Source organism: Ranitomeya imitator, chromosome 2, assembly GCF_032444005.1.
Source record: "Ranitomeya imitator isolate aRanImi1 chromosome 2, aRanImi1.pri, whole genome shotgun sequence".
NCBI lineage: Eukaryota > Metazoa > Chordata > Amphibia > Anura > Dendrobatidae > Ranitomeya > Ranitomeya imitator.
The window spans coordinates 719,035,845-719,107,933 of NC_091283.1; the positions used below are offsets into that span (position 1 = coordinate 719,035,845).

General features: G+C 45.2%; 1 protein-coding gene across 1 annotated transcript; it reads left to right on the forward strand.

Moving 5' to 3' along the window:
- Window positions 1-19,479: 19,479 nt before the first annotated feature.
- Window positions 19,480-46,113, forward strand: LOC138665565 (glutamate dehydrogenase, mitochondrial). The gene is made up of 13 exons (XM_069753163.1): window positions 19,480-19,948; window positions 24,634-24,714; window positions 29,003-29,058; window positions 29,142-29,205; window positions 32,951-33,045; window positions 34,528-34,707; window positions 34,830-34,967; window positions 36,133-36,270; window positions 36,356-36,436; window positions 39,044-39,167; window positions 39,246-39,337; window positions 44,621-44,683; window positions 45,072-46,113. The coding sequence occupies exons 1-13, from the start codon at window positions 19,561-19,563 to the stop codon at window positions 45,189-45,191; spliced, it is 1,620 nt and encodes a 539-aa protein (XP_069609264.1). The 5' UTR covers window positions 19,480-19,560; the 3' UTR covers window positions 45,192-46,113.
- The last annotated feature ends 25,976 nt before the right edge of the window (window positions 46,114-72,089 follow it).

The following is a 72,089-nucleotide window of genomic DNA, read 5'->3' on the forward strand; positions in this document are numbered from 1 at the left end:
TTATCAGTATAAAAAGACACCTGTGCACACCCTCAAACAGTCTGACTCCAAACTCCACTATGGTGAAGACCAAAGAGCTGTCAAAGGACACCAGAAACAAAATTGTAGCCCTGCACCAGGCTGGGAAGACTGAATCTGCAATAGTCAACCAGCTTGGAGTGAAGAAATCAACAGTGGGAGCAATAATTAGAAAATGGAAGACATTGCAGGGGCTGTTTCTCTGCAATGGGGCCAGGACGACTGATCCGGGTACATGAAAGAATGAATGGGGCCATGTATCGTGAGATTTTGAGTGCAAACCTCCTTCCATCAGCAAGGGCATTGAAGATGAAACGTGGCTGGGTCTTTCAACATGACAATGATCCAAAGCACACCCCCAGGGCAACGAAGGAGTGGCTTCGTAAGAAGCATTTCAAGGTCCTGGAGTGGCCTAGCCAGTCACCAGATCTCAACCCTATAGAAAACCTTTGGAGGGAGTTGAAAGTCCGTGTTGCCAAGCGAAAAGCCAAAAACATCACTGCTCTAGAGGAGATCTGCATGGAGGAATGGGCCAACATACCAACAACAGTGTGTGGCAACCTTGTGAAGACTTACAGAAAACGTTTGACCTCTGTCATTGCCAACAAAGGATATATTACAAAGTATTGAGATGAAATTTTGTTTCTGACCAAATACTTATTTTCCACCATAATATGCAAATAAAATGTTAAAAAAAACAGACAATGTGATTTTCTGGATTTTGTTTTCTCAGTTTGTCTCCCATAGTTGAGGTCTACCTATGATGTAAATTACAGACACCTCTCATCTTTTTAAGTGGTGGAACTTGCACTATTGCTGACTGACTAAATACTTTTTTGCCCCACTGTATCTCTACTGAATATTGTACTGTAACATTGGATTTACCATGTATGTTCCTTTTTTGGAATGTTTTAGATGTTTTTAAATTGTGTGTAGTGTTCTTTTAGTCTGGAAATAAAATATTTTGTATTTTTTCTAAAAGAAATTCTGTGGAGATCCTATTCTTTACGCATGTTCCTTTTTCTTTAATGTCTTTTTGGCCCCCAGGGCCTATTAACGTAAAAGAGCCACCTTCTGCAGCACTAAACATAAAAGAGCCACCTTCTGCATTCTGTGAAGGTGGCTCTTATGTTTTTGATCCCTAATAACGCTGAAATATTCACTTTTATAAATTGCACGCCATACCTGTGTTGAGTCCGGAGGGTACGTTTTCTTCCCCTGACTCAGCCGCCTCACAGCCGTTTTCTCACGTCACCGGTGCTGTGCTCTCTTTTTTCAGGCATGCGCCGTGCGTGCTGCCCTGGAACTCACATCAGCTGATGTACTGATATCGCGCCTGCATGTAGCAGATGCTCGAGATCCTGTCCCGCAGTGTGTTATGATTTATTCACACTGCGGGGCTGGGAATCTGGCGCATGTGCAGTTAGTCTCTGCGGCTGTCCGATCACCCCCATCTTTGCCTTTTGCCCAACATACACACACACAGACCCACACACCATCATTCAGCTTGTGATTACTCTGACGCTGCAGACAAGTCATATAATGCTGGAGGAAAGAGGCTGAGGGAGATGGGGACAGCCGCAGAGACTAAATGCGCATGCGCCAGATTGCCAGCCCTGCAGTGTGAATAAGTCACGACACACTGCGGGGTGGGATCTCGGGCCTCCGCTACACGCAGGCGCGATATCAGTACATCAGCTGATGTGTGTTCCAGGGCAAAGCGCACGGCGCATGGCCGAAAAATGAGAGCACAGTGCAGGACTATTCCTATTCCTATTCCACTGAAGCCCTTGTTCTCCTGTAATAAACCAAAAAAAAAAAATAAACAATATCCCTCACCTGTCTGTCATTCTGTCCCACACCGTAATCCATGTCTGGCCGGGGTCACACTAGACCGTAATACGGACGAGTGCAATGCGCTAAAAAAAATCGCATAGCGCTCGTCCCAATGTTAATCTATGGGGCAGCTCCCATCATCCGATATTTTCTCGGCCGTATTCAGGATCCGAGTGAAATCGCAGCATGCTGCGATTGTCAGCGTATCTCGGCCGAGAATCGCAATGAAAGTCTATGGGGGCGAGAAAAAAACGGATTACACACGGACCAACAATGTGACCTGTGAGAAATACGCAGCAGTGTTCTATAGAAAAGCCGGCAATTCAGTGCCGTGTACAGTAAAATCACACTGACAGGTTAGAATAGAATATATCAAATAAATGTCTACACATAGAATAGGGGTATATATATATATATATATATATATATCTATATATATATATATAGATATATATATATATATATATATATATACAGTGGTGTTCAAAAGTCCTGCATAGGCGTGAAGAAAACTATATGTTTCATACTTCTGCATCTCTACAGTGAAACTGGTGGAAGAGATATGTTATTGTAATCCCTCATTGTATGCCATACTCATTTTTGAATGTCACAAGTGTATAAATTGTTATGGTATGTGTATTTTTGATAATTTTTTTTACAGCATAACCATACCTACACTAGTACAGTGTGTAGAATGGTAAACAGGTTTCTAAGTTCACTAACTTCCAATGCAAGTTCACACAGACTTAAATTTTACTTTTTAAGATTTATTATTTTTCATTTAATTCAGAGTGTTGAGCAGAAGGCAGCATTTTCTTATTAAGGATGTCTATGTATTTTTTTGCATTAACCATACCCTCCACAATATGAAGCCTTCCAACATCATTGGCTGCCATACAGCCCCAGACCATTACTTTCATTGGATGTTCCATAGAGAAGCTCAAACACTCTGGCTTGTACTCTTCTTGTGGGAACCTTCTCACATAAGACTTGCCATCATTTCCTAAAATGCAAAAAGTGCTTTCATCACTAAATAGCACTTTTTCCCACTCCTCCTTCCTCCATTTTAACTATTTCAATGCCCACAGTTTTCGCCTTTGTCTTGCTGTCATCAATCCTGCTTCCAAACATCTCTTCCTAACAGTTGATGTTGCTACCTCAATATTGCACTTTTCTTGCCATTCTCGCAGAAGCTGAGGAGAGGTGAGCTTTCGATTGGCAAGGGATGTTCTTATCAGTACTCTATCCTCCCTTTTAGTTGACTTTCTGGGTCGACCAGATCTGGGCCTGTCCTGGGTGATTCCAAGCTGCTTATGTTTCTGCAAAATTCTTACGACTGTACTCTGATTACAGCCGACCTTCCTTGCGATCTGGGGGCCAGTATAACCCTCTTCATGTAGCACCACAACTCGCACACGATCCTCCGCTGGCAAAAATCTGAAGACTCCCATCATAAAACTCTACAGTATGATTCACTAGAAAGACCAACAGATAAAACAAACAAACAAAGCAGCAGATGTGATGCAATGTAATGCAATGTGATTGGCTGCCATATCCCGGTTATGATGGTCACAAGAACCTCATCTGTGATTGGCTAATTTTGGATCTGAAGCTGTACAATGTTTAGTTCTGCTTTCAATTCCCATATTGTTGCAATAATTTCAGGCAAAACTGCTTCAAAAGCTAAAAATATTACAGGGAAAGAATGCAAAATTGTATTCTGAACAAAACCATATATAATATGTCATATTAGCATCGAAAATATTCGACAGAAAACGTTTAAAACTTGAAAAATCAATCAATTTATCCTATGCAGGGCTTTTGAACACCACTGTATGTATATATATATATATATATATATATATCAGTGAGACACATATATGTATATATATTAATATTTCATACAGCGCTAAATAGGAGAAAAGCCGGTAATTCAATTGCCGGCGTTTCCCATCTCCTTCACAAACCCGACATGATATGAGACATGGTTTACATACAGTAAACCATCTCATATCCCTTTTTTTTTGCATATTCCACACTACTAATGTTATTAGTGTGTATGTGCAAAATTTGGGCGCTCTAGCTATTAAATTTAAGGGTTAAATTGCGGAAAAAATTGGCGTGGGCTCCCGCGCAATTTTGTCCACCAGAGTGGTAAAGCCAGTGACTGAGGGCAGATATTAATAGCCTAGAGAGGGTCCATGGTTATTGCCCCCCCCAGGCTAAAAAACATCTGCCCCCAGCCACCCCAGAAATCTGGAAGATGCGCCTATTCTGGCACTTGGCCACTCTCTTCCCATTCCCGTGTAGCGGTGGGATATGGGGTAATGAAGGGTTAATGTCACCTTGCTATTGGAAGGTGACATTAAGCCAGATTAATAATAGAGAGGCGTCAATTATGACACCTATTCATTATTAATCCAATAGTATGAAATGGTTAAAAAAACACACACACATTATTACAAAGTCTTTTAATTAAATAAATACACAGGTTGTTGTAATATTTTATTATACTGGTAATCCACCTGAAGAACCTCGTTCTGTAAAAAAGGAAAAATAAAAAATCAACAATATCCCATACCTTCCGTCGTTCTGTCACGTCCCACGATGTAAATCCATCTGAAAGAATTAACTAATTTTACAAGCAGAAGCCTGCTAATGCAGCCACCCCTGCCTGTAAAACCCCGGCGAAGGAATGGAATGTAGGTGAATGACCTGTAGTTACCTCGAGTTGCGGTGATGCGCCCTCTGCTGGATGTCCTCATATGAACTCGAGCCTGGGAACTTTTCAGAATATTTTCCCAATCACCCTCAGTAAGCTTGAGTCACAGTTGTGGGCTAATTTAAAGTGACGTGGTATTGGTTTTAAAGATGTTAAGTCACTAGCCTCACGGGCATTGGTTATATCGCGGACATGTTCCCAAGTCCGTATTTTAAGTTGTCTGGATGTCATACCTATATATACGAGATTGCATGGGCACGTGGCATGGTAAATCACATGATCTGTGCCACAAGTGATGTTATGAGTAATCCGAATGGTCTTGCCCTGTGCGTCCTTGAATTCTTGGGTCTTGTCCATGTTCTTACAGGCCAGACATTTTTTACAGGGGAAAAAACCCCAACTAGGTCCTCTAGAGTTAAAGATATTTTGGGTGGTCCCTCCCTTATATTGACTGTGGACTAACATATCCTTCAGATTTTGGGATCTCCTGTAGGTGATAGATGGTGTAGAAGGAACACTTCTGGCCAAAAGGGGGTCATTCATAATAATGTCTCATTGGCTTCCATTGTTCATTGTAAGTGGAGATAAATCTCACTGTCATGGGTGTTGATGATTTATTTTTGGGTTGTAGTAGTTCTGATCTAGACTTGTTGAACGCCTTGGACCAACCCCGACGGATTACCCGATTAGATTACCCCCTCTGCGACAACCGCTGAGCTAGTTCTGAGGACTGTGTTTGAAAAGATGACTCAGTAGAACAAATTCTTTTGGTTCTCAGGAATTGTCCATATGGAATACTGTCTTTCAGGGGTCTGGGGTGTGATGAAGCAGCGTGCAACACTGAATTCAGAGGTTTCTTTCCTAAACACCTCAGTGTGTAGAAAGCCATCCTCACCTTTAAAGATTTTTGTATCCAGGAAGTCAATACTTGTTTGACTGTACTTGCAAGTCAGTTTTATGTTCAATGTATTGTCGTTCAGGAGTTGAATAAAGGAGGTTAAGTCTGTCTCGCAGCCCTGCCAAATAACAAAAATGTCATCAATAAAACGTACCCAGGTACATACCTTTTCAATCAAGGGGATGACATTGGTTAAGAAAATTGCACGTTCCCATGACCCCATGAATAGATTTGCATATGAGGGCGCAAATGCAGCCCCCATAGCAGTCCCCTGTAATTGAAGATAGAGGACTTCCTTAAACATAAAGAAGTTGTGTGTCAGGGCATATTCCAGTAATGTGAGTAAGAATTCGATTAAGTCATTATCATTGGTTGACATGTGGAGGAAATTCCTGACCGCTTCAATCCCATCATTATGACGAATGGACGTGTATAATGACTCTACATCAAAGGTCACTAGTAGTGTTGAGCATTCCGATACCGCAAGTATCGGGTATCGGCCGATACTTGCTGTATCGGAATTCCGATACCGAGATCCGATATTTTTGTGATATCGGGTATCGGTATCGGATCAACAGGGATGTGTAAAATAAAGAATTAAAATAAAAAATATTGATATGCTCACCTCTCCGGCGGCCCCTGGACATCATGCGGCTAACCTGGAGGCTTCTTTGTTTAAAAAGCGCGCCTTTCGGACCTGGGAATGACGTCCCGGGTTCTGATTGGTCGCGTGCCGCCCATGTGACCGGCACGCGACCAATCAGAAGCCGCGACGTCATTCTCATTCACAAAACTCCTAATTCTAGGAATTGAGGACCTGCGAATGACGTCACGGCTTCTGATTGGTCGCGTGCCGGTCACATGGGCGGCACGCGACCAATCAGAACCCGGGACGTCATTCCTAGGTCCTAAAGGCGCGCATTTTAAACAAAGAAGCCTCCCGGTTAGCAGCGTGAAGTCCAGGGGCCGCCGGAGAGGTGAGCATATCAATATTTTTTATTTTAATTCTTTATTTTACACATCCCTATGGATCCCAGGGCCTGAAGGAGAGTTTCCTCTCCTTCAGACCCTGGGAACCATGAGAATACCTTCCGATACTTGATGTCCCATTGACTTGTATTGGTATCGGATATCGGTATCGGCGATACCCGATATTTTTCGGGTATCGGCCGATACTATCCGATACCGATACTTTCAAGTATCGGACGGTATCTGTTGTGAATTCTGTGGCTGAATTCACTCCTGTGGTCACAAGTGGTACTGCAGCTTCTGAGCTTCCTTCCTCAGGTGTTCTGGTGAGCTCGTTAACTGCTTCGTTACTTAACTCCGCCTGATGCTGCTATCCCTGCTCCTTGTCAATGTTCCAGTGTTGGATCTGAGCTTCTCCTGATTGTTCCTGTGACCTGCTGCTCTGTATAGCTAAGTGCTTTTTTGCTATTTTGTTGCTTTTTTTCTGTCCAGCTTGTCTTTTGTTTTGCTGGTAGCTCTGAGAAGCAAAGGGTGTACCGCCGTGCCGTTAGTTCGGCACGGTGGGTCTTTTTTGCCCCCTTTGCGTGGTTTTTGCTTTAGGGTTTTTTGTAGACTGCAAAGTTCGCTTTACTATCCTCGCTCTGTCTAAGATTATCGGGCCCCACTTTGCTGAATCTATTTCATCCCTACGTTTTGTCTTTTCATCTTACTCACAGTCATTATATGTGGGGGGCTGCCTTTTCCTTTGGGGTATTTCTCTGGGGGCAAGTCAGGCCTTTTTTTTCTATCTTCAGGCTAGCTAGTTTCTTAGGCTGTGCCGAGTTGCATAGGTAGTTGCTAGGCGCAATCCACAGCCGCTTTTAGTTGTGTTTAGGATAGGATCAGGTGTGCAGTCTACAGAGTTTCCACGTCTCAGAGCTCGTTCTTTTGTTTTTGGGTATTTGTCAGATCACTGTGTGCGCTCGGATCGCTAGGCACACTGTGTCTCTGGATTGCCTTCATTACACCTTTCATTAGCAGACATAACAGTACAAGGAGCCAAACTAATGATTCTCAATAGAGGGAAAGAAAAAGTTCTGACATCATTTTTTTTTTTCTGCTCTGTGTTCATTTTTTTTTTTCCCCTAGACATTTGGGTGATTCTGGACACAGGTGTGGACATGGATATTCAGGGTCTGTGCTCTTCAATGGATAATCTCGTTATAAATGTACAAAAGATTCAAGATGCTATTGATCGGAAATCTATGTTAGAACCAAGAATTCCTATTCCTGATTTGTTTTTTGGAGATAGAACTAAGTTTCTAAGTTTCAAAAATAATTGTAAGCTGTTTCTGGCCTTGAAACCTCATTCTTCTGGTAATCCTATTCAACAGGTTTTGATTATTATTTCTTTTTTGCGCGGCGACCCTCAAGACTGGGCATTTTCTCTTGCGCCAGGAGACCCTGTATTGAGTAGTGTCGATGCATTTTTCCTGGCGCTCGGATTACTGTACGATGAGCCTAATTCAGTGGATCAGGCTGAGAAAAATTTGCTGGCTTTGTGCCAGGGTCAGGATGATATAGAAGTATATTGTCAGAAATTTAGGAAATGGTCAGTACTCACTCAGTGGAATGAATCTGCGCTGGCAGCTTTGTTCAGAAAGGGTCTCTCTGAGGCTCTTAAGGATGTCATGGTGGGATTTCCTATGCCTGCTGGTTTGAATGAGTCTTTGTCTTTGGCCATTCAAATCGGTCGACGCTTGCGCGAGCGTAAATCTGTGCACCATTTGGCGGTATTGCCTGAGGTTAAACCTGAGCCTATGCAGTGCGATAGGACTATGACCAGAGTTGAACGGCAGGAATACAGACGTCTGAATGGGCTGTGTTTCTACTGTGGTGATTCCACTCATGCTATTTCTGATTGTCCTAAGCGCACTAAGTGGTCCGCTAGGTCTGCCGTCATTGGTACTGTACAGTCCAAATTCCTTCTGTCCATTACCCTGATATGCTCTTTGTCGTCGTTTTCTGTCATGGCGTTTGTGGATTCAGGCGCTGCCCTGAATCTGATGGATTTGGATTATGCTAAACGTTGTGGGTTTTTCTTGGAGCCTTTGCGGTGTCCTATTCCATTGAGAGGAATTGATGCTACACCTTTGGCCAAGAATAAACCTCAGTACTGGGCCCAGCTGACCATGTGCATGGCTCCTGCACATCAGGAGGTTATTCGCTTTCTGGTGCTACATAATCTGCATGATGTGGTCGTGTTGGGGTTGCCATGGCTACAAACCCATAATCCAGTATTGGATTGGAATTCCATGTCGGTATCCAGCTGGGGTTGTCAGGGGGTACATGGTGATATTCCATTTTTGTCGATTTCGTCATCCACCCCTTCTGAGGTCCCAGAGTTCTTGTCTGATTATCAGGATGTATTTGAAGAGCCCAAGTCCGATGCCCTACCTCCGCATAGGGATTGTGATTGTGCTATCAATTTGATTCCTGGTAGTAAATTCCCTAAAGGTCGATTATTTAATTTATCCGTGCCCGAACACGCCGCTATGCGCAGTTATGTGAAGGAATCCCTGGAGAAGGGACATATTCGCCCATCATCATCACCACTGGGAGCAGGGTTCTTCTTTGTAGCCAAGAAGGATGGTTCGCTGAGACCGTGTATTGATTACCGCCTTCTTAATAAGATCACTGTTAAATTTCAGTATCCCTTGCCATTGTTATCTGACTTGTTTGCTCGGATTAAGGGGGCTAGTTGGTTCACTAAGATAGATCTTCGTGGTGCGTATAATCTGGTGAGAATCAGGCAAGGAGATGAATGGAAAACTGCATTCAATACGCCCGAGGGTCATTTTGAGTATCTAGTGATGCCGTTCGGACTTGCCAATGCTCCATCTGTGTTTCAGTCTTTTATGCATGACATCTTTCGTGAGTATCTGGATAAATTCCTGATTGTTTACTTGGATGATATTTTGATCTTCTCAGATGATTGGGAGTCTCATGTGAAGCAGGTCAGAATGGTTTTTCAGGTCCTGCGTGCTCTTTGTTTGTGAAGGGATCAAAGTGTCTCTTCGGTGTGCAGAAAGTTTCATTTTTGGGGTTCATCTTTACCCCTTCTACTATCGAGATGGATCCAGTTAAGGTCCAAGCCATCCAGGATTGGATTCAGCCGACATCTCTGAAAAGTCTGCAAAAGTTCCTGGGCTTTGCTAATTTTTATCGTCGCTTCATCTGTAATTTTTCTAGCATTGCCAAACCATTGACCGATTTGACCAAGAAGGGTGCTGATTTGGTTAATTGGTCTTCTGCTGCTGTGGAAGCTTTTCAGGAGTTGAAGCGTCGTTTTTGTTCTGCCCCTGTGTTGTGTCAGCCAGATGTTTCTCTTCCGTTCCAGGTCGAGGTGGATGCTTCTGAGATTGGAGCAGGGGCGGTTTTGTCACAGAGAGGTTCTGATTGCTCAGTGATGAAACCATGTGCTTTCTTTTCCAGGAAGTTTTCGCCCGCTGAGCGTAATTATGATGTGGGCAACAGAGAGTTGCTGACCATGAAGTGGGCATTCGAGGAATGGCGCCATTGGCTTGAAGGAGCCAAGCATCGCGTGGTGGTATTGACTGATCATAAGAACTTGACTTATCTCGAGTCTGCCAAGCGCTTGAATCCTAGACAGGCCCGTTGGTCGTTATTTTTTGCCCGCTTCGACTTTGTGATTTCGTACCTTCCGGGCTCTAAAAATGTGAAGGCGGATGCTCTGTCTAGGAGTTTTGTGCCCGACTCTCCGGGTTTATCTGAGCCAGCGGGTATCCTCAAGGAAGGAGTCATTGTGTCTGCCATCTCCCCTGATTTGCGGCGGGTGCTGCAAAAATTTCAGACGAATAAACCTGATCGTTGTCCAGCGGAGAAACTGTTCGTCCCTGATAGGTGGACTAATAAACTTATCTCTGAACTTCATTGTTCGGTGTTGGCTGGTCATCCTGGAATCTTTGGTACCAGAGAGTTAGTGGCTAGATCCTTCTGGTGGCCATCTCTGTCACGGGATGTACGTACTTTTGTGCAGTCCTGTGGGATTTGTGCTAGGGCTAAGCCCTGCTGTTCTCGTGCCAGTGGGTTGCTTTTGCCCTTGCCGGTCCCAAAGAGGCCTTGGACACATATTTCGATGGATTTCATTTCTGACCTTCCCGTTTCTCAAAAGATGTCAGTCATTTGGGTGGTCTGTGATCGCTTTTCTAAAATGGTCCATCTGGTGCCCTTGGCTAAATTGCCTTCCTCCTCTGATTTGGTACCTTTGTTCTTTCAGCATGTGGTTCGTTTGCATGGCATTCCTGAGAATATTGTTTCTGACAGAGGTTCCCAGTTTGTTTCAAGGTTTTGGCGAGCCTTTTGTGGTAGGATGGGCATTGACCTATCCTTTTCCTCGGCTTTCCATCCTCAGACTAATGGCCAGACCGAACGAACCAATCAGACCTTGGAAACATATCTGAGATGTTTTGTTTCTGCTGACCAGGATGATTGGGTGTCCTTTTTGCCGTTGGCTGAGTTCGCCCTTAATAATCGGGCCAGCTCGGCTACCTTGGTTTCTCCATTTTTTTGCAATTCTGGGTTCCATCCTCGTTTCTCTTCAGGACAGGTTGAGTCTTCGGACTGTCCTGGTGTGGATTCTGTGGTGGACAGGTTGCAGCAGATCTGGACTCAGGTAGTGGACAATTTGACCTTGTCCCAGGAAAAGGCTCAACTTTTCGCTAATCGCAGACGCCGTGTGGGTCCCCGACTTCGTGTTGGGGATCTGGTTTGGTTATCTTCTCGTCATATTCCTATGAAGGTTTCCTCTCCTAAATTTAAACCTTGTTTTATTGGTCCGTATAGGATTTCTGAGGTTCTCAATCCTGTGTCTTTTCGTTTGACCCTCCCAGACTCCTTTTCCATACATAATGTATTCCATAGGTCGTTGTTGCGGAGATACGTGGCACCTATGGTTCCATCTGTTGAGCCTCCTGCCCCGGTTTTGGTGGAGGGGGAATTGGAGTATATTGTGGAGAAGATTTTGGATTCTCGTGTTTCTAGACGGAAACTCCAGTATCTGGTTAAATGGAAGGGTTATGCTCAGGAAGATAATTCCTGGGTTTTTGCCTCTGATGTTCATGCTCCCGATCTTGTTCGTGCCTTTCATGCGGCTCATCTTGGTCGCCTGGGGGCTCTGGTGAGGGTTCGGTGACCCCTCCTCAAGGGGGGGTACTGTTGTGAATTCTGTGGCTGAATTCACTCCTGTGGTCACAAGTGGTACTGCAGCTTCTGAGCTTCCTTCCTCAGGTGTTCTGGTGAGCTCGTTAACTGCTTCGTTACTTAACTCCGCCTGATGCTGCTATCCCTGCTCCTTGTCAATGTTCCAGTGTTGGATCTGAGCTTCTCCTGATTGTTCCTGTGACCTGCTGCTCTGTATAGCTAAGTGCTTTTTTGCTATTTTGTTGCTTTTTTTTCTGTCCAGCTTGTCTTTTGTTTTGCTGGTAGCTCTGAGAAGCAAAGGGTGTACCGCCGTGCCGTTAGTTCGGCACGGTGGGTCTTTTTTGCCCCCTTTGCGTGGTTTTTGCTTTAGGGTTTTTTGTAGACTGCAAAGTTCGCTTTACTATCCTCGCTCTGTCTAAGATTATCGGGCCCCACTTTGCTGAATCTATTTCATCCCTACGTTTTGTCTTTTCATCTTACTCACAGTCATTATATGTGGGGGGCTGCCTTTTCCTTTGGGGTATTTCTCTGGGGGCAAGTCAGGCCTTTTTTTTCTATCTTCAGGCTAGCTAGTTTCTTAGGCTATGCCGAGTTGCATAGGTAGTTGCTAGGCGCAATCCACAGCCGCTTTTAGTTGTGTTTAGGATAGGATCAGGTGTGCAGTCTACAGAGTTTCCACGTCTCAGAGCTCGTTCTTTTGTTTTTGGGTATTTGTCAGATCACTGTGTGCGCTCGGATCGCTAGGCACACTGTGTCTCTGGATTGCCTTCATTACACCTTTCATTAGCAGACATAACAGGTATCGCTCAACACTAGTCACTAGCCACATGTCAGTCTCTAAGGGGATATCAGCCAACTTACGAAGTACATCACCAGTGTCCTGGATGTATGACGGGAGGCTTTCCACCACAGGTTTTAGGTGGAAATCCAGGAATTTGTTAATCTAGATTGTTCACACAGCCCACCACCCCCTGAGACAATGGGGCGTCCAGGGGGATACAGACATGGTGTACGTGGTGTCTCTGGAACCAACTCGTCCATTATTTCTTTTGATATTGTCCCATTGTAGAATGCTTGTTCCACCAGATCTCTAAGTTGGTTCTGATAGATAGATGTGGGGTTGAAGCTACGTTGCGAAACGCACGTCGGGGTTATCCTCCTCACGGCAATCCCTCTACCAGCAGGTATGCATATGGCGCCCCTATTTCACCTATGACCTCTTTATATGATCCTTATTTGAGTATATTGGAACTCCGGATTTACCCTTAGTATGCACGGACACTTTATTATATACACACTTGGTAACTAAATAGTCGGTATAGCTCTATACTCCTCGGTTACTTTGGCACCCTTGATAGGTATATTTTTATGGCCTTATATTAATAGACTAGAGTATCCCTGAGTAGGCACTCTCTTTATCACCTGATACCCTCTGGTCCTTGTGAGACCTCTTCACATATATACTCTGATAAGATGTACTTCATTAGCAATAGTTGCATTTAGGTTATGGTCATCTATCTATGTAATCCAGAGCCTGCTGTTGCATATACATTTAGTAGTTATCTAAATTATTCTCTTATGTGTGTATACACATTGATGTACAATATGGATTGCCTTGAGTCCATTCTGCCGTGTTCTTACCTCCCTTGTTTTGTATATATTTGAGTATTATCTACATTTTTCTCTTTTAACCGTTATCAATAAAATCTCTTAAATTTTATTCTTGGTTTGTTACTTCCCTTCTTTTTGGGTATATGTTATTTTGGAGGTACTCCATACATATTGATTGGTCTATATTCTTTTGGATAAATATATATATAGACAGTATATATGTTTATATATCCATTGTATGTCCATATTGCAAGCCTGCGAGAAAATCTCGCAGTACGGATGCCATACGGATTACATACGGAGGATGCCATGCGCAAAATACGCTGACACGCCCTGCCTATGGATGACATACGGATCACTATTTTGGGAACATTTTTGCATATTACGGCTGTAAAAAACGGACCTTTTTTTATACGTTGTGTGTGTCCCCGACCTCTGGGGGATAAACAGCTTCCAACCTGGACAGGGCCAAGATGCAACTGTACAGGCTGAGAACTGCCTCCGGTCATTGAGGCTGCAACCTCTGCCGTGCTGAACTGCTGTGACCTGGTGAGATCCCCGCGAACACTGTGAGAAAAACTCTCCATGGCCCCTTACCAGCCTGAGAATACCAGCCCCCAGCTATCTGCATAGCAAGGCAAGTTGTCAAAAATGAGGGGGGACCACACCACGTTTTTTAAATTATTTATTTAATTAAAAAATATGGCGTGAGGACACCTCTAGCAGCGTCGGACTGGAGCACCTTGGGCTTGGGCCCACCAGAGAAAATCATTCTTGGGACCCTAGATGTAGCTAAATAGAAATATATACAAGACCACCAATTGTGAGATATAACACGCTAACATCAGGGCATAACATGAGGTAGTACACATCTTAATGATATAACAGGGGTTGGCGCCCACATTTTGGTTCAAACTCAATGATAAATGTCACCTGGTGTTTATTAACCACTAGGCCAATGTGTTATAGCACCAGTGTAGTGGAGGGGATTTTATGACATCTCATCTATACTCGTGAGAAATCCACGGTGGGAATTGACCGATGCAGATTTAACATATTCACCACCAATTTCATCCTTTGCATTACAAAGGATCAGGTCAGTGATAAAGGTGTGACATTACATAATAGTAAACGCAGCAATATCTGCATGGATATTTCCGCTGTTAATTTGCTGTTTGATTTCTGCAGCAAATACATTATGTGAATGTCCCCTCTTAAAGTGGGGCTACTAAATCACTTATGTATGACGTTGGAGTAATATCAAATGTTTTCCCTCACATCCCTACATACACTTTTCACAGAAATCTCTCTGCCACCTATAAGGCCATAATGTTTTATGAAGGACCTCATTTTGTTAGTAGTAGCAGAAGAAAATTTTTAGTCAGGGGTGATAAAGGGGGAGAGGGGCTCAGTCAGTCAGGTGTGAGAAGGCTCAGTCAATCATGGGTGATAAGGGGGGAGGGGCTCGGTCGGGGATGTTACAGGGGGAGGGTGATACAGGAGGTGGGTGGTGCAGTCAGGGTGATACAGGGGGAGTGGACACAGTCAGTCAGGGGTGATACAAGAGGAGGGGACACAATCAGGGTGATACAGGAGGAGGGGACACAATCAGGGTGATACAGGGGAGGGGACACAGTCAGGGGTGATACAAGGGGAGGTGGTTCAATCGGTGATAAAGGGAGTGGTGGCGCAGTCAGGGTGATACAGGAGGTGGCGCAATCAGGGTGATACAGGGGGACGGGGAGGGGACAGTCAGCCAGGGGTGATACAGGAAGAGGGCAGAGTGTCAGGGTGATAAGGGGGGGACACAGGGGTGATACAGAGGGATGTGGCAGAGTCAGGGGTGATACAGGAGGAGAGGGTGCAGTCACGGTGATTCCGGGGCAAGGGGATTCAGCAGGGGTGACACAGGGGAGGGGGTGAAGTCAGGGGTCATATAGAGGGAGGTGGCACAGTCAGGGGTAATACAGGGGCTCAGTGTGATTCCGGGGTAAGGAGATTAAGCAGGGGTGATACAGGGGAGGGGGTGCAGTCAGGGGTCATATAGTGGGAGAGGGCTCAGTCAGGGGTGATACAGGGAGGGGGTGCAGTCAGGGGTGATATAGAGGGAGGAGGCTGGGCACCCATGTTAAAGGGAAAGTCTTTTTAAATGGGTTTTTGAAGTAAAGAAAGTTTGTGACGCCACCTGTGGTATTCGGTCAGAGGTGACCAACACTGCTTAAAGGGGTCCTCTGGGGTGATGTTATGGCAGCCAGATGGTATAACTTTGCACAGGTGAAGTAGGCCCCCAGGGCTCCCGGTGAATAGATGGAAGATGGCGAGTGGTGCAGTTAAAGAACAAAGGACACAGGTTTGCAGTCTTTTTACCGGGTTTACTGATGGTAGCGGGCAGCCACAGTCCAGATCACAGGTACAGGCAGGGTTCGGCTGGCTTGGAAGTGAGTTCAGCGTTACCAGGTGGAGTTAAAAGCCTTCCTTCTAGCACTGTGTTGTTATAGTCCCTTACTGCCTATGGCTTCTTAGCAAGGTCCTCTCAGTTATCTCTGTCCTTTAGTGAAGTGGGACACAACCAGTATGACAGGTGACTCGAGCCTTTTTATAGGATCTCTATCATGACCCGGGCTCTATGTGTCACTGTGTCTCCTGGGCATTAGGGCGGACAGGTTACGTGTAGTCTGTCCTACCGGTTTCTGTTGTGCCTCCTAGAGTATGACACAGCCTCGGTCTTCCGATAACTGGTAGCTGCGCTCTGTCAGGGAAGTAGCCCAGTCGCAGCTATTCTCCCTTGTCACTCTCCTGTGCTTCGCTCTCTGGCACGTTAGCTAAAGGCTGCTCTTCCTTCTGTATCTCGCTATCTAGGAGCTATAGCACCTCAGGCTATACGGCCCCTCACCCGTCTTTCTGCCTCAGACTGCTCCAGTCTGCTGTCTAGCATCAACTGTCTAAATCTTCCTAACTAGCAACAAACTCCTCCTCCCGACCAAAGAGAACAGCTCCCCTGAAGTTGGGTGTAGAGCTCCCCCCTCTGGCCTAGAGCCAGAACGGTGTTGTATGTGCTAATTACCTGTTAAAAGAAATTTTCCATCACATCCAAGAGTGACATCACTCTCCCCATGAGGAAAGCAATGACATTGTGACAACCAGGACCCTGGGGCGTTACACTCCACCTCGCCCCTCCACCCCCCCATCCCCGTTAAATTCAGTACTCCTGGAGTTACAGGTTAGATAAAAGACATACAAAAAAAATTATAATGCATGTAACAGGTTAAACTTTGGCTTCCCTTTATGGGAGGTAATTAGGCTTGAACGTTACGGGAGCATATTTACATTAATAACATTTTTTCTACTTCTTGTTCTTGGGCAGGTCCTCAGGCATGCACCTTCCTGGACTAGAGGCCAACTGGATCTTCTCCTTTGGGAGCACTTGCATGGACTGCATGGTCCGGGCTACTGCAGCTACACTTTTAGTCAGTTCCTGGACCTGGAGGCGCAGTCCTGCGAAGGGGTCATCATCCAGGATCTGTGCATCGGCCTCAACGGGGACCTGAGGAAATGATGCCACCTCCTGGTGGTACATGAGGGCTGGAATGAGCGGCTGGGCTAAGGTTCATGCACCCGGATGGCCCTGTCTTTAAATTGTGCAAAGTCCAGGTCAGGGTTTTGCAATACCAGGATCCGCAGCTGTGTCCTGTGGATGCTGGACAGGATTCCATCAATGAACTGTTCCTTTAGGAGCTTATCCCCGTGCTGTACGCTGTTAGGGTCAACCTGTTTGATGGCCCACAGTGCTTCTTGCAGATTAAGGGCATAGTCCCGTATGCTATCCTGTGTTCTTTGCTTGCATACGAAAAACTTCATTTTGATTTCTGCAGCAGTGCGGGTGTCAAAGGTGATTTTAAGTCTGGCAAATATCTGCTGCACAGTTCCTTTTTCCACATCTGGACAGGATTTCACCTCTCTTAGGGCTGCGCCAATCAGTTGGCCAGTTGTTAACCTTTTGATGCTCGGTCAGAAGATATACCTCAAATAGGCTACAGAGTCTTTCCTTAAAGTCAATGTATGGGACTCCCCGGAATACTGTGGAAGCCAGGCCGATCCAGGAATATATGGCATGGACAGCGGCATTATGGGCGATGTAGCTGTGGCAGGGTCCGACTGGCTTGTAAAAGCTGCAGGCACTGCGGGGCCTGGTGGTAATATAGGGCCTGCGGCTGCGTTCGCTGTGGGGCCTGTGGCTGCGACCGCCGCCAATTCTCCTCCCGGGTTGGACATAGCTTCTCCCCCGTGCTAACCTGGTAGAGGCCGGTGTCTCTCCTCCGGAGTATGTAGTGGTTCCTCCGATGCGCAGTCTGCAGCGGTTCCTCTCGTGCGGTCAGGCACTTTTCCCGGTCCTCCGTGCAGGGCCCCTGTAAGGCTTCTTCACTTGCTGGGTTCCTCTCGCAGAGCAGCACCAGTTTTTCCTTCATCGCGCTCTTTTTGGCCGTCTCCACCCACGAAGGTATGCCTTTTTCCCCTCGTGCTCCTCGTGGCGCGGCAATGGCGGTTTGCAGTCACAGTCTCTGGCACACAGTACCTGGCAATGCCAGGGCACAAAATCCTGTTTGTGACGCCAAAGAATGAATCGCCCACCAGGGCAGTGGGGTACTCGGTAGCGGTCGCTCTCGAAGGGGATGTCACAGTGGCTGCGACCCAGCCCGTGGCCCTGGGACTCAATTAAAGGGGAACAGTCTTTTAAGGAGTATTGTGAAAGTTTATTTTCGTGACGCCACCTGTGGTTCTCGGTCAGTAGGGACCGACGCCACTTAAAGGGGTCCTCTGGGGTGATGGTATAGTGGCTGGATGGTGACGCTTCCTACAGGTGAAGCTGGGTCCCCAGGAATATGGCAGGGTTGATGTGTTGCCGGTAAAAAACAGAGGACTCTGGGTTGCAGTCTTTACCTGGTTTGCCTCAGTCCAGGGTTTGGGCAACAAGTACAGAGTCCAGGCAGCCCAGAAACAAGAAGTCCCCTTAGCAGGTCAGGTTGGGAGCCTTCCTCTATGCGCTGGGTTTCTGATACCTTGCTACCTGTGGTTTGCTGGCAAAGTACTCCTTCCTCTCTCCTGTCCTGGGACAAAACCTGCATAGCATGCAGCTTGAGCTGTACTCTTGGTGGTCTGTGACAATAGTCCTATGCCCTCCGGCTCTGCTGTGGACCTTACAGCTATCCACAACCTCCGGCTCCTGATGCCCGATCTCTGCGCTCTGGTTCTTAGGGGCCTAATTGTCGCCTCCTTGGGCCCTCAATCTCACCTCTGCTCCTTTCCTGTCTGCTCCACTGAACTGAACTCTCTGGACCAACTGTCTGACTCCTCCTCCAGACCAGGATCCTTAGTCAGGGAAGCTGCCCTAAAACCGGGTTTTGAGTTCCCCCTCCTGGCCTGGATTCAGAAGGTGTGTGTGTGTGGTTACCTGCCAAAGAGATCCCTCTTGTTTCCAGGCATAGCAATACCCTCCCCGAGAGGAAGGCAGCACTACTGGGGTACCCCAACTTCTGGGGTGCCACACATGTGCTTTGACTGTGATACAACCATGCCACATGCAGCTGCAGAACGGTGGCGCAGTGGTCCTGGGTTCAAACCCCACCAAGGACAACATCTGCAAAGAGTTTGTATGTTCTCTCCGTGTTTGCGTGGGTTTCTTCCCACATTCCAAAGACATACTGATAGGGAATTTAGAGTGTGAGCCCCATTGGGGCCAGTGATGATAATGTGTGCAAAACTGTAAAGTGCTGTGGAATATGTTAGCGCTATATAAAGATTATTATTATTATGAGCCAGCGTGATCCATGAAGCCGGGTTCCTTCTACAGCTTATTCTGTAAGCACTGACTAGGAGACCCAAGCAAATTCGTACAACTCTAGTCAGGAGTACCTCAGGTGGATGGGGCCATGGTCTGTGACAGAGCCCAGTGCAGGGCTTGTGGCGGGTGTAACACTAGGCTCGGTATGAGCATGTAGTTAGTGCTGCAGCCCCGGCCATTACTGACACGTCCCTCCCTCTGGTGTCTGCACTCCGACTCCTCACGTCCCTCTTTCCTGAGTTTCCTCATTTCTGTATAGCCACAGCGCAGGCCATGAACCCGCCGCTCGTGGCCGCGCTTTTCCCGCGTCTCCTGCCGTGAACGCGCACCTCAGCAGAGGACGTCCTCTCCCGCCCCCCGGAGCCGCGCTCGGGGCGTTCCTTATATAGGCGGCTGCTCGGCGGTGCTGTCCCACCCCAGCTCCTGTCCTGTGTCCCGGCGCCGGTCACCCACCACTCCGCAGCCATGTATCGCTATCTGGGGGAGCTCGTGTCCCGGGGCGGCGGTGCTCTGGCCTCCGCTGCAGACACTGCTCTGCCGGCCGCTGCCGCCCCGCTCCTCCGCCGGTACAGTCAGGCCGTAGATCAGGAGGACGACCCCAACTTCTTCAAGATGGTGGAGGGGTTCTTTGACCGGGGCGCTGGCATTGTGGAGGACAAGCTGGTGGAGGACCTAAGGACCCGGGAGACCGAGGAGCAGAAGAGGAAGCGGGTGAAGGGCATCCTGCGGATCATCAAGCCCTGCAACCACGTCCTGAGCGTCAGCTTCCCCATCAAGAGGGACAACGGCGACTGGGAGGTGGTGGAGGGCTACCGGGCCCAGCACAGCCAGCACCGCACACCCTGCAAGGGAGGTGAGTCCCCGGCGGCGCAGCTGCTGCACCACCTCCTGCGGGTGCCGGACCTCAGCTGCTGAGCCGTCACGAGGCAGTCTATGGGAGCTATAGGCTGCTAAGTTTGAGCCTTTGTGTAACTTCCCACCCCACCCCCATAGTAACATGGCCATTCATGGACGGCTGCACTGTGTATAGACTTGCCCTGGAATGGCTGGCCAGTGCCCGGGCATCAGATCTGCTGCTGTCAGGGGCACAGTCTGTCGTCTTATATAGGGGACAGACGTCACTCTAAACGCCCCGCTAAGAATGTGAAGGGTGATTGAAGGTTTGTCAGCTGGTGGGACATGTCCCTTACAGTCCTCTGCCAGGGATTTTACTGGGGCACCAAAACTTGTCTGCTGGAAAAAGAAGTTTTACCCTGTATAAGTTTTGGGTTTAGTTCCCGTATAGATGTCTGGGGCTCAGTCCGCGGCTGTACCTCCCCCATGGAGCTTGTACGCGCTCCGCTCATCTGTAGGCTTCATCCTACTCTCCACAAACAGAACTGGGCTCACAATCTGTACTGTGATGTGGAGTATGTTGGCGCTATGGAAGTGTCAGAATGGGTGTCTCACGTGGGCAGGTAGACGTGTAGGGTTTGCAGCAGCTGAGCGGTGGTAAGTCATACAGTAAGGTGGGCACAGGGTGATGGCCCTTTGGCCAGATCAGGAGGATGTCAGGTGTTACAGAAGTGCTCAGCAGCACAGGTGATTACACAATGGGCCCAGCCATGACTTTTCGCCACTAAACTTGTATGACCAGAAAGATGGCGACGATGTAATGTAGGTCTGCACAGGACCCTGGGGAACTGGAGGTTTTGGTGAACTGCAGAGCCGAAAGACCTGTTGGGCCAGTTAGAAGAATTGTAGAAACCCTATCAGATGAGCAAATTGCCCATCATAAAGCCAGGCCTGCTAGATGTGAGGCAGGGGGGCTGAAGGAAGAATGAGGGATTGAGTCACCACTGCCAAGAGGATTTTCTCATCTTATTGCTTTTTCATTGCATCTAGAACATCAGCAGGATGGGTGTTGGCTGGAGACTTGTCGGTTCCCAGCAAAGCACTGATGGCATGGGGCATGAGTGCCATCACTATAGTCTGTAACTCTAGGAACACTGAGGCTATGTGCCCACGTTGCAGACTTCTGTGCGGATTTTTTTGCTCAGTTTTTGAAAAATCCGCAGGTAAAATGCACTGCGTTTTACCTGCTGATTTCCAGCTTTTTTGTGCGGATTTCACCGAAGTTTTAACACCCGCGGATTCCTATTGAGCAGGTGTAAGACGCTGCGGAATCAGCACAACGAATTGACATGCTGCAGAAAATAAACTGCAGTGTTTCCACATGGTATTTTCTGCAGCATGTGCACTGCAGATTTGGTTTTCCATAGGTTTACATGGTACTGTAAATTGGATGGAAAACTGCTGCGAATCCGCAGGTAAATCTGCAACGTGTGCTGAGAACACTGCCAAGGGATGCTTCTAATGAAGACTGATGCAGTGCCGGTTGGCATGGGACAGACTGGAGGGAGTGTGACTGCACTGCAATTATACACATTATGGTGAAGTGTTTAACCTAAAGGGGTTCTTTACAACCTAGACAATCCCATTCTTAAGTATTTCTCCCTGTAAAATAATTAAAAAAAAATCTATCCTCCAACAGCAGCACTGTTCCAGCAATGCCGGGGCTCGAATGACCGTGTTAGCTGTGGTGGGTCCTGCAGCCATTCTGTGGCTGCTGCACTTTCATTTCTTCTGATTTTCCCAGGCAAGAGAGCAGAAGCCCAACACTGGCCACAGAATGGCTGTAGGATCCATGTGGCAGAATTGTGGCACAAACCCTGGCAGACCTGGCGCCAATATTGCAAGAACAGCATTGGAATAGAAGGAGTAGGGTGTGCATTTTTTATGTTTCCAAGGGGATGACTTTAGATTTTGCTCAATTTGGGGGGTGGGTTGACAACAGATTACTAAATATTTCACTTGTGTTGGGAGGTTATCACTATAGTGCATTAGCTCACTGTCTTATAACACTGGCAGAATCCAGTTCCAGAATATTTGTGCAGGCTCCTATGAGCATGGGAAGATGGCATGACCATGCATAGGATAGCCACAGGTATCTGTTAGTGTAATAAGCCTGCAGCTATTTTAATGTTCCATACTGATTACCTCTTCAAACAAAGGAGTGTGAAATGTTTGTTGGCATCTAGGACTTGTCTGTTCCCAGAGAACCCCTTTTAAATGATGGTTTAATCAAATAGGAGGAAAGCAGTGAACACCCAGACCTCAGCATCAAAAAATTGCTTTGAAAACTAACAATAATATGGTTGTAGTAAAAGGGAGAGCACCGATGGGGACCGTATTGAGGCCTGTGAAGTGCTGCAGAATGTGATGACTCTGTATAAGCAACCACAATAGAGTATGACCCAAGGTGAGGTTGGCCAATTTAATGAAACCAAACTGATAAGCTGTTGGTCATTGTGGGAGGATGATGTTTCCACTCCGCTGTTAGCCACACATATGATAAATCAAAGCTAGTCACAATGGCTGTCTGGTCTGTGAAATTTTAGCCTAGTGGGATCTGTAGGGATCAACTTGTACCTGCTGTACTGCGGCTACTCTGCCTAAGATGCCCTGAGCACACTAATTATCTGAAATAAGATGAATTTGACTCACAAGAGAGGCAGGTCATTTTTTACTATCTGTACTTGGTTTAATATGCAGTGAGACTTACTCCCTGTATAGTGTACCTGTGCTGCCATCCTGTATAAAAGTGGAGTACTGCTGCCCTCTTCTTCCACTGCAAGGTAACCCCAGTCTGTCCAGGATCTGTCTTGATTCTGGTGCTCGGAGACTTCCTTCTATAGCTACTGACTCTTTTCTCCCGCTTCTCAGCATGACCTTTGTTGGGCCTGCAGGCCATTAAACGGGTCAGACTTCTCCATGTGTAGGCTGCCAAACTGGCCTTAGCAAGACTAAAGGCCATACAGAGCTCCTCTGAAAAATTAATCTGCAACTATCCTCTTCAGAGGTTGGGAACTAGAACTTGTCACCTATCTGAAGTATTAATCCGAAGTCTGTATCGACACTAACTGGCATTGCTAATAGGACTTTGCACTGATGAGGACCAAATGCCCTTAAACCTGTCTTCAAATAGTCTCTTGTTTCCCTTTTCTTTTAAGGGAACCTGTCGCTCCCAAAATCGAAGGTGAGCTAAGCCCACCATCATCAGGGGCTTATCTACAAGATGAGAAAGAGGTTAGATTATACTCACGCGGGCGGTCCGGGCCTCCCATCTTCATACGATGACATCCTCTTCTTCACGCTGCGGCTCTGGAAAAGGTGTACTTTGCCCCGTTGAGGGCAGAGCAAAGTACTGCAGTGCGCAGGTGCCGGGAAAGGTCAGACCCTGCACACTGCAGTACTTTGCTCTGCCTCAACAGGGCAGACAAAGTACGCCTGCGCCGGAGCCGCAGTGTGAAAGCAAAAAGAGGACGTAATCCTATGAAGATGGGAGGCACCGGACCACGACACCCATTTGATCGGACTGCCCACCCAGGTGAGTATAATCAAATCTTTTTCTCATCTTTCAGGATACATTACAGAATGCTGTAGACAAGCCCCTGATGACGGTGGGCTTAGCTCACGTTAGATTTTGGGGGTGTCAGGTTCCCTTTAAGCCATTTGGAAAGGCTCTTGAAAGGGTTGATATTGATTTCTAGGATTGACTTCCAATAGATGGCACTAGAGTTTCTCTCCTCCTCTCTGAAGAGGCTATTTGCAGGCAGTTTGACACTGGGTAGTAGGATAGTAGGGTGACCTAGTGGCCAGCACTATAGAGAAACCTAATAAGTTTAGACAAGATGTATAGAAGTTGTTTTTTGCAGTCCTACCTTCTTAGGCCGGGTTCGCATTGCATTAACAGCAGCCCGTTCAACACATACGTTAACGGGCTGCTGTTAACGCAAGTGCCGATAAGTGATATCGCTAGCGCAGATAGAACTAGCAGATGCTCTATCTGCGCTAGCAGTGACGGACCCGGAAGTGCTGCAGCCTGCGTCCCAGGGTCCGTCACTCAATGACTGCACATTGCTAGCGCACGCCCATTTTGGCGTTATTCCGCGGTGTAACGCAGTCCAACGGTCTGCTAAAATGCAATGTGAACCTAGCCTTATAGTTGGGTGTAATTCACAATGCAGTGCAGTAATGACGAGTTAGCATAAAGTTGGGATATTTGCTCTGATGACACTGCTACCTTTCTACTTGCCAAATACTGCAGTATGGCTGTTTTTACACCAAGAATATAGTGGATGTCTGTTTCTAGTATAAGGGAGTGGCAAGACTTAGTTAGGTTTATGTTGAGTGGAAAATGTTAGTGGTTGGATATAATTGGCAGTGATTCAGAGACTTTCCTCTTTCTTTTCCTGTGAGATGTTTGCAGCTTGTGTAATGGTTACTCTTGGTAACGTTGTGCGCTTCAATTTTCTTTTGGAACAGTAGTGGTCATATGGTCGGAGCTGCAGCCTGAACGCTCCAGGTTGATTTATTACACTTATGTGGAGCGTTAAAGCTGGTTTCCCTTATAATTTTTTAATTTTATTTTTTTAGCAAATGAAACTGCTAACCATTCTTGCATGGTATCACTTTTTTTTTTTTTTTCTCTTGCAGGTATTCGTTACAGCACAGATGTGAGTGTGGATGAAGTGAAGGCCCTGGCTTCTTTAATGACATACAAATGTGCCGTTGTAGGTAAGCTGGCCTTTTAATAAGATAATGGCTTAAAGGGGTGGTCTTAATCTAAGCTGTTCTTCTTATCCTTCCCTAACTTCACTAACTAGTGGTCATCTTTCCCCCCCCCGCCCCCTACATTTTTGATGACTCTTCTTTTGAGAATCCCAGTGCATCAATGCCACAACCATGAAGAGTCAACCACCTTAAGTTCAGGGGCTGGACTAGTCCCTGCGCAATGTTTTATGTAAACAAACAGTTCGCTCTCTTGCTGATTCAAATCAGGAATAATGAGGTGGCAAGAGTGCACTCAGTGTGCGTTGTAAGGTCATGTTCACATGTAGGGTCGGGTCCCTGCGGGTTCTCCCGCAGCAGATTTGATAAATCTGCAGGGCAAAACCACTGCGGTTATCCCTGCAGATTTATCACGTTTTGTCCTGCGGTTTCCGCTGCGGGATTTACTCCTACTATTGATGCTGCATATGCAGCAATATGCAGCATCAATAGTAATGTTAAAAATAAAAAAAATGGTTATACTCGCCCTCTGAAGTCCCGATCTCCTCTGTGCTGCAGGCGGCGGTCTGGTTCCAAAGATTCTGTGCGAGAAGGACCTTCGTGACGTCACGGTCATGTGACCGCGACTTCACTGCGGGCCCGGCTCGCATTGTAACCTGAGACCGGACGGCCGCATGCAGCGCTGAGGTGAGTATATCATTATTTTAATTCTTTTTTTTCTTTTTTTTTAACCACAAATATGGTTCCCGGGGCCTGGAGGAGAGTCTCCTCTTCTCCACCCCGGGTACCACCCGCACATTATCTGCTTACTTCCCGCATGGTGGGCACAGCCCCATGCGGGAAGTAAGCGGATCAATGCATTTCTATGTGTGCAGAATCGCTGCGATTCTGCACAAAGAAGTGACATGCTGCGGGTTGTAAACCACTGCGTTTCTGCGTGTTTTTCCCCGCAGCATGGGCACAGCGATTTGCGGTTTCCCATTGGTTTACTGTAAACGCAATGGAAACTGCAGCATCAAAATCACCGCGGTTCCGTGGTATAAACTGCAACGTGTGCACATAGCCTAAGACAAATACCCGGCTTGCCAGAACTAGCACTACCCCTGAAAGTGGCTTCATGACGCAGCCCCTGCCCCATGATGACACTTCATTTGAGTGTCTCAGCATGAACTGGGATTTCTATAAGTTTTGCTCCAAAAAGATGAGTTGGGGCTTATTTTCAGGGGACGTCTTATTTATATCCCATGAACAACCATTCATTCTCGAACAAAAAACAAACATTATACAAATATAATGTCACCATGTGTGATAGAGATATGCTGGCCCTGCATACCAGCCTTTTTTTTTTTTTTTTTTTTTTTTTCCCCCTCAGTCCCTCTAGAATTATAGTTTCTTGACATCATGTCCTTAAGCAGTCTTAACATCGAATATAAATGCTGGGGGACCTGGGCAATTGTCCATTTTAACCCCATCCTGACTGTAATTGGGGCTTATTTTTAGATTGGGGTATATTTCAGGCATTCTCCAAAAATCCTGTGACATCATGCTAGGGTTTATTTTGGTGGAACTTGGTAGGAAAAAAGAGGATATTAAATGGTGTAGTTAAAGAATTTTTAATTAAAGTTTTTATAAAATGGCTTTAGGTTATGGGATTAAATAGGCATTGAAAATTGTTGTTTATGCACACCCCTTGATGACCGCCAATAATGCATCTTTTTTACTGACCTGAGATACGAGCCACTATAGCTGACAACTTGCTGCATCAGCCACGATCAGTATTGGTGCCGTCCATATCTGTTGAACTTCTTAAAGGGACACTGTCACCTGAATTTGGAGGGAACAATCTTCAGCCATGGAGGTGGGGTTTTGGGGTTTTTGATTCACCCTTTCCTTACCCGCTGGCTGCATGCTGGTTGCAATATTGGATTGAAGTTCATTCTATGTCCTCCGTAGTACACGCCTGTGCAATGCAATCTTCCCTTGCGCAGGCGTGTACTATGGAGGACAGAGAATGAACTTCAATCCAATATTGCAGCCAGCATGCAGCCAGCGGGTAAGGAAAGGGTGAATCAAAAACCCCACCTCCATGGCTGAAGATTGTTCCCTCCAAATTCAGGTGACAGTGTCCCTTTAAATGCTGCTGTCAATAGTGACTACATCATATAGATGGCTAAAGGTACCGTCACACTCAGCGACGCGGCAGCGATATAGACGAGCCGATCGCTGGAGCGTCGCTGTTTAGGTCGCTGTAGAGACGTCAAGCACAGCAACTCCAGAACGATTAAGGAGCGATCCAGTGACGTAACGGCGACTCACTTATCGTTCTCGCTGGTTGTTAGCTCCATGAAAAACGTTGCTGGCGTCGTTGCTTTTCATGTCAAACATGATGATACACGCCGACCTGACTACCAAATAAAGTTCTGGACTTCTAGCTCCGACCAGCGATGGCACAGCGGGATCCAGATCGCTGCTGCATGTCAAACACGAGATCGCTATCCAGGACGCTGCAACATCACAGATCGTTGTTGTTCTCGTTGCAAAGTTGCTGAGTGTGACGGTACCTTAACAGTGTGGGGGCTTCCTATTTAACTCCATCGGCACCCTGAGATCATGATTGTGTGATCCTGGTGTATGCCATGTCCAAATAGCAGCCTTGGAGTCTGCCAGTACCAGCTGTTCAGAAATTGGTGACATTTAGGTTTTTAAAAATAGTTTTTCATTTGTCATGTCACTTTGCATTAATTCCTGAAAAGCACCTGAAGGGTTAATAAACTACCTGACAGCAGTTTTCAGTATGTCAAGGGGTGCTATTTTTAAAATGTTATCACTTTTGGGAGTTTTCCAATATATAGAACCCCAAAAGTCACTTCAAACCTGGATAGGTCCCTAAAAAAAAAAAGGAACATTTCCCTCGGAAAAAATTACTGCTACACTTTTAAACCTCGGAAAATGGTAACAAAATAGATTAACATTTTACAAATGGTGCTGATGTAAAGCCGGCATGAGGGAAATGTTTTTTTTTTTTTGTTTTTTTCTATGATATTCCTGTCTGGATTAAAGGGGAAAACAAGTCATGGTTTGAAAAATGCTAACTTTTTTTTTACATTTGTCAAATTTCTGATGTTTTGTTTATATAAAAAATAAAACTACCTAAATTTACCATTATCTTAAATTATAATGTGCCACAAAACACAATCTCAATCACTGGGATCTGTTGAAGCTTTCCAGAGTTATCAACACATAAAGTGACACTGGTCAGATTTCAAAAATTTGACTTGTCTCTAAAGGGTTAACAGGTGGCTTTGTATGCGCTTGTTTACATATTAGTGTGTATTTAAGGCTACTTTCACACTAGCGTTAACTGCAATCCATCACAATGCGTCGTTTTGCAGAAAAACGCATCCTGCAAAAGTGCTTGCAGGATGCGTTTTTTCCCCATAGACTTGTATTGACGATGCATTGCGACAGATTGCCGCACGTCGCATCCGTCGTGCGACGGATGCGTCGTGCTTCTGCGGACCGTCGGGAGCAAAAAACGCTACATGTAACGTTTTTTTTCTCCTGACAGACCGCTTTTTCCGACCGCGCATGCGCGGCCAGAACTCCGCCCCACCTCCCCTGACCTTACAATGGGGCAGCGGATGCGCCAGAGACATGCATCCGCTGCCTCCGTTGTGCAGTGCGTTAAACGCTAGCGTCGGAATCTCTCCCCGACGCATTGCGACGGGGAGATTCTGACGCTAGTGTGAAGTAGCCTTAGTCTCCTTTTGTGTGTGACTAGTGTAATGTATGCCCATACCTGATCTGCAGATGCCATATGCTGTATTGTGGGCCTACTCATCAACCAGCAGATGTCCTTTCTCACCTGAATATATTGGATAGAAGGATTTGGCACATTGTATTGTGTACTGCTAAACAACCACTTGATTTTAATGTATATATTTTTCAAAGCGAGCTTAGTGTATGATACTAAATGGTATAAAATTTAAATAAAGCATTCAGTTCAAAGCTGCTCCAACAATGCCATTGTGATGAATCACGTTTGTCTTAGAGGTTACTTCTTAGCCATAGTTCACAAATGCTATTATCTGAAGCAAAGGCAGCTAGTTGCTGCAGGGGAATTGTGGTACTTCCCAATAATTGTACACCACACACTAATTCATGACCTGCATCTCCGTTAGTTATAGGGTCATCATACTGTGCTTCTTGTAGACTCCATAAAGTAGCTTTGATGCTTCAGATTTTGGTAACACTTGTATGTAATCTTTGTTTCTTTATAATGTAACTTTTTCAGATGTGCCTTTTGGAGGAGCCAAAGCTGGAGTGAAAATAAATACTAGAAATTACTCAGTAAGTGGATTATAGATGGGATGTATAGATATTTTATTTTTTATATATACATAAGTTTATTTATTTATCTTTTTATTAAACAGGATGCAGAACTTGAGAAAATTACGAGAAGATTTACTATAGAACTTGCCAAGAAAGGCTTCATTGGTAAGTTGGCACATGCATGGCAATGTACAGTAAATCTAAGGAGGTTGGACACTAAGGCTTACCGTAATCAATTCAGTTCCCCTTAAGAAAAAAAAAAAACCTGCGTTCCCCTCCTGTAGTAGCACTGTTCCAGAAATGTCCGCTCTGCTGTTCCTGGTGGGTGACATCACATTATTGTCTTGACCTCTGGCAGCTTTTACTATTTTATCAGAGTGGACTTCTGCTCTGATGGAAAATTGAGCTGCAGCCAGTCAGTGACTGGTGATTGGCAGCAGCGGTCACATGACCCACAAAGCAGAGTGGAACTGCTGTGGGACGTGAATATATAAATTGTGTAATAACTTCTGAGCCCCATATGAGATAAAAACAAGTGTTCAGCAGTTGATAACCCCTTTTTGCATTTGGAAACCAAAATATAAATTGAGACAGTTTAAACACATTTAAGTGTATCACTGTAGATCACAAGTGTACGGATCAAAAGACAACCACAAATGCCACCTGTAACCTGCAGCAAAATATTTACCAGTACAGATGTTTATGGTAGAATTCATCCTCATCTGTAAAACAGTTGAGACCCACACTGACCCCAACAAACTGCAGTGAAGTTGTTAAGGTACCGTCACATTTAGCGACGCTGCAGCGATCTAGACAACGATGCCGATCACTGCAGCGTCGCTGGAGAGTTGTCACACAGACAGCTCTCCAGCGACCAACGATCCTGAAGTCCCCGGGTAACCAGGGTAAACATCGGGTTGCTAAGCGCAGGGCCGCGCTTAGTAACCTGATGTTTACCCTGGTTACCATTGTAAATGTAAAAAAACAAACACTACATACTTACATTCCGGTGTCTGGTCACGTCCCTCGCCTTCAGCTTCCTGCACTGACTGAGCGCCGGCCGTAAAGCACAGCGGTGACGTCACCGCTGTGCTTTACGGCCGGCGCTTACGTGCAAAAGCAGCTGCTGGCATCGGAAAAGATGCTGCGGGGAAGCGCCAGGAAGGGAAGTGTAACTGTGTGGGTGTTTTTTGTTCTGTTTGTTTGTTTCGGATGAGGCCATGCATACCAGGATGGGTGTGGGAGCCAATTTTACCAGGACTAGATGGTGACCCGATTCTAACGCATCGGGTGTTATAGAATATGCATGCCCATGTAGTATATTGCCCAGCCCACGTAGTATATTGCCCAGCCAGGTTTGTCACAGGTGAAAAAATAAACATATACTCACCTTTCCGAGGGAGCCCTTGTAGTCCACGGCAGGTGCCGGTCCCAGGGTTGGTATTAGCGCATGACCTGTGATGACGTCGCGGTCACATGACCGGGACATCATGGCAGGTCCTTCTGCCACCGGAACCTGCATCGGAAGATGGCGGCCGGCGTGAGCTGCAACGGAGGGTGAGTATAGCATGTTTTTTTATTATTTTTTAACATTACATTTTTTACTATTGATGCCGCATAGGCAGTGTCAATAGTAAAAAGTTGGGGACACACAGGGTTAATAACGGCAGTAACGGAGTGCGTTACCCGCGGCATAACGCGGTCCGTTACGCCGGCATTAACCCTGTGTTAGCGGTGACCGGAGGGGAGTATTCGGGCGACAGGCACTGACTGCGGGGAGTAAGGAGCGGCCATTTTCTTCCGGACTGTGCCCGTCGCAGATTGGTCGCGGCAGCCATGACAGGCAGCTGGCGAGACCAATCAGCGAATGAATAACCGTGACAGGACAGACAGACGGAAGTGACCCTTAGACAATTATATAGTAGATGGATATGGTGCCATGCATACCAGGATAGGGATGAGGGGGCCATTCCTACCAGGATGTGGTTGAGGGCACCATATATTCCAGGATAGGGGATATTAAGTACAGAATTGACAACATTTTTTTTTTCTTTCTAATTTTTCTAATTTCCTCATCTAAAGCCTAGGTGTCTTATGGTTGGAAAAATGATATTTGCTAATATACCTCCTACATATTGGGGTAGGATCTTGGGAGATGGGAATACCCCTTAAGTTGTATCTTCTAATTCTCCTTGCTCATGTGAGAATACACTTAAAAAATCTCCTTAAGGCTACTTTCACACTAGTGTCGGCCCGTCGCAGTGCGTCGGGCTGACATACCGGTGCATCCTGTGACCACGCAGCACAACGGGGGCAGCGGATGCATTATTACAACGCATCCGCTGCCCCATTGTGAGTTGCGGGGAGGAGGGGGCGGAGTTCCAGCCGCACATGCGCGGTCGGAAATGGCAGACAAAACGCACAAAAAACGTTGCACGCAACGTTTTTTTGTTCCGACGGTCCGTCACAACACAACCGTCGCACGACGGTTGCGACGTGTGGCAATGCGTCGCTAATGTTGGTCTATGGGGAAAAAACGCATTCCTGCAGACAACTCTGCAGGATGCGTTTTTTTCTCCAAAACGACGCATTGTGACATGCGTCGTACGACACTAGTGTGAAAGTAGCCTAAGCCCCTTTTTAAGACCAGTCTTACATGTATGACTGCTTGCATACAGGGAAACTTAAGTGAGATCAGGAGCTGAGTCTGCTCTGTAAACTCCAGGTACCCACTCTTGGGGGACATGCATGCTGAGTTTTTGTATAAGAAACTAAGCAGGAACTCCCTACGTTTCTCAGGAGGATTTGGGGAGTTTTCACTTGAAAACCCAGCACCTTAACTACTGCAATTGAGAAGTATTGCTAAAGTGCTTTCTAGTGCCCCCCCAAAAAAATAAAAATTGTATTAACAAAAACAGCTAATCTTTCTAATATATTTTCATTTAATTTATTTGAAAGATTAGCTTTTTTTGTTAATAGGCATTTTAAAAAAATGCTAACACAAAATCTGATTTTTAATTAAATCAGTTTTAGTTTTTTTTTTTTTTTTTTTTTTTTTTTCCTCATGCTGAGCAACAAAATTGCCTGGGCCACTTTGAATTGGGAACTACCCCTTTCCCCCCGCTCCCCAACAAAAAAAAACCCAAAACAAAAACGTATATACCATGAAATATCGTACCAATAATCTGCAGCTTTCCCACAAGAAGTATGCCCTTATGCTTCTTCCTTGCTTTCACAGTATGTCAAGACTTTTTTGAAACAGATATATAGATATGAAATGAAATGAAATGATATGATATGATATGATATGATATGATATATTAGATGCTGGGCTCTGCATTTATTAGTTTTTTTTTTTTTTGTTTTTTTTTTTTTTTACAGCATAGACAGGAAACTTCATTGCGACTCAGTATTCTCTGTATTGCCAGTGCGGCTGGGTGGTCAGTCACTGCATGTATGTGATTCACATGCTTGCGGCCACATGCCGACTAGACACGCTTCGCCTCTCCCTATAGAAGTGTGATCGAAGCTGGATAAGTCTAGTTGGTGTGAGACCGCTGCTATACAAATCACAATGCTGGGAAATCCTGAATCGCAATTCAGAAGTCTACAGTTATATAGTGACTGAAGACTTCTCTTGCCTGGACAACCCCTTTAAACACTGGAAAGCATGACCAATTTCATTGAGCATGTCAGATGTTATGCTTTCCTATACCTACTGGCTGCCTACTGATTCATAAAGGTGAAGTTGGCGCTGATGGTAAGAAATTGGTTGCGCTTTGATAACGAAAGCATATGAGCAAGATGTGATACAAAGTGGTGAACCTTTTTTATTCTTGTCATTTTGCTAGAAGTGCTTTTACTTTTGGTGGCTGCTGTAAAATGTCGTTTTTTTTTTTTTACTTTGTAGGGCCTGGCATTGATGTTCCTGCTCCTGACATGAGTACTGGAGAGAGGGAGATGTCGTGGATTGCTGACACATATGCAAACACAATTGGGTACACGGTAAGTTATTCATTTTTACTTTTTTTTTTTTTTTTTTTATAACCTGAAAGATATTGTGGCGTTTTCTAGCATTTTATTGCAGTGATTCCAGTTCTTCTATATCAGAGTAGTGGAGTGGCACATATTACAGGTGACTATGAATAAGGTCGAAGTCTATTGTCTCAAAAAACACACTTGAAATCTAGTGCCACTAATTAGAAGTAGCAATCATAAGTCAATGTCATCCCTATAACTAACTTGCTACATGGGTAAGGATAAAGGCCAAACTGGAATCTGGAAGCAGTGTGACATGGCTCGCTATGGGGTCAATATTGACTTTTGGGATTGCTTCTTCTCATGGATGGCACTAGATTTGAAGTCTTCTTTGAAGAGGCACTTTGCATATTTCTCACAGGAGCATTGCATGGCCTAAAAGTCTCCTTACACTGGCATGTCAGACTCTACCCCTTAGACTTCATGGTGGAAAGAATGATGTGAGTTTTGCTGCTTGTTGCTTATACGGCCGCATCATAACCCATACTGCTATTACAGAGCTTTCAATTGTCCCTTATTGTGATGCAGTTGAACTTCCATCTTTCACTCATACATACTAATTAACCTATCTGCATCTTTTTGTCCTTCGACCAGAGCAACAATGCTGTACACTGATTAACCCAAAATGTAAAAATAACCAAAACATTGATCCTTTTTGACTGGACGGTATATTGACCACAATGGCCGTACCAGTATATCAAAGTAAAACTGATGTACTGCTGTGCAGGCTGACATTATAACTTGCTGATCTTTGCCCTTTCTCACGACTGAATTTTGCTTGGGTATCTCGAAGTGATCCTGTAGTTGTCATGTAACAACTTGCAGACCACCCATAGACTCTGGACAACAAGGCAGTCTGATTATTGCTCTGCAGTGACATTCTAACATGTCCGTCAAAGTAAGCTGCTGCACAAAGTGCCGGCTGTAGGAAATGCAAGACATCCACAGAGAAGGCAGAGATTTATTATTACCATATCTGATTTTTTGATTCCTGTAATACATGGCACTGGAAAGGCTAACAGCTGTTCCTTCTCCAGACCCACTGGCCCTGCAATCTTTGGGTGATGGGAGGGAGCAGGAATCTGGGATAAGGTCTACCATGCAGCAAATGGGTTGAAAGTCCCATGTAACTGTGACTAATCTAATGGCCCCAATTACAGGACATATCTGATTTAAAAAAAAAAATTGAAGTGCCTCAAAATATCTGCCCCCCGTAAGACTAGGTAAATATGTATCAAATGATTAAATAACAAGCAGGAAAAAATAAGGAGAAAATAAAAGCTGTTGCCTTAAAGTGAAAATTAGAAGTTAAGCCACACCTCACAAAAATCCCAAACTGTATTCGGTCTAGAATAGGGGAAAACTGCCTGCTCTGAAATGGTTAAACTTGATCTAATGGTGAAGACTAAATTTTCTTCAATTATTTTTTTTTTCTCTCCTCATTGTTAGGATATTAATGCACATGCTTGTGTAACTGGAAAACCCATCAGCCAAGGAGGCATTCATGGACGTATCTCGGCGACAGGACGTGGGGTCTTTCACGGGATAGAGAATTTTATAAATGAGGCATCATACATGAGTCTGTTGGGAATGACCCCAGGTTTTGGTGATAAGACTTTTGTTATACAGGTAAATACTTAAACTTGTAAGTTATTACTAGAAATAAAAATAATAAATGGCTTGTGGTGATCGTTAAGGTTTTTTTTTTTTCCATGAACAGCAATCTCACTGACATGCTTTGTTTTTCCCAGGGGTTTGGTAATGTAGGTCTACATTCAATGCGCTATCTTCATCGCTTTGGTGCCAAATGTGTTGGCATTGGTGAAATAGATGGAACGATCTGGAATCCAGATGGCATTGACCCCAAAGAGCTTGAAGACTACAAGCTGGTTAGTTGCCACTTGTTAGAGATTAATCGTTTTATATATGGCTGCACATATCAGCTAGTTGGTGAGGGTGCCAGTTGTGGCACAGTGACCAATCAATGTGTAGGTTCTAACTCTTAGGCTGTGTGCACACGTTGCGGATTTTTCGCGTTTTTTTCGCTATAAAAACAAATACATTATGCAGCCCATCATTTAGAATGCATTCTTCAATTTTTGTGCACATGATGTGTTTTTTTTCCGCCAAAAAAAATGCATCGCGGTAAATGCAGTGTGTTCATTAATTTTGCAGATTTCCCACTGTATCATTGCATTGGGAAATCTCTGGAAAAAAATACACAAACGTGTCAAAACCGCAAAAAAAAAGCATGCGGATTTCTTGTAGAAAATGTCTGGTTTTGCTCAGGAAATTTCTGCAAGAAATCCTGAACGTGTGCACATGGCCTTAGTCCCAAGCAACAACTCCCCATTTCTTTGTATCTACATGTAGCCCTGTGTGTATTTGTTTGCCCTAATAAGTGTGCGGTTACAGCAGAAGTGTAAGTCCGCAACGTTAACCTTTCTAATCTAGCAAACCTCCCGATATACAGTACATTGTGGCTGTAGGTTTGTGGCCTGCACTCTGTATATGGCAGCTGAATTCTGTACTTTCCAATCATGAGGCATTGCCTGCAGCAATGGTGAAGCACAAACACAATGCTAACCCATGGATGTCATGGTCAGTTGTGACCACATGATCTAGGCGGATATAACTGTAGGGCGCCATTAGCCCTAGCTTTCTGTAAAACTTTGCATGACTCCTCATTACCACAGGATGGCAGTGTAATCCAGGCTGTGGATTTGTTTTGTGCCATCCTTGTTAAATGGTGCTCCTACACTTAATCTTAAGAATTGAGATGTATCTCTCGACTTGACAACTGTTAGAATTCAGCGGAGCTGGCGATCAGTTGTAGTCAGGCCACTGAAGAACCTGGTTCTTTGTCACCAGGGTAGGTGCAGAGCTCTAGCTGTAGTCCTAGTTTAATATGAGGTGTAGTGTCCATGTGATGGGTGACCATGTAACGCCTGAGATCAGTGCTTGGGGCAGTAGATTTTCTTTATATTCATGCCGATTATTGCTTGTTAATAATTTTAAATATTTACAAATCAAATAATGTCATTATTCTACCAGCAACACGGGACAATTGTTGGGTTCCCCAAAGCCCAGCCGTATGATGGGAACATTCTGGAAGCGGACTGTGACATCCTCATCCCAGCAGCCAGTGAGAAGCAGCTGACCAAGTCTAATGCCCACAGAATTAAAGCAAAGGTGCAGTGATGCCAGTCCACTTCTGACACCAAATTCCCAGCGGCCCTCCTCTTTACTAAGATGTTGTTTTGCTTTAAATCGTTAGATTATTGCAGAGGGAGCCAATGGCCCTACAACTCCTGAAGCCGATAAAATCTTCCTTGAGAGAAATATTATGGTGATTCCAGTAAGTATGTGAGAAGAAACACTTCATGAATATCTCACAATTAGTTTTGCAATGTGTCTGACAGTACAGACCTTATGGCGTTTATTAAGATGAGAGCATTTATACCTTCATATGATTATGAAAGGCATGGTGTGCTCAGCTGCGGAACCAATCCTTTGGTAGTGGGAGGTATTTCCTGCGTTAGTTGGGAGCATGCATAGCCTAAAGATCCAAGCAGTAGGAGACTACTGCAAGGAGGCTGGCTTCAGTAAGTCCCTGGCTGTCATGTCTACCCATCCACACTATGTATCCAATATTAGGAGGGAAGAGCACCTTTAAGCGAACCTGTCATCAGGATTGTGCTTGTAAACTACAGACAGTGTCAGGTCGGTGCAGTTATACTGATTAAAATGATACCTTGGTTTATATTTGTCTTGTGGTTGTTTAACATCTTCACAAAATGCACCGTACATGTACTGTGCATCTAGTGTCTCCCCCTTTGATGTGGGCTCTGGCGGTGAGATCACCTTTCCTGGTACATGCCAGCGGTTTAGAACAGCTGACACATTCCTGGAACAGCTGTAGGTGTAATCGCGATCCACCTGTGGCTGTTAACCAGTCAAATGGCGCCGTCAAACTAACAGTGGCATTTTAACACATGCTTCCAGAAACCCCACCCATCAGTGACCCCCGTCATGAGATCGCAGGTCACTGATGGATCAGCAGAGGTCTCCTGCAGACTACTATGGTTGTCAAAGCCGGTGGTCGGCGCTCATGGCAAGCAATGCTACTGCATACAGGCGATTTGAACATACCATAAACCAATCTGTTTATGGCAGCTTCTAGTCTCCCATGGAGACTATTGAAGCAAGCCAAAAGAGATAGGTGTGTGTGTGTATATATGTATGTGTATATATATATATATATATATATATATATATATATATATATATATATATATATATATATATATATATATATATATATATATATATATATATATATATATATATATATATATATATATATATATATTTTTTTTACTATTTTTGAAAACTTAAAGTTCAAATCGCCCCCCCCTTTGCCCCATTCAAAATAAAACAATAAAAAAATTAAACTTACACACATTTGCATTCAGAATCTCCCATTCAATCTTAAAAAAAAAAAAAAAAAATTGCTAAACAATGTAACGAAAAAAAATAATTCAGAACGCCAGAATTGCCTTTTTTCTTCTTCTCTACAACATTGCGTTAAAATGCAATAATGGGCGGTCAAAAAAAAATAAATTTGAAAATGGGGCCTGCGCAGTAGCAGCGATCGTGTTGATAGCTGTGATCCAATAGCTGCTACTGCGCGGGCGCCATCTTCAAATTGTGTGTTTGTTTTTTTTTTTTTTTTTGTTTTTTGGGGGGGAGAGTTGTTTTTCCCCCTAGCTGGATAACATCAATAAAATGTATTATTGCCACACTAACCATGTGATTATGCTGCAGAGAAGGTGCCACAACTGGCATCTGCCTGCAGAAGTGTTTTTTGTCTTCAGTATGTTAGGCATTCATTCTAAAAACTAGGGGGCAGGTCACTGAGTGATCAATGACCTGTCAGCAGTCTGCATTATGAATATATAATCAGAGCACCACATACCCCAAACCCACCTCGGAGCACAAAAATCTCTAACACAACTGAAAATAAAGATTAAGAAACAGCCACAAGCTAGAGTTCATCAACCAAGGTATTTTATTCAGTATAACAGCGCCGACTTGACACTGTGTGGGTTACGCAGCACAATCCTGCTGACAGGCTTCCTTTAACAAACTCTGGATTTTTTTTTTCAACACTTGAATAATAAAGAACCTAAACATGTTTGGTGTCTATGAACTCGCAATGACCTGGGGAATCCTAATGGCAGGTCAGTTTTAGCATTTTTTGAACATGGTAAAAAAAAAAAATATCCAGAAGTTGTGGAATTGCAATATTTTTTATTTTTAGGCAATGTCACCACACTTGGAATTTTTTTTTTTGTTCCTGATTTTTGAGTACACAATAAGGTAAAACCAATGGTGTCGTTCAAAAGTACTGCGTGTGCAGTAACATCTGTCTCTTGGTACGTGCTACTGCAGAAGCGCTGCTGCCATTTTGCTGAAGTCCATTTTTTATTTTTTTTTGCTTTCAACAAAATGGTGCCCCGAACCTGACAGCTGGCCTCAATGTAGGGCCAGTGTCGGTCAGAATAGGGGACTCTGTATACTTTGTGACTGAACCTGTGCCGCCCCCGCCCTTATGACTGAATGCTGGCGGGGAGAATTAAGATCGTTTTCTCCCTGGTGTGCAGAGGCCACGTAGCATCATAATGCTGTACACCTGTAGATTAACCATGCATCTGCTGGTTTACAGCATTTTCTGGTGACAGGTTCCCTTTTAATGCAACAACTCCATGGATACTATAGGCACTGAGTGCCTGAAGTTTGCTCTCCTGTCACGGTTACATCACAGCACTATATGATTGTGCGATGGCCGTCCCGGCCAAAGCTGCCGTGTAACGCTAGCCTTAGCAGTTGAGCTGGTTTACGGATTTGAGCAATTTTCCCATAAACAATGGACATTGGAAAGCTTTCTATTCCCCTCTAACAGGACTTGTATCTGAACGCTGGAGGTGTTACCGTGTCTTACTTTGAGTGGCTGAAGAATCTTAATCATGTAAGCTATGGAAGGCTGACCTTCAAATATGAGCGGGATTCCAACTACCACTTGCTCAGTACGTATTTCTAATCCCTATTTAGTCTGACCACAAGAGGGTAACTTGCATTAACAATGTCTCCTGTTTAATTTTTAGTGTCTGTCCAGGAAAGCTTGGAGAGAAAGTTTGGGAAACATGGTGGATCCATTCCTGTGGTGCCTACTGCCGAGTTCCAGGCTAGAATATCTGTAAGAACCTTCTGCACATGTGGAAACGATTTGCACTGACATACTACAGAGATCATGAGAGAAACTCCGACGTGTGGTGTGCAATGAAATCAATTGTAGTACCAGAATCATTGATACTTTCATGTCCAAAAATGACAAGTATTCAGAGTGATTATTAGCTAACCTGAATATTTGCAGGCAGCCAGGTTTACAGATTGCAAATATACCGTATATACTCGAGTATAAGCCGAGATTTTCAGCCCAAATTTTTGGGCTGAAAGTGCCCCTCTCGGCTTATACTCGAGTCAAGGTGGGTGGCAGGGTCGGCGGGTGAGGGCGCTGAGGCATACTTGCCTAGTCCTGGCGATCCTCGCGCTGTCACTGCTGTCCCACGGTCTTCTGTGCTGCAGCGTCTTCCCCCTCTTCAGCGGTCACGTGGGACCGCTCATTAGAGAAATGAATAGGCGGCGGCTCCACCTCCCATAGGGGTGGAGCCACCTATTCATTTCTCTAATCAGCGGTAACGGTGACCGCTGATTAGAGGAAGAAGCTGCGGCACCGAAGACCAGGCAGAGGGAGCGTCAGGATCGCTGGGACCAGGTAAGTATGTAATATTCACCTGTCCGTGTTCCAGCCGCCGGGCGTCGCTCCATCTTCCCGGCCGGCGCCTCCATCTTCCCGGCGTCTCTGCGCTCTGACTGTTCAGGTCAGAGGGCGCGATGACGCATATAGTGTGCGCAGCGCCCTCTGCCTGATCAGTCAGAGCAGAGACGCCGGGAAGATGGAGGCGCTGGGAGCTGCAAGCAAGAGAGGTGAGTATGTGTTTTTTTGTTTTTTTTTGTTTTTTTGTTTTTTTTATTGCAGCAGCGGCACAGATTTATGTGGAGCATCTATGGGGCACAATGAACGGTGCAGAGCACTGTATATGGGGCACAGCTATGGGGCACAATGAACGGTGCAGAGCACTGTATATGGGGCACAGCTATGGGGCACCATGAACGGTGCAGAGCACTTTATATGGGGCACAATGAACGGTGCAGAGCACTGTATATGGGGCACAGCTATGGGGCACCATGAACGGTGCAGAGCACTTTATATGGGGCACAATGAACGGTGCAGAGCACTGTATATGGGGCACAGCTATGGGGCACAATGAACGGTGCAGAGCACTGTATATGGGGCACAGCTATGGGGCACAATGAACGGTGCAGAGCACTATACGGGGCACAGCTATGGGGCACAATGAACGGTGCAGAGCACTGTATATGGGGCACAGCTATGGGGCACAATGAACGGTGCAGAGCACTGTATATGGGGCACAGCTATGGGGCACAATGAACGGTGCAGAGCACTATACGGGGCACAGCTATGGGGCACCATGAACGGTGCAGAGCACTATACGGGGCACAGCTATGGGGCACAATGAACGGTGCAGAGCACTATATGGCACAGCTATGGGGAAATAATGATCTATTAAATTCACCGGTAAATGCTGCATTTCCACCCTAGGCTTATACTCGAGTCAATAAGTTTCCCAGTTTTTTGTGGCAAAATTAGGGGGGTCGGCTTATACTCGGGCCGGCTTATACTCATATACGGTAATCCTTCCGATTATCCAATGAAGGCATCACTGCTAGAACACTTGTCATTTTGGGGCATAAATTATTTACATGGATATATCGAACAAGTGAAATTTCATTCAAATTCATTTTACTAGGTTACATTTTACAGCTGGAAATAGAAGTTTTATTTTCAGCATAGGTCAGTTTAACTTGTCGTTACTGTGCAGAAATGCCACAATATTTTAAAGGGAATCTGTCACCCTGAACACAGTCCAATCTGCAGGGGGTGTAAAGTACATTGATTATATAGGTGTTCATATAACTTGTGTTTACCTTTTTCTGTTTATATGATTTTAGGACCAATCAGTGATTGACAGCTATACACTCTTATATGCAAAGAAAGCTGTTACTGATCAGAATTCTCACTAGACCAAAAATCCCAGAAAGAGGTCTAAATAATGAAGTCACAGGTTATCCTGAGTCTTTTCTCACAATAACTGTTTATAAATCTACTTGGCTTCCCCTGCATATGAGACTGCATTTTCATGGTCACAGGTTCCCTTTAAACTGCTTCTTTTGAGGCTGAGTGACAGTTTAGTTTCAAACCAGAGAGTGCAGCAGCCCTAAGATATGTACAAACATGAACTAGAGATGCATATGTCATACGTTCATACAGCCAGATCGGAACTCGTATATTGCACTGGTATAGAAACACCCTGAAACTGTGCATGTGGCACCATCTTGCTGGAGAAGAACGAAAAAATTCCTCCTCCCAAGATGGTGCCACTGGCGCAGTAGCAGCTATCTGATCATCTATATACACCGATACCTGTTACTGTGCACTCGTGGCGGGCGCCAATTTAATTTTTAATTTTTTTTTCCCCGTATCTGAATAACATCAACCACATTTATTGAGACATTAAACATGCGATAATGCTGCAGTGCAGGTGCCACAGCTACCAGTCTGCGGAAGTTTTTTTTTTTTTTTTTTTTTTCTTTCCTGAAGTATGTACAGATATTCTTTATGCAAACTGAGGGGGTTAGTGGCAGGTCACTGAGGGTTCAATGACCTGTCAACAGTCTGCATAATAAATGAATGCCTAAGCAGAGCGCCTCCCTGGCCTCTGGGCACAAGCATCTCGTTAGCGCAAAACTCAAAGTAAAGATTAAAAAAAAACAACCACAAGACAGTTTTCACCTACCAAGGTATCATTTTAATCAGTATAACGGCGCCAACCTGACACTGTCTGTAGGTTACTGTGCGCAATCCTGCTGACAAGTTTCCTTTAAAGGGCTGACTTTTAAGATTTCTACTTCCAATAGGTGGCACTAGAGTTCTTATTCCCTTCGTCTCTGAAGAGGCAAATTGCAAACATGAAATTTGGGACATTAATAGTGCATTACTACTGTATAAAATCCACTTATATAATGTACCTAGCACTCGAATTGCTGGGATCCTAACCTATCAAATCCAGTTGCAAGTTTGGGCACCCATAGGCAAAATTACTGTTATGAACAGTTAAACAAGTTGATAATGAAAGGCTCTTGGCTGCAGATCATTTTCATTCTTGTTTGAGGGATTTTCATCTATTCCTTAAAAAATTCTTCCAGTTCTGTGGGATTCCTGGGCTGTCTTGCATGCACTGCTCTTTTGAGGTCTAGCCAAAGATTTTCAATGATATTCAGATCAGGAGACTGATGCCCATTGTAAAACCTTCGTCTTGCACCTCTGGAGGCATTCTATTGTGGATTTTGATGTGTTTAGGAACATTATCCATTTGTAGAAGCCATTTTCTTTTCAATGTCTGTATTTTTACAGATGTTTGCATCAAGAATTTGAAGTTTCACTGAATCCATTTCTACCCATGAAATGTTCCCAGTGCCATTTGCTACAACACAATCCCAAAGCGAGTTTGATCCACCCCCATTCTTACTGGTTGGCGAGATGTTCTTTTCCTGAAATCCTGTGCCCTTTCACCACCTATACCTTTTGATCATTGTGGCCCAAGAGTTCTATTTTTAACCTCATCAGTCCAGAGGACTTATAATGCATCAGGCTTGTTTAGGTGTTCTTTTGCATAGTCTTCCTGTGTCTACACCATAAATTTCAGTATCAGAAGTGTTCTTCTGATGACTCTTCCATGAAGGCCATATTTGTTCAGTTGTGTCTGAACAGTAGAACAGTGTACCACAACTCCAGAGTCTGCTAAATGTTTCTGAACATATTTTAGCAGGGGCTTTGATTTCCCTCTAGCAATCCTACAAGCAGCTCTCACTGAAATTTTGCTTGATCTTACAGACCTTATCTTGACCTCCATGCTTCCTGTTAGGTGCCATTTCTTAATTGCATTTCAAATGGAGGAAAGGGCAATTTGAAAAACACTCTTCTATCTTCTTATAGCCTTCTGACTTTGTGGGCTTCCACCATTTTTATTTTCAGAGTGCTAGGCAGCTGCGTAGAAGAACTCGTGGCTGCAGTTTTTTGGCACGAAGTTAGAGGGAGGCTGGCTTTTTATAAAGCTGGGAAATTTTGCATCACCTGGCCTTTCCGAATGATGAAAGGAATGGCCCAATTAGTGCTGGAATTACTGTCTCCGCCTTCAGACAAATCATTGCAGCCTGGACTTCACATTCGAGTTGTCCGAAGGCTGAGACAGTGATGCTGGTGTAATATGTCCCAACACCGTGAGCCCTGGGGAATGGCACATCACAGGAGAGGAGTATAGGCTTTATTTTGTTGGGGCCCATTTTGATCAATAAGGGGTTGTCCTAGCAGTGGACAAAACCTTTAAGCAAGTTTGAAGATGAAATGATCTCTAAAAGTCCTAAAGTTAAGATGACACTTTTTTTTTTTTTTTTTTTTTTATCTGGATAAAGCATAGGGGTGTGAGATATTGTCCAAGTAGTGTACAACTTCTTTAACTGTTCACAATAACAGTAATTTTGACCAGGGGTGCTCAAACTTTTACACATCACAGTATGTCTCTCCTGTATCAAGCGCCTATATATTTGAAGGGTGAGAAGGATTTTTCTGTAATTTTTATAATTGTTAGTTTTAATTTTCTTTATAGTTATGTGTTCTTTATTTTACCAAGCCAGTTTTTCCCCACCTGATAATTTTGCAGTGCTCTACATGAGATTTTATGAAGTGTCGCCCACCTGCCACTGAGAAAATCCACACTAAAAAATACCATCGCTATGGATTTACTAGCCAAAGGGTATCAATTTTTGGTGTGGATTCATCCTGTGCATACTCTGCTCACTTTGCACCTAGTGAACTGTAATGATACTGAAACAAATTTTTTTTAACAACTTTAGCTGTTGGCACTTGTAATTTAATTGAAAAAAAAAATCATAGAAAAATTTTAAAAATTTCACAATATCCTTAGTAATAGTGTCAAACCAGATTTATTTATTTTTTTTTAATTTAATTCTTACCTCATACATTAATGACCTAACTCCGGATGTGACGGATGTATAGGAGATTATGGGTATGGGTCTACAAATGGGATGTGCAGTGATCTCTGGAATGGGGCAATTTGTCATGGTCAGCATTCCAGTGCGTTGCTCATCTACTGGTTTATGGCATATCTGGCTATGCCAGGTGTATAAGGTGCTACTCTCCAGGTGCAAAGCTCTGGTGCTAGTATTTCTTGGAGAGTAATGGTACTTTCTATTCTGTACAAACTTGGACATATACCATGATTCATCCTTAAATTTAACATGCTGTTTTTCTGTACAGGGTGCTTCTGAAAAAGATATTGTTCACTCTGGCCTGGCTTATACCATGGAACGGTCTGCAAGAGTAAGTTGAAAAATGATGTAGTAAAGCTTATATTCCCCAAGTAAAGATATATATTGTACTAAAACGCACAGAGGTGAGATGAGTGCGATCTTGTGGCCTAAAGCCATTGTGTCACACAATGAAGGCTGTCGCACCATGTGACCACTCGTGACCGTGGGACTGTGCTGTGTACACTGCTGTGTATTGTAGTCAATGGATATTAAATGCAAACCAGTGCAGCTACTTCTTGCTTGGGGCAGCACAATCACAATCTGGGAATAGACTGCATGTGAAAATCTTTACTGGCACAATATACTGTGGGCACCAGGGGGCACTATAAATGTAGTAAGTCGACTGACTGTAGCATTGTTGCTGGATTTAACTGTTGCACTTTCCTTTTTTCTTTCAGCAAATCATGCGCACTGCGATGAAGTACAACCTTGGCTTGGACCTGAGAACTGCTGCCTATGTAAATGCCATTGAGAAAGTATTCAAGGTGTACAATGAGGCTGGCCTGACCTTCACATAAACTAGGCGACCACCTGGATTCTCATCACCCCCTCCATATCAGAAAGATATCATACACAAGTTTACATATAACCACAAGACTTCATTTGTTTTCCACCTCGCTCATCATAGAGGATCCTACATCTAAATGCTTCCATCCATGTATTTTTATTTTATACATGTATTTTCTTAAACTTTTACACCAGTGGTGTAGACCTGATAAATGACACTTGCAAAGATGTTGTAGACCCTTGATAGTATTGCCATGGTCATTGGCTATAGGGTTAGATTGGTTTCTTACATTTTTGGACCCGCTGAGATACATCACCACTTTGACAGTCATTTCAAAATTGGGTTCATTCAGTTTAATGTTAATTTTACCAGGCCATTGTGTATATGTGACAAAGTAAAGTCTTTACCAAGTGGGGGACTGCATGTGTGGATCTTTTGGTTTTTGCAAAGCCCTTAAATCAGTGCATTTGTTAGGATAAAAATGGGAAAGGCCCTAGGTAGAGTGTTTCAGGGGAGTCTTTCAATGACGTATTTGCACATTAATCTCTGCTGGCCTCCTTTAACCTATGCTGCTGACATCTTTTTTTCATTCTGTTCCATGTGTTTTACTATGGGGATTACTTCCTGTAAATGGGCACTTAGACTAAGTCCAACATACTACAGTTTTTTGTTTTTTTATAACCTTGTCATTTACTGTGTGCTTTAAGGTGATTGTTTCTGGATTAACATTTTTTTTTTTCTTTTATATTGACATTTCAATGTTTTTAGTCTATTTTGCACTGAGCAATCTTGTTTTGCATAAGTAGCAGTTAACAGCGATTTGTCTTAATCTTCCATCCATGTCTGGAACAATTTGCCTAAGTATATTGTACTTTTTTTTTTTTTTTTTCTTAAGCCTTACATTAACAAAGTTTTTTTTTTTTTTTTTTTTTTTTTTAAATCAAAACTGCCACTGTAGTTCCAAAGAGATTTGTCAGAGTATAGAAATTTGTAACTGCATGACAAATGATCAAATACTATATTAAAATTCCTCCTTTACAAAAATAAATGTTGGTGATATATATATATATATATTTTTTTTTTTTAAATTACTCTTTTATGAATGAAGGAAACTCAAGCCAAAAAAGTAGGCAATGATTGCTGGAAAATGTGCTATATGTGATCTGGAAATCACTTTTGAGGGCTCGCTCACATTACTGTTTGCTCATGTGAAAGAATCTCCAATTATACTAATGACACTCGGCTCAGAGCGTGATCTGAGTCGACTTAATGTGATGCGATTCTCTCATGTGTGATAATTGGATCAGAAATGCGGAGAAGACAGAGAACTTAATTTTCCCTTCCCCCATGACGGCACACCTGAGAGAGGGGATCCGCCCAGCCAGGACAGGAAACCCTACTGAAAATAAAAGGGCGGTACCTCTCGGTCGCTTCAGTTGGGTTTCCTGTCCTGACAGGGACCCTTGTGCTGAACACGGCGGTTTCACTTACCCAGGTCCCATCCCGGCGTGCAAGAACAGGCAGTGCCTGTGCGTCGGGATTCGGGTCCTGGAGGCGCCGTCCGCGGGTCCTCCGGGTCTCTGCGTCCGAGCGGGCGTTGGGCAGCATGGTCAGAGGGCCGGGTTCCCTTCCATGGCTGCCACGCCGCCCTCCCCTCTCTGCCAGCGTCCAGGTGCGGTGGCCGCTTCCGGGTCGCTCGTCTGACGTCACGCGCAAGGCATGCTGGGAATGGGCGTGCCCGCGTGACAGGGGCGGGCGCCGGATCCAAGATGGCGGCGCCCATGAAGAAAACGCCAGCCGGTGAAAGGGAACCCCGGCGGCGCGGCAGAGTGGGAGGGGTCATTATTGGGCACCGAAGGAGGCAGGGAGTGCAGTGGTCCCCGCATAAAAGGGAGTTGGACCACAGAAGACGCGCTCATGTCCAAAAACTTCACCATGGAAGTAGGACAGCAGGAGCAGCAGCAGCCGCCTTCACAGCAGCAGCAGCAAATGGAGCTCTCACCAGATGCCTTGCCGAGCCACCAGCATACCAAGAGCAGCCGCTCAAGTGGTAGAAACAGCAGTCGTTCTGTCCGGCAAGATTCCAGGAGGGACGCTTCACGTGCATCTGTCCAGCCTCCAAAATCGGTACCCTTGATTGTCGGTGGTGGTGAGTGATCTACGTGAATGTTACCCTTATGGTAACAGGGTCCATTTTTGTTTGTTTTGATCACTAGGGGTCCAGGAAAGCGGTTGGTAAAACAAAGAACCGAGAGTGTGCCCTTTGTAAAAACCCGCTTGCAGTCAGCACAGAGATCCTTCTGCCACTGAACTGCATTAGTAAAACTATACAAGAGACCCCTAATTTTGCCACTAGCCTAAAAGCCATAATACAGGCTGAAATAAAAGACTCCTTGAAATTGGCCCTTAGCGAACCAAGAAGGAGAAGCCGTAAGGTGGCCAGAGTCTGATGCCTCTCAGAGACGGGAGTCATAAAACATCCCGGTCTCCCTCTACCTCCTCGGCCTCTGTCCAGTCTTCAGATTCCTCCTCGGACAGTGATTCAGGAGGTCGTCCATGTTTCCCAACTGAGGACGTAGATAAATTGGTTAAAGCAGTTAGATCTGCAATGGGGCTTAAAGAGGAGAAAACACCTAGGTCACTAGAAGATGTCATGTTTGGTGGCCTAGAAGAGAAGAGGAAACGCACGTTTCCGGTTAATGCAAAAATAAAAGTGTTAACTGAGTGGAAAAAGCCTGAAAAAATGGGTTCTTTGCCCTCTTCATCCAAAAGGAGATATCCTTTTGAGGATAAAGACTGAGTCCTGGGAGAAGATCCCTAAGATTGACGGGGCTGTAGCCAAATGTTTAAAAAAATCATCCCTTCCGTTAGAGGACTCTGGTGTTCTCAAGGACCCGCTTGACAAAAAAGCAGATAGTTTTCTGAGACACTTCTGGGAAGCCTCAGCGGGGGGCCTAAAGCCGGCAATTGCTGGAACATGTACGGCCTGTGCTCTAATAGTCTGGCTACAACAGATAGAGGATCAGCTAAGAAACAAAGTACCCAGAACTGACATCCTTGCAAATATATCCTTAGTGCAAGGAGCAGCAGCTTTTTTGGCAGACTCTTCTGCGGATTCCGCAAGACTAACGGCAAGAGCAGCGGGCTTGTCCAACGCGGCAAGAAGAGCCCTTTGGCTCAAAGGTTGCCCGGGGGATTTGCCATCTAAACACAAGCTGTGTTCTATTCCATGTGATGGCCAACTTCTCTTCGGGGAAAAACTAGAAGACATCCTGGAACATGCAGGAGATAAAAAGGTTTTTCCCAACATCCCTAAAGATTCTAAAAACCTTTTTTTCGGAGGAGAAGATATAATAGAGGTCGCCCCCCCAGGGGAGAGAAAAAATTGGGACTTTAGAGATAAGAGAGGATCGGGCTATATGTTTAAAGGGCCCTCCACATCGGCAAAAAAAATCCCCTCAATGACATTACGCCAGAAGTGGGAGGAAGACTCTCCCTCTTCTTTCCGGCCTGGGTAAATATTTCCCCCAGTATCTGGGTCATGAACATCGTCAAAGACGGCCTAAAAATAAAATTCGTCTGTCCACCCAGACGAAACTTTATAATAACTCCCCGACGGAAGTCCCAGCAGGAACAATCTGCCCTAGAAACCGAGATCTTGGGACTTATCCACAAAAAGGTTCTTCAGGAGGTCCCGGTTCAGGAAGAGGGAGAAGGGTTTTCCCCCCACCCCCCACCCCCCTTGATCCAAAAACCGGATGGTTCTTGGAGAACTATTATAAATCTAAGGAAGCTCAACCAATCTATAGAGAACTACACTTTCAAGATGGAGTCTATAAACACGACCATAAAACTTCTCTTCCAACACTGCTTCATGGCAGTAATAGACTTAAAGGACGCGTACTACCATATACCAATACATCAGGAATATCGGAAATACTTGAGAGTAGCTCTCTATATTCAGAATCAGGTAAAGCATTATCAATATACAGCCCTTCCATTCGGCCTGTCTACAGCCCCCAGAGTTTTCACCAAAGTGATGGTGGAAGTAATGTCTTACCTCCGGTCCCGGGATGTAGTAATTGTCCCATATCTGGACGATTTCCTGATAATGGGGAGGTCAGAGTCCCACTGCACTCATCAAGTTTCAGTGGTAACATCAACTCTAATGGAGCTGGGTTGGATAATAAACATCCCCAAGTCCAGACTACTGCCAGTAAAAATACAGTCCTTCCTGGGGTTAATACTGGACTCCGAGCGTCAGCTCTGCCTCCTTCCAGAAAACAAAGTGGACAAGATAATAAACCTGGCCAGTACAGCAATACGTCAGCCCGCAATGACTCTCAGAAAGGCGATGTCCCTTCTAGGCTCGTTAACATCGTGTATTCCGGCAGTAGAATGGGCACAATTCCACCTAAGACAACTACAGTGGGAAGTTCTCTCAGCTCAAAGACTTAAGAGGGCATTTAGAAGGAAATCTATGTCTCTCCCTGGGCGTAAGGGATTCTCTAGTTTGGTGGACTGTAGAACACCACCTGACAATGGGGGTCCGGTGGAAAAATCCGGTCAAAGACCTCATCACGACCGACGCAAGCGGTACAGGTTGGGGAGCTCATCTGAGGTCTCACTCTGTACAAGGTACCTGGTCCATACGAGAGAAAAACTGTGGGTCAAACGAAAAAGAGCTATGGGCAGTGGAGAAAGCCCTAAGACATTTTCTTCCTTTACTCTAGGGTCGCCATACTCGAATCCTGACAGACAATCGAGCAGTGGTGGCGTATGTCAATCATCAGGGGGGGACGAGGTCCAAAGGCCTCATGAATGCATCAAAACCACTCTTCCAATTAGCAGAACAACACCTGTTATCTCTGTCGGCGCTACACATCAGGGGCATAGAAAACACTCAAGCAGACTTCCTGAGTCGCAGAGGCTTAAGACAGGGGGAATGGTCCTTAAACCCCCAGATATTTCAACAAATAGTCCAAGCCTGGGGCTCACCAGAAATAGACTTGTTTGCCAACTCACACAACAAAAAAGTCGGAAAATTCTGCTCCTTGAATCCAAGAGAACATCCCTTCGCAGTAGATGCCCTACTAATACCTTGGAAGTTTTCTCTGGCCTACGCATTCCCCCCGATGGTGATGATCCCAGCTGTGATCCGGAAGATCAGAGAGGATCAGGCAAAAATTATCCTCATGGCTCCATTTTGGCCAAGGAGACCATGGTTCTCCCTTCTAAGGCAGATGTCGGTAACAGATCCATGGATTTTGCCAGAAATTCCGGACCTACTAACCCAGGGCCCAGTAATCCACTCTCAGGTGAAGGGCTTCCATCTGGCAGCCTGGAATTTGAGAGGGCGTTACTAAGTCGCCAAGGATTCTCACCAGGTTTAATCTCCACCCTGTTGAAAAGCAGAAAACCCATAACTTCTAGAATCTATGGTAGGACATGGAAAAAATTTCTTGACTTCCTGGGTGAACCATTGGGGGAGGTGGCTCCAGTGGGTCCTATCCTGGAATTTCTGCAAGCAGGATTACATCTTGGGTTAGCAACCAGCACCCTTAAAGTTCAGGTTTCAGCCTTGGGGGCACTATATAACTGTAATCTTGCCTCAAATAGATGGGTTTCACGATTTATAAAATCTTGCAGTAGATCTCGGCCGGTTGTTATCCCAAAAATCCCTCCTTGGGATCTAAATTTGGTCTTAAAAGCTCTAACTAAACACCCTTTTGAGCCCTTACAGGAGTTATCACCTAAGTTACTTACCCTTAAAACAGTTCTTCTAGTAGCCTTAACATCGGCACGTAGGGTAAGTGATTTGCAAGCCCTGTCAATATCCCCTCCTTATACTCAGGTTTTTGATGACAGGATCGTTCTAAGACCAGACCTGGCTTATCTCCCCAAGGTGGTTCAAAAGTTCCATAGGACTCAAGAGATTACCTTACCATCTTTCTGTAGTAATCCCAAAAATCCAGGGGAACAAAAGTTCCACATGCTAGATGTGAGAAGATCTATGTTACAATACATAGCTATGACTAGTCAGTGGAGGAAAGACCAAACCCTATTCATAGCCTTTCAGGGTAGCAAAAGAGGGTGTGGGGTAGCTAAAAGTACTATTGCTAAATGGATTAGGGAGGCCATTAGTTTATCCTACTCTGCGGGTGGCACTCCGGTTCCTGAAGGCATCAAGGCTCACTCTACCAGAGCCGTGGCTACCTCCTGGGCGGAAAAGGCTGAGGTATCAATTGATCAAATTTGCAAGGCTGCTACCTGGTCCTCACCCTCAACTTTTTTCAAGCACTACCGGCTAGACCTTTCCTCCTCTGCTGACCTAACCTTTGGTAGAAGGGTACTCCAAGCGGTGGTCCCTCCCTAAGGTTTTTCTTTCTACAAAAGTCTCTCAGGTGTGCCGTCATGGGGGAAGGGAAAACACCAAGGTTACTTACTGGTAACAGGTTTTTCCGGAACCCATGACGGCACCCGTATATTCCCCCCCCCCCCCCCTTTATCACCCTTTCGGTGTGCACTATTGTTTTGGGTGCTTTTTTAGTTAATATGATGTGGTGTTGCATTGCCATGTGTACTAACCAGGGGGGCCTCTCATGCTCTGAAAACCAACTGAAGCGACCGAGAGGTACCGCCCTTTTATTTTCAGTAGGGTTTCCTGTCCTGGCTGGGCGGATCCCCTCTCTCAGGTGTGCCGTCATGGGTTCCGGAAAAACCTGTTACCAGTAAGTAACCTTGGTGTTTCTCCATTGTCTGAGTATACATCAGACTGCACTTTGACATTCGAATGCAGTCCGATGTTTCACACTCACACATAAACTTGTTTGGGTGTCTGCATTTCATGCAGCAAATTATTTATCATGCTGAATCAGAGATCTGCACTACTCCACAGTATAGTTTTAGGCCAAGTGCTGTCTGATAAAACCTCACCTAGCACTCTGCTAGTTATATGCCTGTGTGAGCGAGCCCTAAAAATGACAGGCAAAAGATGCATAAAATAGGAGCGTTTTTAGTGCAGATTTTTCCCCACTCCTTAGTATGAGTAAAATCTGCAGAAAGAATTGACAAGCTGCAGATATAAATCTGCAAGGAAAAAGTTAGGCAATGTGTTCATGAGGCTTAAGGATTCTCAATCACTTTGCTGGCATCAGGTTTTGTGATGCTTCCGTGGAGGTAAAAAAAATCAACAAATCTGCAACATGTGCACAGGCCCTAAAGAGCACTCTTAACAATTTTTCATGTTTAACTGGACATACAACGTAATGGTGACAGTAGAATAAAATGTGTTTTTTTTTGTTTGTTTTTTTCACCTTATGCTGCTGTTGCAGAGATATTGGCAATCAAAGTTTTTGGCTCCAAATGAATTAAACCCAAACCCATTTAAAGGGAACCAGTCACCAGGTTTTCCCCAATGTAAGCTACGGCCACCATCTTTGCTGACTTACAGCAAACTAGCAAGCTGTATCGAAGTCCTGCTTACCACTATCACATCCTGTGTCCAGTTGTACATGAAAAATTGTTAGTTTATCTTTAAAGGGGCTGTCCACCTTTTAGGGACAACTTTTTATCGATTTTTCTTAAATGAATGCATGCAACTGTGACTAATCATTTTGCAGTTGGGTTCCATAAAAAGGCCACATGCACACATTAAGTATTGTTTGCTCTAGTAACTGCCCACGACGGCACACTGGAGGATGTTACCCCTTTCCAAATAGGGACAGGAAATGCCAAAGAGGTTAAATAAGCACTCCCACATCCTTCCCCTCAGTGTTATTTTCCTACTAGGGATGAAGAGGTCATCCACGGTGTGCTGTGGTGGCCAGTCACCAGGGGGAAAGATTCAGGCTGGGGAGCAGACTTGCCTCTCCTCCCTGAGCGCTGCTCCCGTATCCTTCCTGGACTCAGGGACCCCCCCCCCCTCCAGTCTGCACCTTTGGGTAAGGTCTGTGGGGGACTGTTTAGCTGGATGCCTCTGAACTCTCCAGCCCTCTCTCCTCCAGCATTGTGGAGCAGCGTGTCATGCTGGGCACACACGAGCGAAGACTTCTGGGTCTGAAGCCAGCGTCCGGATGTAACATCACACGCCAGCTTCAACATAGGATTCTTGTGTTCCGTGCTGGAACGCATAGGCACATTACAGCGCAGATGGTGTTGGCACGCCCTTTCCCCACACCTGGACATTGCAGGGAGGAGGTCCTCTAATCATAGGGTAGGTGCTGGAGTCATCAAGGAAGTACAAGACACGACCTGAAGAGAATATTAGCCAGAATATTCTTGTGGTCTGAAGAACATCTCTCCCTGTCCGCTCTGCACATAAGGGTGCGGTAAACATAGGCCAATTTTCTGAGTAGAACAGAAATCCATCAAGGGGAATGGATTCTAGACCCCGAGGTCTTCCAGATACTGACCAGAAGTTGGGGCCATCCAGAGGTAGATTTAGTCGCAACTGGACAGAACGCGAAAGTGGATCAATATTATTCACTAAATCCAGTCGATCCCTGCTTAGGTGTAGATGTGTTGGCCCACCCATGGATACTCAGACTGGCCTATGCCTTCTCTCCATTACCAATCCTACCAAGGGTTCTACAAAAGATAAGAAGTGGAAGAGGTCAAGGTAATCTTGGTAGAACCATTCTAGCCCAAAAGAAGCTGGTTCGGGACCCTTGCCAACCTCAGAAGGACCGGTAGAGCTACCCCCAGTCAGAAGCCTCCACCAGGGGCCAATTTTTCATCTGGATCCCGAGAGGTTACATCTGAAGGCCTGACTTCTGAATTCTCAATCCTGAAGACCTGAGGATTGCCAGAAAGGGTCATTGGGGCACTACAGAAAAGCCAAAAGGCAGTAACAAACTCTATATACCAGAAGGTATGGAAGACCTTTATCTCATGGTGTGCACCCGAACGACCTAACCCACACCAGCCAAACTTTGCTCTGATCCTGGATTTTCTGCAAGAAGGGCTAATGAAGGTTCTCAGACCTAGCAACCTCAAAGTCCAGTTGACTGCCCTAAGCTCATATTTTGACCAGACGTTAGCCGACCACTGATGGATTAGGACGTTTGATAGCAGCATCTCTGATACGTCCAAGAGGTACGAACTTGGTTCTGTCCTGGAGCCTCAATGTGGTCTTAAAAGGGCTCACACTTCCACTTTTCGAGCCCTTGTCATCCATAGACGTAGGCAGACTCCTGGAAAGCAGCCTTCCTGGTAGCAATAACAGCCAGGGAGTGGATGAATTAAAAGCTCTCTCAATCAAGGAACCCTACTTGAATATATTGCAGGACTAATTCTGCGATTGGATCCGTAATTTCTTCCCAAAGTAATTTGAGCTTCACAAGTCTCAGGAGATAATTCTTCCCTCCTATCAAAAGCCGGGAAATAATGAAGAACCGTTCCACACTTTAAACACTCACAGGACAGTATTCCATTCACTTCAAGTGATGGAAAAAAACTAGAAGGACCAAAAGCTGTTTGTTTACCTTCGATGAACAGAATAAGGGGAAAGACGACTTCCAGATCCAACTGGATCAAAAGAGCAACCTCGGAGGCATATCATGTCCAGGGTCTTCCACCACCAGAGAAACTTACAGCTCATTCTACCAGAGCAACATGTCTCCTGGGCCGAGAAAGCCAGTGCTTCCATCGAGCAGATATGCAGAGCTGCTACCTGGTCCTCTGTCCATACGTTCTCCAAGCATTACAGGCTACACCTGATATCAGAAGAGGACTTGGCCTTCGGGAGAAAAGTCCAACGAGCTATAGTCCCTCCACAAGGGCAGTCTCACACGTCCAGATAATTCCAGTACTGGAAAAATCTGTACCGGAATTATCCGTGTGCTGGTGCATTTCTGTGGCACATCAGTGTGGCGCCCATGTGCCCACTGGGTACCACACGCACCGTGTGGGAGACCGCTAAAGTCTAGCGCTGTCCCCTGCATCTGGTGCTGAAGCCGCGATTCATATCTTCCCTGCAGCAGCGTTTGCTGTAGAGAAGATATGAATAATCGTGTTTAAAATAAAGCTCCATGTGCCCACCCCCTCCCACCCCCTGTGTGCTCCCCCCTCCCCCTGCTGTTATTAAAATACTCACCCGGCTCCCTCGCTGGCTGGCGCTGCTTCCTGTCCTGGCCGCACCTTCTACTGTATGAGCAGTCACGTGGGGCTGCTCATTTACAGTAATAAATATGCGGCTCCACCCCTATGGGAGGTGGAGCCGCATATTCATGATTGTAATGGGCGGCCCCACGTGACCGCTCATACAGTAGAAGATGCGGCCAGGACAGAAAGCAGCGCCAGCCAGCGAGGGAGCCGGGTGAGTATTTTAATAGCAGGGGGGGGGGGGGGGGGGGCACATGGAGCTTTATTTTAAACATGATTATTCATATCTTCTCTACAGCAAATGCTGCTGCAGTGAAGATATGAATTGCGGCTTCAGCACCAGTGGGGGGACAGTGCTTACAGTAGCGCTGTCTCCTGCACGGCACACAGACTGCACACGGACAACGTCCGTGTGCGGTACGTATTTTATATGGACCCATTGACTTTAATGGGTCCGTGTAATCCGTGCGCTCCCACAAACACTGACATGTCTCCGTGTTTGGCACACGGAGACACGGTCTGCAAAAAATCAATGACATCTGCACAGATGCATTGATTTAACTGTGTCTACGTCTGTCAGTGGCTCCGGTACGTGAGGAAACTGTCACCTCACGTACCGGAGCCACTGACATGTGAAACCGGCCTAAAACATTACTCTTGGGTACTGCTCCGGTGTGCTGTCGTGGGGGTTACTATAGAAAATAGAATTATATTTACTGGTAATTCGGTTTGTAGTAACCCACCACAACAGCATGGGTAATCCCTCTGCATTCCTTCTCCTGTGGTTCTTTCTAATAACACTGAGGGGAAGGATGTGGGAGAGGTTATTTAGCCTCTTTGGCATTTCCTGTCCCTATTAGGAAAGGGGTAACATCCTCCAGTGTTCTGTCATGGTGTGTTACTAGAAACTGAATAACCGGTAAGTCTAAATTTTTTTTTTATCCATATTTGTAGGCCAAAACCAGGAGTGGGTGAAAAATTCAGAAATCGTGACTTGTTTTCATTATAATTTCCCCTGATTGACCCTCTCTTGGCTTTGGCTTCTAAATGCTGTTGTAAAATACTGAAAGAAAAAATTGGGGTTTTGGACCCTTTGCTGGATACATCACTTTTGACGTAAAATACTGAATGTGTGAATGTGGCCTTACTGTCTATTGCTGGCTACAGAAGGAGTTACTGGGGTTGGTCACATTTTATCAGATGTGTTGAAGACATGATAATGTGGCGCTTTCTATTATATCGGTATGACCAATTCTCCTCCTACTTGTGTTACTGCAGTTTTCTCTGTCCCCCATGACGGCACCATGGAGAGAGGGGATCCACCCACCAAGGACAGGAAACCTAAAGATTAAAAAGGCGGTACCTCTCTCCCGTATCAGTTTGGTTTCCTGTCCTTGATGGGAGATCCACAGAAGCCTACCTCGATTCGTCATGGGATTCCGGGGCCAATCAGTTTGATACAGGCAACGGGGGTCCCCTTGTCTCGGCTGGTGTGGTAACGCGAGGTGCCACCGCTGGGTCTAGTAGGTCTCTAGGATGTGCGGGGAGAGGCGGCAAGGAGGAATCGTGGCCGCTGCTTCAGGTAAGAAACCCCGTGAAGCACCCCTTCTGGGGGAAGGAGGCGGTGTCGATCCCACTATGTGAAAGCCGCCTCCCAAAGCGTAAGTGCAGAGACATGGTCCTTGCAGTAATGTCGCTCTGCCGCTAAGGAGGGTGATGTTATGTCTGATTGCACTAAAGGAGTTTATCTAACCAGGTATCACAAGCACACATTACACTTCACACTCCGGCCACTAGGGGGAGCAAAAGGCACTATTTACTAGGTCACTCCTCACACTGGTAAAACTAGGGGACGGATAGGAAGTTAGAACAGAAAGTAGCCTGGGAGAGCTCCAGGGAGGACCTATCAGAGGTGGGTTCCTGACAGGGGCCTAGCAGAAAGGACTGATTGTTACAGAGCCGCGCCTGCACTACATTGCGGCGGCATCTTAGAAAGGACACGAGAAGGATACGGTGGAGCATTGAGAAACGGGATCAGAGTACAAAGGAGATAGAGCCAGTAGGAGTCGCGCCCCAAGAACGGCAACATCCTACTGAAGTGCGTAGCCGGTGGCCGGAGCACCGAGGAAGCAACAGACTCTACGCATTACTTCAAACAGCGGCAGGACAGTTAACTACAGGTTGGCTGTCTACATTACATTACCTAAACGGACATAGGAGGCAATCGTGGGAGAGGGGCATCGCTAGGGTCCCAGAATAACTCCAGGCCTACCTGTCATACGGGTGCATCCTAGCCATATCATACTGGGGGACGGAGAGAAGAGAGAGGACAGATACGACAGTTGTGAGAACGATCCCGTGGTGCTCAGCAGGGAAGGACTAGAACACACAGGCGCTAGAAGGTAGACACTGATTTCCACCTGCAAAGGGAACTCTGGATATGCCTTCGGACCGGCCGGTCTCAGCCAGCCCTGTTAGCAGTGCTCTGGATTGCGGATCCCGAAACCTTCAGTAAAAAGGTAAAGAAACTGAAACCCTGTGTCCTTGTTATTCCTCGCGTTCTGCACTACGCATTATCACCTTTTATTGGACGCCCCTTAGCAGGGTCACAGACCGGGTCTAGCCACCGTGACAACCCCGGACCGAGTACCCCGCAGCCCTGTGTCTGGGGGCGCTCCATAAGCCTGCTTGACTGGAGCCTCCCGGGGGTTCCGGGAACCAGCACACGCGCGCAGCGCCATCTTTTTGGCGGTCCCACTATGGTAGCATTCTCAGCGGCTCTGTGCATGCGCGAGAGCAGAACGAGATTTGGCGCATTGCATGACTGGGAGCAGTCTGCGCATGCACGAGCGGTAATTCGCGTGGATGCCAGCCTCTGCTACTTAAGGAGTGCAGCCTTAGGTCAAAATGCTTCCAATGGAGCTCGACCGGCACTCCCCCAGCATGAGTGACCTGGAACCGCAGGGATCTCCGCTAGGTAGATCCTCACCGTCGCAGCAGCAGAAATGACGGCCACAAAAAGTACAAGCCTCGCATCACAAGGAGGTCACCGGTAAAGGATGTTCTGGATCGCAGCATAGCAAAGACTCCAGTGTAGCATCCGGCGCAAGTGATAATCCGACTGCAGATACATATCGTCCCCAACCGGTACTAATGTATCCATCAGGTGGTGAGTGATCTTCGTGAAAGCTAGTGGGTAAATATTCCTATCTTTATTTTCTTATTTTAGGGGAAGAAAAGCTCAGGGAAAACTAAGCACAAAGTATGCGCCATTTGTAGAGAGGATCTTCCCCCTATTTGGGAAAAAAGTCTTTGTAGCTCTTGTTTACAACAAACAGTATGTGAGGGGCTTCCTGGGTTTGCAGCAAACCTCAAAACTTTGATAAAAAAAACAGGTGGAAGACATCTTTATAACTCTACAGGAGATGAAAAAGCGGAAAAAAGCCTGACGCAGATCCCCAACACCTGAAACCCGTAGCACAAGTAGTGAAGATGGGAACTCAGACACTTCCAACTCCTCATCATTTTCATCTTCCACTGGGGGTCGTAGCTGTTTCCCCCTAGAATAGACTGACAGCCTCATTAAAGCAGTCGGGAGCATGATGGGACTCTCTGAACCACACACAAAAAAATCAGTGCAGGACATTATGTTCGGGGGTCTCGAACAAAAAAGAGGGCCTTTCCGATTAACGAGAAGATTCAGGCCTTGATTAAAAAAGAGTGGAAAAAACCCATAAGAAAGGCCCTGCTCATGCCAAAAAGAAGATACCCTTTAGATGACCAATCTTGCTCCTTTTGGGAAAAAGCTCGCAAATTGGATGTTGCCATTGCAAAGGCATCCAAAAAATATGCCCTTCTGTTTGAGGACATGGGAGTCCTAAAGGATCCCATGGACAAGAAAGCAGAGGCGTTCCTAAAAAGCTCATGGGAAGCAGCTGGGGGAGGGCTAAAACCGGCAGTGGCTGCTGCCTGCACATCCCGTTCCCTAATGGTCTGGTTAGATCAATTAGAAACTCAGCTGAGAAACAAATCATCGTTACCTGTAATGCGGGGCGTAGCCGCCTTCCTGGCTGATGCTTCCTCTGATTCAATAAGACTTGTGGCTAGATCAGTGAGTTTTTCTAAAGCGGCCAGGCGGGCTCTCTGGCTTAAGTGTTGGCCAGGGGACCTTCAAACAAATTCGAAACTATGTACCATCCCCTGCAAAGGTGAATTCTTATTTGGCCCCACTTTAGATGACATCTTAGAGAAAGCGGGGGAGAAAAAGTAGTCATTCCCTATCCTCACTTATCCTTCCTACAGGAGGCCCCTTCGGAGCAAGAAGTTCATCCGTAGGAAGCCTGGGGAAAATCAGGATAGATGGGAGGACAAGAAAAACAAGGGTTTCATGTTCAATAAGAGCCCCACTGATAATAAAAAGCCCGCCCAATTAATTTTTGCCCCAGGTGGGGGAAGGCTGTCCTTCTTTCTCTCAGCCTGGGAGAAAATTACCAACAGTCCATGGATATTGGGCATCATAAAGTCGGGACTAAAACTGAGATTCATCAAACTTCCTCAATCCTCCTTCATGACAACATCTCTGAGATCAGGGGAGGAAGACCCAACATTAGAACAAGAAATTACAGGGCTAGTAAAAAAAAGGGGTTCTCCTGGAGGTTCCCCCCCAGGAAAGAGGAAAAGGATATTACATCCCCCCTGTTCCTGAGAAAAAAAACGGACGGGTCCTACAGGACAATTATAAATTTGAAGAGTCTGATGAAATATCTAAATGTACAGCCATTCAAGATGGAAACAATAAAAACATCAATAAAAATGTTTCCACTTTGTTTTATGCAGTCCTGGACTTGAAAGACGCATATTATCACGTCCCTGTCCACAAAGACCATCAGAAATCCCTCAGGATAGCAGTCCATATCAGAGGGTTAATAAGACATTTCCAATTCACAGCCCTCCCTTTCGGACTAGCCATAGCGCCGCAAGTTTTCACAAAGTTGGTAGCAGAGGTAATGGCTCACCTGAGGGAGCAAGACACGCTAATCGTGCCATACCTCGACGATTTCCTAGTAATCGGCAACTCTCCCCAGCATTGCAAAAATCAATTAAAAAAGATCATGCTCTCCTTGGAAAGCCTAGGCTGGCTGGTGAACTTAACCACGTCCAGATTTGTACCGAGCCAGGTTCAGGAATATCTGGGCATCTCATTGGACTCCATCAGGCAGGAATGCCGTCTTCCTCCAAAGAAAATACAAAAGATGATGCAATTAGTATCCAGTGTGGGGGATCTCCCCTCCATATCTCTACGTCAAGCCATGTCCCTCCTAGGGTCCATGACGGCTTGCATTCCTGCAGTCCAATGGGCTTAACTTCATTCAAGAGATCTTCAATGGTAAATTTTGTCAGAAGAAGTTTCTCTAGGAGGAAATTTAGAAGGTCGGTTCAGTTTATCTCCAAATACAATTCTCTCGCTGGATTGGTGGATGTCAAACAGCAATCTGTCTCGAGGGGTCCCGTGGGTAATGCCGATCTCCAAAGTAGTGACTACACATGCAGCGGATGGGGAGCCCATCTACACGATCTCATAGCCCAGGGGGTCTGGTCACACAACCTAAAGGGTATACTCCAACATGAAAGAACTACTTGCAGTCAAGTTTGCACTCTTAGAGTTCCTGAATCCCCTTCATTCTCATCATGTCAGAATTATGTCAGAAAACAGGGTAGTAGTAGCGTACCTAAATCACCATGGGGGTACCCGTTCCCGGTTCCTAATGGAAGTGACAAAATCAATATTCCAGATAGCCGAGCGCAACCTACAGTCCTTGTCAGGTCTTCACATAAAGGGGGTGGACAATTACAGGGCAGACTTTCTGAGCCAATCCCATCTGAAATGGGGAATGGGAGCTGAACCAAACTGTTCAATCAAATCTCGAAAAAGTGGGGAGTACCAGATATAGACCTATTTGCGAACAATTTGAACAAGAAGGTAGACACCTTTTGCTCCATAACACCATCAGGGAACCCTGTAGCATTAGACGCTTTCCTGATACCATGGTACCATCAGCTGGCATATGCCTTTCCCCCAATTGCCCTAATACCAGCAGTTCTGAGGAAAATACAGGAAGACAGCTCGTGTAGTTCTAATAGCTCCATTCTGGCCAAAGAGGGCATGGTTTTCCTGGATGAGAAGGATGTCTATCTCCGACCCCTGGGTACTCCCGGACCTTCCAAATCTCTCCCAGGGACCAATACAACACCCGCAGGTTGCAAGCTTACACTTGACAGCTTGGAATTTGAGAGGGAGCTGTTAGAAAATAGGGGGTTTTCATCTGGGCTAGTGTCTACCCTGCTGCAAAGTAGGAAACTAGATACGACTAGACAGTACAGGAAAATATAATAAAGCTATACTAGAATTCCTGAAAAAAGGGTTAAAAAATTGGTCCGGCCACAAGTACCCTAAAAGTCCATGTAGCAGCTTTGGGCGCAGTATTCAACTACAATCTAGCGGAGAATCGTTGGGTTTCCAGATTCATTAGAGCAGCAGGGAGATCGAGACCTCTACCCTTACGGAATACCCCTCAGTTGGATTTAAATCTAGTCCTTACGGCCCTGACTAAACCTCCCTTTGAACCTTTGGCAGATGTTCCATTGAAAATCCTGTCTCTTAAAACATCTCTATTGGTCGCTCTCACCTCTGCACGTGGAATTAGTGACATACAGGCATTATCAGCCAACCCCCCTTTTACTCAATTCTTGAATGATAGGATAGTCCTTAAAACAGATCCAACCTACCTCCCAAAAGTAGTTTCTCGTTTCCATAGAGTGCAAGAGATATCTCTCCACTCCTTTTGTCCTAACTCCAAAAACAAGAAGGAAGAGTCCTTATACACATTGGATGTTAAGAGATTCCTAATGCACTATATAGAAGGCACTAGGGAGAGTAGGGAGGATGGATCTCTTTTTGCATGCTTTCAGGGTCCCCGGGGGAAAAAAAGCCTCCAAGGGCACCCTAGCAAGATGGATCACGGATGCCATCAGCCTATCATACTCAGCAAGTGTGGTACCCGTCTTGGGAAAAGTCAGAGCGCACTCAACGAGAGCAGTAGCAACCTCCTGGGTGGAAAAGGCCGGTGCTTCGATTGATCAGATATGTAGAGCTGCTACCTGGTCTTCACCCCCTACACTCTATAAGCACTATAGATTGGACCTTATCTCTTCTTCAGACCTTACATTTGGTAAAAGGGTTCTGGAAGCGGTGGTCCCTCTCTAATGTACAGTCTCTGCAATTCTCTCCGTCATGCCGTTGTGGGGGACAGAGAAAAATAGTTACTTACGGTATTTCTCTGAGCCCATGACGGCACCCGTACATTCCCTCCCTTCACTTATGGGTGTGCACACTAATATAACATCCTTATGCTAATATCTTAAATAGCCACGCGGTATCTCGGTTAATCTTTGAGTAATGTTGAAATTGTATATCTTGTTATTAACCCAATTTCCCATCATGCTCTGTCAACAACTGATGCGGGAGAGAGGTACCGCCTTTTTATCTGTAGTTTTCCTGTCCTTGGTGGGCGGATCCCCTCTCTCCGTGGTGCCGTCATGGGCTCAGATAAATACCGTTATCGGTAAGTAACTTTATTTTTCCACAGACTGCACTGCTCTCCAGCCCATACAATGGCTGCTAGTGGAGGAGCAGTCTCCTCCAATAGCAAAGCTGATTCTCGTGACTTTTCAGTCAGACAAGGCTGATGGACAGATCTGGTCACATGTTCCTCCACCAGTCGCCATTGTATGATCTGGAGATCTGAGATAATGTGGCTAACCCTGGTAACTTAAGGTACCGTCACATTTAGCGACGCTGCAGCGATCTAGACAACGATCCCGATCGCTGCAGCGTCGCTGTGTGGTCGCTGGAGAGCTGTCACACAGACAGCTCTCCAGCAACCAACTATGCGAAGTCCCCTGGTAACCAGGGTAAACATCGGGTTACTAAGCGCAGGGCCGCGCTTAGTAACCCGATGTTTACCCTGGTTATCAGCGTAAACGTAAAAAAAAAAAACCACTACATACTTACATTCCAGTGTCTGTCCCCCGGCGCTGTGCTTCTCTGCACTGACTGAGCGCCAGCTGGAAAGCACAGCGGTGACGTCACCGCTCTGCTTTACGGCTGGCGCTTACACAGTGCAGAGAAGCACAGCGCCGGGGGACAGGCACCGGAATGTAAGTATGTAGTGTTTGTTTTTTTTATGTTTACGCTGGTAACCAGGGTAAACATTGGGTTACTAAGCTCGGCTCCGCGCTTAGTAACCCGATGTTTACCCTGGTTACCAGTGAAGACATCGCTGAATCGGCGTCACACACGCCGATTCAGCGATGTCTGCGGGAGTCCAGCGACGAAATAAAGTTCTGGACTTTCTGCTCCGACCAACGATGGCACAGCAGGATCCTGATCGCTGCTGCCTGTCAAACTCAACGATATCGCTAGCCATGACTAGGGTTGAGCGACTTCTACTTTTATAGGATCGGGTCGGGTTTCACGAAACCTGACTTTTTCAAAAGTCGGGTCGAGTGAAATCGGCCGATCCTATAAAAAAGTCGGGGTTGGCCGAAACTCGAAACCCAATGCAGTGCATTGGGTTTCCAATGGTTCCCAGGGTCTGAAGGAGGGGAAACTCTCCTTCAGGCCCTGCGATCCATATTTAAGTGTAAAATAAAGAATTAAAATAAAAAATATTTCTATACTCACCCTCTGACGCGCCCTGGTACTAACCGGCAGTCTTCCTTCCTTTGAATCAGCACGTGAATGACCTTAGATGACGTCGCGGCTTGTGATTGGTTGCGTGACCGCCCACGCGACCAATCAGAAGCCGCGACGTCACCAAAGGTCCTTCAAGAGCTGATTCTTAGGAAGGCTGCCGGAAAGAAGCAGGGCGCGTCCGAGGGTGAGTATATTCCTATTAGGTATATACTCACCCTCGGACGTGCCCTGCTTCTTTCCGGCAGCCTTCCTTCCTAAGAATCAGCGCTTGAAGGACATTCGGTGACGTCGCGGCTTCTGATTGGTCGCGTGAGCGGTCACATGGGCGGTCGCGCAACCAATCACAAGCCGCGACGTCATCTAAGGTCATTCACGTGCTGATTCAAAGGAAGGAAGACTGCCAGTTAGTACCAGGGCGCGTCAGAGGGTGAGTATAGCAATATTTTTATTTTAATTCTTTATTTTACACTTAAATATGGATTCCGATACCGATTTCCGATATTGAAAACATATCGGAACTCGGTATCGGAATTCCGAAACCAGATTCAGAAGATCGCCGACCTCATGGCCGACCCCACGCAGGGGTCGGGTCAGGTTTCATGAAACCCGACTTTGCCAAAAGTCGGCGACTTCTGAAAATGGCCGACCCGTTTCGCTCAACCCTAGCCATGACGCTGCAACGTCATGGATCGCTAGCGATATCGTTCAGTGTGAAGGTACCTTAATTCTGCAGCCAGCAATAGACTGTAATACAGTGGCTAATGGAGGCAAACAATGAAAAAATGTTAATGAAACAATTGCATGCACAAACCACAACACTTTTAAAGGGGTCATTATTGACTTTTAGGATTGCTACCTGAATCCTACCTGATACTAGAGTTCCTTTCCTTGCACTCTGAAGAGGCTACTTCCCAGTTACATTCCCAGGGGTGCATTACATGGCCTATAAGCTTCTCTATGCCATCTGGGTGTTGTCTTATCTCCAAACAAGCACTTCAGAGCATCCACCACTGCGTCTCCCTTCTATCTAACTTTATCTTCCCTGCCTGTTGTCAAGTGTAAGCCAAAGGATTACTGAAGTTGGGGCTTGGTGACCGAATAGTCCAGGCACACGTGCCACAAGGTATATAGATTCAACAAAATAAAAAAAATCCAGACCCTTGTAATGGCATTTCTAAGGGTATGTGCACACAATCCAGATTTGCTGTGGATCTGTGCAGCGTCCTAGTGAAACTAAAGCGTGTCATAGCACTCCAGTATTCATGCATTTATATAGCAGCCATATCAGCGTTAATTCATCAGGGAAGAATACACTGTGGTTTATTTTCAGCTTTAAATATAGCCAAATAGATAATGTAATCCATATGGCTATCTGAAAAAAACTGTCATATGTCGGTAGAGAAAGATTTGCAGAATATGGGTCTACAACAACCTATTATTTCTTACAAGTCGTGTCATAATTTAGGTGATATTCTTGTCCATAGGTCACTATTATCTACATCGAATAATTGGTTCAGAAAACATAATCCAAAGGGTAATTATAAATGTGGCAATTTCCCAGGTTCCCACTTACATATTACAACTAATCCATCGCGTATAAGGTCAGTATCACACTGTTCCAGATTTCCTTTTGTAGAACAAAATTTGTTGTATGTATTTACTGTCTATGTCTTATTGTATAGGCAAGATGATTAGACCATTAAAAATGAGATTTCGTGAGCATTAAAGGTCTATAAGCTCAGGAAAAAGTTCATTGAGGCTTATAACGCATGTACAAGAAAAGCATAATTCTAAACCTGAAACCCTAAGATTTGCAGGTCTCAGGATGGTTAATTTTCCACCCCAAGGTGGTAATCACAGCACATTCCAATTGAGACATGAAGCAAAATGGATATTGAATACAAATGCACAAGGACCCTTAGGTTTTAAACAATTGACTGGATTTATCTTTTTTTTTTTTTTTGTATCATGTTTTTCTGTACATTATGATTCTTTGTAATTTTTAATAATTGTTTGCATTACTTCACATTGGGCCGTAATGCCTATAAAAGGGAGTTACCCTTAGTGATTACACACCTGGACCAGCTGAAGCATTAGACTAACGCAAAATGGCTGTCGCCTTAACTTTTCCTCCCTGCACTCCTCTGCTTCCCTGCATATCCTGTCCATATCCCGAAGGATGGAATAAAGGACTTTATGTTTAATCAACTTGGTGAGTGCCGCTCTCTTTCCGTTATGCAGCGTACCCACAGCGGCCAGATGTTACAGCATAGTGAATGAGATTTCAAAATTCTCATGCCCACTGACATGTCAATTTCAGCAATAGAACGTATTGAATTATTGAATGCAGTGATTCGGCATGGTTCAGTGAACACATGCGTATTCACATGCGTTCAATAGACGGCAGCACTTTGGACACAGCAAACATGCGCTGCTATTTCTGGATAGTGTGCACCTTGCATAAGTGTTCAGTTTTGTTTTTGTTGGAAATGCGATATGACAATTGTCATTGTGCTTAGATGAGTCCATACTTTCTATACCAAGGGTCATGTTTCTTAATCTTGTATGTCCTGTACATTCCTCTGGACAGCACACCAGAAGGTAGCCCTTTCTTGACCTATGTACGGGTTAAAAGGATGCTCCCACCACTACCCTACAGTGTTTTTCCTGCCCTACAGGGGATATAAACTTGAGAGTTGCTCCTAGAGTGAATAGAGTGTCCTGTGGAACTTCATTGTATGGACTTGGGGGCATTATAGGGTCCCAGCCTTCATTTCTCTGCCAAGCAATCCGGGACGGACACCTCTGACTAGAGGACCATCAGTCGCTGTATCAGAGTACGGACTCTGGAAGATAGGAGGTCTCTGCCTTCCCTTTTACCCTGTGAAGCAGTATGGGGCCAACCCCTCTGTGTAGAGGTCCCTCAGCCAGCACACCATCTTCAATAATGCAGAATTACTGGATATGACACCACTTCTCTCCATGGTGGGCTCTTGGCATTATCAGCTTCCCTTGTTCTTCTAATGATATCTGGAAGCAAAGGTTACGAGGCACTAAGGAATGAAGCAATCGGATACTGAAGCACAGGTAAATGCACTATATAAATGTCTCGATGGGCTAAGGCCTCTTGGCTGATACTATCCTCATGCCTTTATGCTGAAGCTGTGCCTAGGGTCTTGTGCTGAAGTTTGCCTTCAGGTACGAAAGCTAGTTCTCTGAGCTAAAGTTACACCACATGCCCAGGCTATGTCTCATGGTTTGACTTCAGTTTGCCGCATGTCATGTCAGCACAGGAATTCCATCAATGGATATGATAAAAAAAACACATGGCACTCGGACCATGCGAGTGCTGTCCGATTTTTTCCTGACATTTCATCTGCCTTGTACAGTATAATCACAACGTGACAAGTTAGAATAGGATATATATATATATATATATATATATATATATATATATATATATACAGGTCCTTCTCAAAAAATTAGCATATAGTGTTAAATTTCATTATTTACCATAATGTAATGATTACAATTAAACTTTCATATATTATAGATTCATTATCCACCAACTGAAATTTGTCAGGTCTTTTATTGTTTTAATACTGATGATTTTGGCATACAACTCCTGATAACCCAAAAAACCTGTCTCAATAAATTAGCATATTTCACCCATCCAATCAAATAAAAGTGTTTTTTAATAACAAACAAAAAAAACCATCAAATAATAATGTTCAGTTATGCACTCAATACTTGGTCGGGAATCCTTTGGCAGAAATGACTGCTTCAATGCGGCGTGGCATGGAGGCAATCAGCCTGTGACACTGCTGAGATGTTATGGAGGCCCAGGATGCTTCAATAGCGGCCTTAAGCTCAACCAGAGTGTTGGGTCTTGCGTCTCTCAACTTTCTCTTCACAATATCCCACAGATTCTCTATGGGGTTCAGGTCAGGAGAGTTGGCAGGCCAATTGAGCACAGTAATACCATGGTCAGTAAACCATTTACCAGTGGTTTTGGCACTGTGAGCAGGTGCCAGGTCGTGCTGAAAAAATGAAATCTTCATCACCATAAAGCATTGACCCTGCCCTTGATGAAACACAGTGGACCAACACCAGCAGCTGACATGGCACCCCACACCATCACTGACTGTGGGTACTTGACACTGGACTTCAGGCATTTTGGCATTTCCTTCTCCCCAGTCTTCCTCCAGACTCTGGCACCTTGATTTCCGAATGACATGCAAAATTTGCTTTCATCAGAAAAAAGTACTTGGGACCACTTCGCAACAGTCCAGTGCTGCTTCTCTGTAGCCCAGGTCAGGCGCTTCTGCCGCTGTTTATGGTTCAAAAGTGGCTTTACCTGGGGAATGCGGCACCTGTAGCCCATTTCCTGCACACGCCTGTGCACGGTGGCTCTGGATGTTTCCACACCAGACTCAGTCCACTGCTTCCTCAGGTTCCCCAAGGTCTGGAATCGGTCCTTCTCCAAAATCTTCCTCAGTGTCCGGTCTCCTCTTCTCGTTGTACAGCGTTTTCTGCCACATTGTTTCCTTCCAACAGACTTACCATTGAGGTGCCTTGATACAGCACTCTGGGAACAGCCTATTTGTTGAGAAATTTCTTTCTGGGTCTTACCCTCTTGCTTGAGGGTGTCAATGATGGCCTTCTTGACATCTGTCAGGTGGCTAGTCTTACCCATGATGGGGGTTTTGAGTAATGAACCAGGCAGGGAGTTTATAAAAGCCTCAGGTATCTTTTGCATGTGTTTAGAGTTAATTAGTTGATTCAGAAGATTAGGGTAATAGGTCGTTTAGAGAACCTTTTCTTGATATGCTAATTTATTGAGACAGGTTTTTTGGGTTATCAGGAGTTGTATGCCAAAATCATCAGTATTAAAACAATAAAAGACCTGACAAATTTCAGTTGGTGGATAATGAATCTATAATATATGAAAGTTTAATTGTAATCATTACATTATGGTAAATAATGAAATTTAACACTATATGCTAATTTTTTGAGAAGGACCTGTATATATATATATATATATATATATATATATATATATATATATATATATATACACAAAGAAGAGATAGATATAAATATGTCTGTCACATATAAGTACAGTGCTTGTGTAGCTTACTGTACATGTATTTTATGAAATAAATACATTTTTGAAAAAAATGCTGTGGGACCCCCAAAATGTTGCTATCCAGCAGAGGTAAAGTGGGCAGCTGAGGCTAGATGTTTACCTGGGGAGGGGGTAATACCAATGGAGCTTCCCAGGCTGTTAATATCAGCTCACAGCTGTATACATAGCTTTTACTGGTTATTAAAATGGGGAAGGGTCCCTTATAATTAATAACCAGCAAAGATGAGGCAGACAGCTGCGGGCTGATATTGGTAGCCTAGGAAGGGGCCGTGGATATTGGCCTCCCAGGCTAAAAACATCAGCTCTCAGCTGCCTCAGAAAAAGCGCATCCATAGGATGTGCGAATTCTGGCATTTAGACTTGCTCTTTCCACTTGCCCTGGTGCAGTGGCAAGTGGGGTGATAGTTGAGGAGGGTTGATGTCACTTTTGTGCTGTCAGGTGACATCAAACCCAAAGGTTAGTAAGATGCCCATATTCATATTGTATAAAAACACACTCCCAGAGTAAAGTCCTTTAACTGAAATAAGGACAGACTTCTTTAGTGAATCTAAATTAAACAATGATCACATAATCACCCAGTCCACAAAAGCCAATGTCTCCTGTAATAAGATTAAAATAATAAACAACCATATTCCTTACCTGTCTGCTGAGAAGATAATTCATTTGTCCCTCGACGGGTCTAGCTCTACTACATCTAGGTGGCAGGCTGCCTTGCTGCATGATGCAACTATGCAGCCTGCCATCCAGCAGAGAGACTGAGCTGAAGGTGCTTGCTCAGCTTAGTGTTCCCTGTGCCCTTAGTCTGAGCCCTGGAGGACCAGTGAAGGAACAGTCCTGTGTTATTAACTACATACATGGTTTTCATTGTTGATCTGCAATAGTCCACATTACATTGCATTGTTGCAGTGGATATCGCCATACTTTTGATGTGCAATAAAAGGTGTCTATTATTTGGCTGCGGTGTTTATAAGTATAACCCATCTAACAATCACTGTGGTTCATTGTTGGTGTTGGGGGTACAATAGTGGAGTGTCTCACTCTCTGTTTCTTTCATATAATTTGACTACCACATTTATACTGAACATTTAGGATTATAGACATTTCAGGGTCCCATGATGCTTTATCTTTATAGATTTGAATAATTGTATATATTTTCTTTTGTTCTTACAGATTGTTTCTATATCTAGCCTAGTTTTTGCTCAGGACTTTGGTCCTTTTAGGGCTTCTGTACCCACCCTGGTGCTATTTATCTGGTACTACTCCTGGTTAGCTGCCCGGAAGTATGTACTGAAAAAGGGGAATTGGACCTACTGGTAATTTAGTTTCCAGGAGTCCCTCAGGTCAGTGCTCTTATTTACCCTCCCTTATGTTTATCTTTAGACTTGTGTAGACCATGTACTGTGGTGTTTTCCCCAGGATACAGCGGGCCATGGACAAAGAACACAATCACACAACTCATGAAGGAACTATTCTTTCCTGCAAACTGCAACCAAGTTCAAACAACACAAATGAAAATACAGTAAAGATTCACTCACACCTAGTCAGTCGACTAGGAGCCCTGTGCTGCACAATCCATATGCCAAGAGTGTTCTACAAAATACACTTTAATTTGCCGGATCTGCACCTTCACCTCACTCGGAAGCCGAGGAGTTAACCAAGGGGAACAATGACATTAGATGAATGCCAAGGACCGACCCAACAGTTGTGCAGCACAGTGGTTCACAAACTTAATGATGTTCTAACACACCCTTTTCTTCCACCCACAGGTGATTCTCCTTGGGGTCGGTTTAGTTCCAAGTGTGTATATATTAGTCTCTCTAGGGCCTCTTTCACATGTTCTGATATTTCCGGTACCGGAAAAACTGGTACCGGAGATGTCTGTGTGTATAATACTAGCGGCACACATGTCGCAACCTTATGTGCCGCATCAGTACCACACGGATGGCCACTGGGGAAGAAGCACTGCAGTAAGCGCTGTTTCCGGGACTGGTTCTTGAGGACAACTCTCATCATTCTCTCCTGCTCTGCCAGCGATCGGCGCTAGCACAAGAGATTGATGAGAGTTATATTAAAGTCAAAATGATGACAGCAGGAGGGGGCTTTTGGGACTATTACTCCCATCATTCGACACCTGCTGCTGCTAATAACAGTGACAGGAATGGATGATCGGGGTATTCCTCACCCGCCGCCTGCGATATAACTAAATGAATCAATGAAAAAAACCAAGTGTGGGTTCCCCCCTATTTGCTTTAACCAACCAGGCAAAACTCAGCCGGGGGCTGCAACCCTCAGTCAGCTGTCAGCTTCAGCAAGGTTGGATATCAAGAATGAGGGTCCCCACACTGTTTTTCTAAATTATTCAAATAATTTAAAAAATGGCATGGAGTCCCCCCATTTTTGACAACCAGCCTTGCTAAAGCTCACAGCTGGGGGCTGGTGATATAGGCCCCTCCAGCCTAAAAACAGCAGCCCGCAGTTGCCCAGAAAAGGCACATCTATTAGATACGCCAATTCTGGTGCTTTGCCTGGCTCTTTCCACTTGCCCTGTAGCGGTGGCAAGTGGGGTTCATATTTGTGGGTTTGAGGTCACCTTTGTATTGTCAGGTGACATCAAGTACATGGCTTAATAATGGTGTCTATAAGAAAATATGGAAAATAAAGACACAGCCAGAATAAAGTCATTTAATTGAAAAAATGACTCAGACTCCTTTAATAATCTCAATTAAACCATACTTATGACCTTGCCTAATTCTACCGAAGCCCTCGATCTCCTATAATAAAACTGAAATAAAAAAAAACAAAATATACCATACCTGTCTGTCGTTGTGTCCCATGCTGGAATCCATGTTTGGGGCTAAATAGTTTTCAACCTGGATGGTGCCAAGATGTGACGGTCCAG

Coding starts and splice junctions, on each gene's coding strand:
- LOC138665565 (XM_069753163.1), top strand. CDS start 19,561: ATGTATCGCTATCTGGGGGAGCTCGTGTCCCGGGGCGGCGGTGCTCTG. Junction 19,949..24,633: donor CCGCACACCCTGCAAGGGAG/GTGAGTCCCCGG, acceptor TTTCTCTTGCAG/GTATTCGTTACAGCACAGAT. Junction 39,168..39,245: donor TTCCAACTACCACTTGCTCA/GTACGTATTTCT, acceptor TTTAATTTTTAG/TGTCTGTCCAGGAAAGCTTG.